The sequence below is a fragment of the Thunnus thynnus genome, chromosome 2 (genome assembly GCF_963924715.1).
Source record: "Thunnus thynnus chromosome 2, fThuThy2.1, whole genome shotgun sequence".
Classification (NCBI taxonomy): Eukaryota; Metazoa; Chordata; class Actinopteri; order Scombriformes; family Scombridae; genus Thunnus; species Thunnus thynnus.
Genome location: NC_089518.1, coordinates 18,636,921 through 18,697,868, shown reverse-complemented (window position 1 = coordinate 18,697,868; position 60,948 = coordinate 18,636,921). Strand labels below are relative to the sequence as shown.

The 60,948-nt window shown below is 41.1% G+C and overlaps 5 protein-coding genes, 1 long non-coding RNA gene and 1 pseudogene across 10 annotated transcripts; 4 read left to right on the top strand and 3 right to left on the bottom strand.

Annotated features, from left to right (window-relative positions):
• Positions 1–359: 359 nt before the first annotated feature.
• On the bottom strand, positions 360–5,450 carry LOC137195448 (WD repeat-containing protein 54-like; annotated as a pseudogene).
• On the top strand, positions 5,018–10,463 carry LOC137195421 (uncharacterized protein C2orf81 homolog). 2 transcript variants are annotated; one of them, XM_067607779.1, is made up of 4 exons: positions 5,018–5,040; positions 7,981–8,233; positions 8,398–8,604; positions 8,699–10,463. In XM_067607779.1, exons 2-4 carry the CDS (start codon positions 7,994–7,996, stop codon positions 9,533–9,535), a joined length of 1,284 nt encoding a protein of 427 aa, XP_067463880.1. In that variant the 5' UTR covers positions 5,018–5,040; positions 7,981–7,993; the 3' UTR covers positions 9,536–10,463. The 2 variants fall into 2 exon arrangements, with proteins under 2 accessions (XP_067463880.1, XP_067463870.1); XM_067607769.1 differs by lacking the exon at positions 5,018–5,040 and adding an exon at positions 5,560–5,641.
• Positions 10,464–10,742: 279 nt separating this feature from the next.
• wdr54 (WD repeat domain 54) lies at positions 10,743–14,768 on the bottom strand. Of its 4 annotated transcripts, none has more exons than XM_067607811.1 (10): positions 14,686–14,768; positions 14,077–14,357; positions 13,396–13,458; positions 13,116–13,182; positions 12,609–12,665; positions 12,380–12,507; positions 12,048–12,148; positions 11,587–11,749; positions 11,349–11,423; positions 10,743–11,209 (listed from the first exon to the last, which is right to left on the bottom strand). In XM_067607811.1, exons 2-10 carry the CDS (start codon positions 14,299–14,301, stop codon positions 11,078–11,080), a joined length of 1,011 nt encoding a protein of 336 aa, XP_067463912.1. In that variant the 5' UTR covers positions 14,302–14,357; positions 14,686–14,768; the 3' UTR covers positions 10,743–11,077. The 4 variants fall into 4 exon arrangements, with proteins under 4 accessions (XP_067463912.1, XP_067463902.1, XP_067463894.1 ...); XM_067607801.1 differs by having other exon boundaries at positions 14,566–14,698; XM_067607793.1 differs by lacking the exon at positions 14,686–14,768 and adding an exon at positions 14,455–14,674.
• On the top strand, positions 14,708–16,565 carry LOC137195455 (uncharacterized). The gene is made up of 4 exons (XR_010931118.1): positions 14,708–14,807; positions 14,902–14,992; positions 15,157–15,360; positions 15,455–16,565. It is a non-coding gene; the product is annotated as an uncharacterized lncRNA (long non-coding RNA).
• Positions 16,566–17,701: 1,136 nt separating this feature from the next.
• Positions 17,702–33,504, top strand: nol6 (nucleolar protein 6 (RNA-associated)). Its single transcript, XM_067607744.1, has 26 exons — positions 17,702–17,833; positions 18,737–18,952; positions 19,053–19,169; positions 19,267–19,446; positions 19,600–19,768; positions 19,878–20,012; positions 20,176–20,339; positions 20,457–20,577; positions 20,709–20,767; positions 20,878–20,979; positions 21,065–21,180; positions 21,485–21,662; positions 22,089–22,211; positions 22,614–22,762; positions 25,916–25,991; positions 27,061–27,201; positions 27,391–27,508; positions 27,865–28,019; positions 28,218–28,381; positions 28,556–28,708; positions 28,836–28,933; positions 29,099–29,223; positions 31,415–31,504; positions 31,630–31,830; positions 32,865–32,966; positions 33,118–33,504. Exons 1-26 carry the CDS (start codon positions 17,807–17,809, stop codon positions 33,265–33,267), a joined length of 3,429 nt encoding a protein of 1,142 aa, XP_067463845.1. The 5' UTR covers positions 17,702–17,806; the 3' UTR covers positions 33,268–33,504.
• On the bottom strand, positions 22,310–25,934 carry LOC137195415 (E3 SUMO-protein ligase ZBED1-like). The gene is made up of 2 exons (XM_067607757.1): positions 24,207–25,934; positions 22,310–24,106 (listed from the first exon to the last, which is right to left on the bottom strand). The coding sequence occupies exons 1-2, from the start codon at positions 25,701–25,703 to the stop codon at positions 23,558–23,560; spliced, it is 2,046 nt and encodes a 681-aa protein (XP_067463858.1). The 5' UTR covers positions 25,704–25,934; the 3' UTR covers positions 22,310–23,557.
• Positions 33,505–49,230: 15,726 nt separating the features above from the next.
• On the top strand, positions 49,231–55,524 carry LOC137195398 (aquaporin-3-like). Its single transcript, XM_067607732.1, has 6 exons — positions 49,231–49,395; positions 52,943–53,069; positions 53,299–53,436; positions 53,616–53,731; positions 53,852–54,069; positions 54,213–55,524. The coding sequence occupies exons 1-6, from the start codon at positions 49,288–49,290 to the stop codon at positions 54,412–54,414; spliced, it is 909 nt and encodes a 302-aa protein (XP_067463833.1). The 5' UTR covers positions 49,231–49,287; the 3' UTR covers positions 54,415–55,524.
• The last annotated feature ends 5,424 nt before the right edge of the window (positions 55,525–60,948 follow it).

Below are 60,948 nucleotides of genomic sequence, written 5' to 3'. Positions count from 1 at the left end.
CAAACATTATTTGACCTACTACTAGTTTTAACCTCTGTGTTTGATTGCCTTATTTGACTATCTCTGCACGTCTGTCAGTCAGCAGTGGCAGTTTTTCAGGTTGTCAGTTTGTAGTCTCCTCCACCCTCCCTTCCCATTTCAGTGTGTTTAAAAGGGAAGATCTATTTATACAACATGTCTGCGGGAGCTGGTTTCCTGGTTGCTTCGTCATAGAACTGGTCTGTCTGTGGCAGCAGGCTGTAGGGGCTTTAGGCTCTTCATCCCCCCTGGTGAGGCTCTTTCCCAGCAGGCTTAGCAACACAGGCCCAGGAAGCTGCCACAAGGCTGGATGGGCCTAGGATAAATTGCTCTTTCTCCACCAGAATAATGAAGAAAAACACACAAACATACAACCTAAAAGATTTTCACTCTTTTATACTCTCACAAACACACATACAGGTACAGACCACACCCGCTAACGCACAAGGTCATACCGTAACTGACATTGATGTTGATCCTGTATTGTGGCATATGTTTGACAAACCGGGCTTAGTCCATACTCATGCATAGTTTGGGTTGTGCACTAGACCAACAAGTCTTGTTAGTTATTTAAACTCTGACAAACGCCTTACTGGTTGAACAGTTGAATGAAATGACAGTGCTGCCATCATCCAATGACGATTTGTCTAACATGAGAGAATTATTCAAATCAGTTTTTTTCTCTTCAGTTTTAGTGACACATCAGAGTGTTGAGGGACTTTGATTCAAGGTCTTGAAGAATCCATTTTTGTTTTGTCACTCTTTCTAATAAAAGATTTGTAAAATACAGTAAGTAGGATACCATTGTTACTTAAGATACATGCACATACACACATAAATACACAGTACAGATAGATTCACATCCATAACTGAGAGCAGTTCATGTTGAGTTCTGATCTCCCCACATTGTGTGCTCAGCTGTATAACACCTAAGAGCCGACTATTGACAAGTACTGCAGCAGTACACAGCATGAGTGGCCCCGGGGCTGTGTACGGGACTGGAGCGTCGCACAACACTATTGACTGAGTTAACAAGGACTAAATGACTGCTGTTGTTTGTCTCCACATGTTTTTCTTAGAAAAGTGATGTCATATTCCCCTTTTCCACTCTCAACCCTGTGTTTAAGGAGCTCTTTTACTCAGCTTCAAACATTCTCTGCTCTTTCAATCCTTTGCTTATTCCATGTATCACCTTTGACCAACCTTTCCCTCCCTCTGTACTGTTCCACTTAGTTATGTAATCTCAGTGTCCGTGTCATTGGGGACCTCATATTGACAGCTTAGTCCTCCACTGTCCCTCTCCAAGCCAGAGTAGTTAGCCACACCACCCCGGGCAGCTGGGAAGCATGACACAACATGACATACTGAAAATGATTGATTCCATAAAGACAGCGTGTGTGTGTGTGTGTTCATGCCAATGTAGTGCATGTTTGTGATTTACATTTGACACAGCCATCCACATTAACATGACTGTCTGTTGGTACCTAGCAAATTTAAGTTACGTAATGCGCTGTGTGTGCATTCAAAACAGTCTTGCCAGTCGATGTTATGTGACCAGTGTTGACTGCAAACGAGAGAAGACTAGAACTCAGGGATTTAATACATGCTTAGCCCACAGACTGACAAACAGCACAGTTCCTCACTGACCTGATTCCTCTTATCTTGTCACGATAAGGTGAGGGGATTACAGTGATACCTGGCTGCCTGATGTAAACTAAGAAAAACTCATGTGACCTGTGATAAACAAGACCACATTTGCTATATATAGTGCTTCATTGGCAAGATTTGTTTTCAATAAATGCATTAACAGCTTGTTTCAACAGATCATAGAAAACAATATCTCAGCTGTACTTTGCAAAGTTTTATCTTGTGCTGGTTTTGTAAAGTAATTCTGAAAAAACTGATTAATGCTAGTCAGTAGGCTCCATTTGTTTTCAATGAAGTTCTTTCTAGTTCATGTTTGCAGGAAACAGAAGGACCTTGTTTTTTCTGTTACTATACTGAAGCACTCTGTTTACCGAGTTGAAATGCCTGTTAACTATAAAAAAAAAAAAAAGTGTAAGCAGAGAGACATACTTGGGACAAAAACACACTTGCCTAAAATGTAGATGTCTTGGACTGTAAAAGTAAATTGTGATTAAAAAAAATGTAATAGTAAATATCTAATTAAAGATTCGAGTCTGTCACATTTTGACAGAACAATAAAGAAGCCATCTTAGAAACTGGCCAATACAAGGAAAAGAAAATGTTTACCTCCCTCTGCAATGTGCTCATGTTACTGGTTGACATGACTGACCTGTGTGCAGTTGCTTGTACACAGTATCTAATCACAATGTTGACTTTCTGGAATAGTTGGTCTGCAGTCCATAACCTTTTAGGCAACTCCACCCTACCCTCTAGTGAACTGTCTTTGTACTACACTGTTATTTTTCCTACTCAAAAATAATAAACCCGTAGCTCCATCTACTGGTGCATCCATGAAGTGCAAAAAGGTTTACTGGTACAGTTGTTTCAAACAATATCCATGCCAGGAAGAATGATAGGATATTTTATTACTTTTTAAAGCTACATTCACATACATATAAACATTTGTACTTAAAATATTTATAGAATCAATTTAACACGTTACTTGCACGTTATTGTGCTATATGCTAACTTGCCTCTAACTCTTGTAGATATACAGACAGAAATGCCATGAAACAATTCATCTCCCAAAAAAGATGACTTGAAATACCTTCCATCCTTGCAGAATCTCAGCCTGAACCTGACCACTTTTGACTAACTGGGTCAAATGATTTTTGTGAAAACACCCCAATATATCAACTTTACATTCATACACTCAGCTTTAATGAAGGCAATGTCCTATGACTGTGTGAAGCGGATAATCTCACTCAGGTCATAGCCTGTCACTGCAAAGGCATAACCATCACCGTCACAGAACTTGGCGCCACAGATTTGTGTGTCTGTCACACACTCATTGTGCAAGTGGGCAAGCTATGTGAAAATAAGAAAAAACCTCAGTCAAAGCCTAATTGAGAGATTGAGAAAAATTATGTGTTATACATTATATTGAACCTGGAGGATACCAACGAAAAACATATCTTGATTCTGGACTTAACTAGGACCAGTTACCTCCACACTGTTGCTCTCTGGGGTTACAGTCAGATGCCACACCCTGACCAGAGAGTCCTCAGCAGCAGACAATAGCTAAAGCACACAAGCAAAGGGTCACAAAAAATGCATACTGTGATATGAGAAATGCCCTAAATACTGACTGATCATTGAGAACTACCTGGACATAATAAAACATTTCTGACAACAGCAACATAATTCCAACAATATAAACTGCTATATGGTTTATGGAACTCACCAGTCCAGAGAAAGGAGCAATGTCCAGTGAGTAGATCCAGCGAGAGTGGGCATTAACCTCAGCGTGCAGAATTCCCGTCACGGCTTCGTAGAGACAGATCTGGCCCGTTCCGTAACCTGCCACCACTGTGCCTTTCCACAGCTTGACAGATGAGCAGCTCATACTGAGAGGAGTAAAGAAGATGGAGGATCATTGCAATGAGGAAATAAAGAAATGGTGAGATAGGAAAATGGACATTAAATTAGAGCGAGGGGCAATGAAGAAGAAACAAAAGACAGTGGAAAGAAACATAAATTAAGAGCAGACAAATACAATGATCAATGGGAGAGAAATATAGAAGAAAATAAGAGTTCAAAGTTGCATTATGAATTCTACATGAAAAAAGAATAAACTATTACAAAATTAATACAGTGTATAAACTTCTTACTCAAAGCCAGGGATCTTGTTGAGCAGCTGAAATTCCTCCCCGGACTTCCACACACACAGGTTGCCACTATCATCTGCACTGGTGTGCATAGCTGACGAGATCAGCTATGCACTCCTGAGGGGAGAGAGACAGCAACACCTTGCAAGACAGCTGGATTCATAAGATCACAACATCACAAAATCATGCGAGAATCCATCTTGTCAAGCTTCAAGTTATGCGCTTGTGACTGAACCACGGTTCGGACCAATCAGCGTTGCAAATCCATCTGCCTCGCAAGGTAAGACGTTGATAGCAGTGATGGACAGATGGTTCATCAATCACCTGACAAGTATTTTTTGAAAGTGTCTAGGCTATCCGGTATCAACAAAGGTTCAGACGGTCAAATTACAGACAATGAACAAATTGCACAAATACACAAACACACACGCCTTACCTGGCTGCCAGAACACTCTGAGGCCATGTCAGTGATGGAGTCCTTGTGTTCTTCCAGGACCTCGGACAGGGTGATATTACTGCCTTTACTGGGAACATCAAATACTAGAATTGCACCAGATGACACGCCTAGAGTGAGAGAAAGAGACAGGTAGATTGTAGAATTTTGCTATCACTTTCTAAATATTCAAACTAGCCAAAAGAAAAATGTATTTCACTCAATACTTACCCACACATATATAATTCTCCCACACTGCTGATATCCCTCAAGCAAACACGGCCTGAGCTGGAACACAAGTAAGTTCTGTGAGTGCACTAGTTTTGATATAAAAATCTGGATAAATACTCACACACAAATAAAAAGCAAGCAGTATCTATGAGTGGACCTGATAAAGTCAGGTCTTCACTGCTCTTTGCTAATGCACAGATGTAACAATGGTGATCATACTGTGAATGAAAAGAGTGGAAAATAATTCATAGACGTGATAAATGCAGATAGGTGTGGACGCACGGAGATGTTTGATTTCAACTATTTTATGGCTGCACTGCACATTTAGAAAGAATATGACATGAATCTGTTTTTGATCTTGATTGAGACCCCTGCTCTTAATAGTAAGAGCTCACTCTGGACGTTAAAAACACACTACAGAACTGTGGCCTGACCTGCATGATGAGCGATGTGCTCGTAGCGACATTTGGCTCTTTGGACTGCAGCTGACGGTGGGGGTAGTTGAGGCCGTCCCAAGAGGCGCTGACCATGTTGACCACATTGGCATGGACCACCGTGAAGTAGGTGAGACGCCGCGGGGCGATGCGCAGCACGCTGAGGTTGTTGTACAGCGCAGACGCGCTGTTTTTGATCTGGATGCTCTTTTCTTTGTGATACATCGAGCAGCTTTCTCTGAACAGCGCAGTTGAATGGCAGTGGGTGATCTGGTGTCAGTCTTAGAGAGTCTGATTAAGTTAAACTGGCAATTTCATTAAAAACACACCGCTCTGTAGTAGGAAATGATAGTACTTAATACTTAGCATAATACTAACCTAGTGGGCAACATTAGCAGCAAGCTAGGTATGTTAGCGAGAAGCCAACTGCGATTACTTAGCCAAATAAAAAGAGGATAACATTACTGTTGTGTGACAAAACGCACATGCATTTGCTTCGGATTACACAGCAATTGGTTCCACCTCCATTAGCACTGTCATGATCGATCATAACAAATACAGTTCACGTAAACAAAGCACTTTTCTAGCTATCGTTAGCAACAGGATTACCTCCGCGTCCTCCGCAGCCATAGAGACAACGCCGCCTTTACGTACTACGTCGTCCTTGCGTGCTTGGTTGCTGAGCAACCGTAGTCTACACCAAGCAGAGGATGCAAAGAAGCGATTGTAAGGTAACGTTAACGCTAAATGTTTTCAACAGACTTGAGTTCATAACGTTAACTAATATCAGTGATTATTCTTAGATTATCACTATCACTACTATTAGAGTTAACTAGTTATGTTCCCTGGTTCTCCAAATGCTATGACTTAATTTCACTAGATTATTTGGCTAGAAAGTTTTGAGTTTGGTCCCAACCGTTGTCCTTCCTTTACACACTACCCGATAACTACATGATGAGATTACTCATTATGTTTACCCTGATTTAATGTCTATTTAGTGTTTAAATACTGTGAATAATTACAGTCAGCCAAATAATTTTGTGTACATAAGCAAACTAAAGTCTTTTTATGGTTAGAGCTAAAAACATTCTCAGATTTGAACACAGCCACCAGAGTGTGCTAATGCTTATGACATAGCTAACCCTAACCCTATATATCAGTGGCGGCTGGTGACTCAAAGAAATGGGGAGAACAGGAGGAAAACCAACATGGAATCTTACAACAAACCGCATCAAACTATATCATTGTCCCACCTGATGAAATCGGAGGGGTGGGGGGCAATTTTATTTGCCAATAAAACAATTTGCTTTCAAAAACAAAAAACCCTGAGTGGTGAAAAGGCTGCTTCTTTAAAGACATTTAGCATATGTCTCTAAACAAAGAAGTGCTCATTTTAGCCATGGAGTGGTTCAAATGTGTCATTTTACCAACAAAGTGAAATTCAAATTTATAGTACTGTTCTACTGTGACAACAAATTTATGTTCTCATAAAAAACAGACAAGCTATCACATGATTTACACGTGTTTCCTGTGTATTTTCTTAGTATACAGAAATATATAAAGTAGCACAAAGCTTATAATGTGATACAGGAACATATCAGTGCTGAATACTAGAAAGATTGAACACTAAAAACATTCACAGATCTAAAAGTGTAGGTTCACATCAGAAAGTATTAATGCATGTATCAAATACATGACTTACACACCCTTATCTGTATGTACGATATACAAAATATAGTCTACAAAGCTGACATGTTAACACTAAGGGTGTTAACATGAACACAAAACTCACAGTTCGGATCGTATCACGGATTTGAGTCACGGATCAGATCATTATTAGGATCAGCGAAAAAAAAGGGGGGAGACAAATAAAACTTTGTTTTCCATTTATTCTATAACACACTGACAGCCAGAAACAGCAAGGAACTTTTGCCCATGACTTGTACTCACAGCAGTTTGTTTACTTTGTCTTAAATGAGACATTAAATTTTGCAATTAATCTGCAGTTCATATGCCTGCCGAACCGTGGGGGGCGATCTGTACGGATCACGGATCAACTACCATCAGTTACACCATTAGTTAACACTTGTTATTCTAGCTACTTTAAGCTTATTACTCAATATACGGCTCAGCTTAAAACGAACTAAAGAAGCTGTCAGAAGCAAGCAGCCAGACCTCCTGCACACTAATCATACAACATCAACAGGTGACTGAACAATCACTCAATTAAAAACGAATGAATGAGTGAGTCCAGACAGCTCACTGTAACTTCAACAAGCAAACTAACGTTACCCACAACACATTATATGATCTCTGCTGCATTCTTGTCAGGGAGATAAAAAACACAAAAAAGCCACACAGAGACATTTAACCATCAGAGATTAAATTAGCAACCAAAGAGACACAGAGAGAGAAGCTGTATCTGACTCATGTTATCTGAAGTCTTCTTCTTTCTTACATGGAGATGAAGTATACATGTCATAATGTCCATTTGTCGCTGTTGGTCATCTTGTTTGTTAGTTTACAGAACTTTGTGACTGCTGGTTAACCAGTCTGATATCATTAACAACAATGACAAACAAGCTAACTCTCCTGGTTGTTTCTCCAGTTGCTTCTCTCTACAGCCTCCACGGCAGCGTCCTGCAGCTGCTGCACTACACAGACCAGATATTTTCTCCCGCTAGCTTAACAACAGTCCTTAACAGTCCTTCCATGGATGTATAAGAGTCCTTCAGGCTGTTACAACAAGCTAACTGTTGCATTGGCTAACGCAAGGAGCTATCTACTGCTGCTACTCTGCTTTACAGTGGAGAGAATTTAAGATTAATTCTGGAAACTATCATTGGACCAACTCAATGTCAATATTGCATTCTGGTTGTTGATTGGTAAGGGAGGACGTCCTCCTTACCAATATATATATATATATACATATATATATATATATATATATATATACACACATATATATGCTTTTTTTCCAAGTAAATATGTGAAATCCTTCATCATCATAAACATCTTTTTATTCTGTCTTTCATTTTTCTTTGGTTTGTGTTTTCATATTTGACCCCAGCCTCTAAGTGAAGATGCCCCGCTCTGCAGCCAAGTCCCGAGCTGACAAAGGCGGACGTAGGTCTTCTGTCAAAGTGACCACACCTCCAGTCCAGGACCTGGAAGTGGAAGACATTATCCCTGGTCGCTTAACTCAGGTCCAATGGACAGACATGTTGATCCAGGAGGATACAGAGGACGTAGTGGGGGAGATCATGGAAGAACTGTTGAGCAAGGTCATGGAAGGCTGTTTCAAGGCGGACATTAAAAGACAGGTAAAACTGGAGGCACATATGATTTTCATTTTCATTTTACTTCAATGTAAATACCATCTTACTGATTTACATTTGTGGTGAGAACAACAAAATAAATATCTTACATACACACATGTACATGTACATAGACAAGTTTTATGATGATGCCCGTCTGTGTCTTGAAGCTAGCACCTTTTTCCACATCCTGGGCCAAAAGTTACCTCATACAGACTCTGGAGCGGCAATTCCTGTGCCAAGATGAAGGAGAAGGACCCGAGGAAGCATCTAAAACAGAAGACTCAGAGCCAATGCCAGCAACTCCAGATGCCTGGGCCCAAGGATGTTTTCCCATTGTATATCCTACCCCTTCATCTAAACCCACCTCACAACAGGTATTTTTGATATGTCTCTTCTGCAAGTCTCTTATTCAAATTTCAACTATTGATATCTACAGTAAATCTTTATCTCTATATCCATTTCTAACAGGAGACTGACATTGGCCAGGCTCCAGGACAAACAGAGCCAAGAACCAACCAGCAATGTAATGTTATGGCCCAAACAAATAGCTCTCCAAAGCAATCTGATAAGGAAATAAGTCCCAGCACACCTGTCAGTGACAGGAGATACAAAGTACTTAGCCCTCACTCCCCACTGCAAATAAATCGAAAGAAAAAACAGCAAGATCATTTACCTCCCAAGCTTGTTGCAAGCAAATTTCTGCCATCACCACCCTGTTCATCAAAAAAAAAGGACAAAGAGGCAGAGGGTGAACATAGATCACAGTCCGTTTATAACCAAATGACTGGATCATTCCATCGGCTTAAGGACTACCAATCCATACCGAAGCTTGATCATTCCTGTCTGCCTCGACACTGCATCGTTCCTCAGTATGAGATCTTAGATAACAGCAACACAAAACCAGACTACAAGAAACCACATAGACTATCCAAACTAGAACCAAGATGTAACAAGCAACAAACTAAGTGGACAGTAAACTCATCAAAGCCATCAACCAGTTATGAGGATCAGCCAGCAAAGAAGAGAAATGAGGCAGATGTCTTGCTGAGGAAGTCATTTCCCTCTACACATAGAAGAGAAGTGATGATGTCGTCTGGGCTTCTGAGGCTGGACACCATGGATTTGGCCAAGGGTGTTTCTCTCCTGGATCCTCAGGCCACAGAAATTAACCCACTCAAATTTAAACCTCAGGCCCAGAATACCAAGCTGAGGCCAATACAAAGTGATGCTGCTTTGCCGCTGTTGTCTGTGGATCAGTTTACCACAGCTCCACCACCTCAGGTCACCCCATTGTCTCAGTCCTAGAACTATTATGATAATACATTTCATAGTATCTGTATCTGGCGCAGAATGAGCAAAATGTTGATGAAAAAAAAAGCTTCTAGTGCACAGTGAGGCCATATCTATATCTATATATATATATATATATATATATAGTGTGTGTGTTCTGTTGTAAAAGATGATTATACATGTGACTTTGATTGTGACAATTTTCACTCCATGCATTTACAAGCTGATAATCTGTGGAACAATACATTGTCAATGTTTTCTATTTTTTTGTGTAATTATATAAAACAAAAGATATTGATGTGTTCTATCAATGCCTCTTACAAAATATGACAAAGGTAAATAAAGAAGTGTTTTACATCCAAACACTGAGAAACAGGGAAATTACATATGCTATATCTTAAGACTGGGGGCTGTTATGGAGGTTTTTGTTTTGCAAGTCTATTTACAGTCCCATGTCCATCCTTTTCATATGCAGAGGTTGACACTTACTGTTAGATTTAAGTATGGTTTCATCACTCTTTAACTGTCAGCAGAAACTGCTCAAATTCATTACTCAACTATCAATTAGTCCTATTAAGTAGTCTTACTGAACTTATCCATGAGTATGTGTATGTGTTTGTATGTAGCCTGTGTTAAACTCATTTTCTGTGCTGTCATATTCTCATATACATGCACACCAACAATATGCAGCTGCTGCAAAGATCTGCTATTTTGACTGAAAAAGTTCACTTAAAAACATAATTCTGATCATATTTAATTTGTTAAAAAAAAAAAAAAAAAACATGTTAACTTGAATGAATTCAATTTATTTACAGCATGGTTGTGTCTGTTGTATTGTTCAACACATCAAAATGTGAACATCCTGACACACCAGCGGCTCTAGGACAATGGTTCCCAACCTTTTTGGCTTGTAACCCCTTAAAATAAAGCAAAGTCACCTTTACCTCCCTCTGCAATATGTCCATGTTCACTGGTTGACATGACTGACCTGTGTGCAGTTGCCTGGACACGGTATCCAATCACAATGTTGACTTCTGGAATAGTTGGTCTGCAGTCCATAACCTTTTAGGTAACTCCACCCTACCCTCTAGTGAACTCTTTGTACTACACTGTTATTTTTTCCTACTCAAAAATAATTAACCCATAGCTCCATCTACTGGTGCATCCATGAAATGCAAAAAGGTTTACTGGTACAGTTGTTTCAAACAATATCCATGCCAGGAAGAATGATAGAATATTTTATTACTTTTTAAAGCTACATTCACATACATATAAACATTTGTACTTAAAATATTTATAGAAACTGTTTAACACGTTACTTTCACATTATTTTGCAATATGCTAACCTGCCTCTAACCCTTGTAGATATACAGACAGAAATGCCATGAAACAATTCATCTCCCAAAATCCATGATGTGTAATACCTACCGTCCTTGCAATATCTCAGCCTTAACCTAACCTGACCACTTCTGACTAACTGGGTCACATGATCTTTGTGGAAACAACCCAATAAATCGATTTTACATTCATACACTCAGCCTTAATGAAGGCAATGTCCTATGACTGTGTGTAGCGGATAATCTCACTCAGGTCATAGCCTGTCACTGCAAAGGCATAACCATCACCGTCACAGAACTTGGCGCCACAGATTTGTGTGTCTGTCACACACTCATTGTGCAAGTGGGCAACCTATGAGAAAATGAGAAAAAAAACTCAGTCAAAGCCTCATTGAGAGATTGAGAAAAATTATGTGTTATACATTATATTGAACCTGGAGGATACCAACGAAAAACATATCTTGATTCTGGAACTAACTAGGACCAGTTACCTCCACACTGTTGCTCTCTGGAGTTACAGTCAGATGCCACACCCTGACCAGAGAGTCCTCAGCAGCAGACAGTAGCTAAAGCACACAAGCAGAGGGTCACAAAAAATGCATACTGTGATATGAGAAATGCCCTAAATACTGACTGATCATTGAGAACTACCTGGACATAATGAAACATTTCTGACAACAGCAACATAATTCCAACAATATAAACTGCTATATGGTTTATGGAACTCACCAGTCCAGAGAAAGGAGCAATGTCCAGTGAGTAGATCCAGCGAGCGTGGGCATTAACCTCAGCGTGCAGAATTCCCGTCACGGCTTCGTAGAGACGGATCTGGCCCGTTCCGTAACCTGCCACCACTGTGCCTTTCCACAGCTTGACAGATGAGCAGCTCATACTGAGAGGAGTAAAGAAGATGGAGGATCATTGCAATGAGGAAATAAAGAAATGGTGAGAGAGGAAAATGGACATTAAATTAGAGTGAGGGGAAATGAAGAAGAAACAAAAGACAGTGGAAAGGAACATAAATTAAGAGCAGACAAATACAATGATCAATGGGAGAGAAATATAGAAGAAAATATGAGTAGAAGAAGAATTTATGTTCATAGTACCACTGTTTCAAAGCTGCATTATGCATTCTAGACTAAAAAAAGACTAAACTATTACAAAATTAATACAATGTATTAACTTCTTACTCAAATCCAGGGATCTTGTTGAGCAGCTGAAATTCCTCCCCAGACTTCCACACACACAGGTTGCCACTATCATCTGCACTGACGAGATCAGCTATGCACTCCTAAGAGGAGGGAGACAGCAACAGAGTGGAGAGAATTATGTCATTCATAGAATGGCTGTAATTCCTTGAAGTGTTTTATAAAGTAGTCATTTATTCATAAATGACTTACTACTCACTTAGTAGTAAGTCATTTTTAGAGAAAGTTAAGGCTATCCGGTATCAACAAAGGTTCAGACAGTCAAAAACAGACAATGAACAAATTGCACAAATACACAAACACACACGCCTTACCTGGCTGCCAGAACACTCTGAGGCCATGTCAGTGATGGAGTCCTTGTGTTCTTCCAGGACCTCGGACAGGGTGATATTACTGCCTTTACTGGGAACATCAAATACTAGAATTGCACCAGATGACACGCCTAGAGTGAGAGGAAAGAGACAGGTAGATTGTAGAATTTTGCTATCACTTTCTAAATACTCAAACTAGCCAAAAGAAAACTGTATTTCACTCAATACTTACCCACACATATATAATTCTCCCACACTGCTGATATCCCTCGAGCAAACACGGCCTGAGCTGGAACACAAGTAAGTTCTGTGAGTGCACTAGTTTTGGTATAAAAATCTGGACAAATACTCACACACAAATAAAAAGCAAGCAGTATCTATGAGTGGACCTGATGAAGTCAGGTCTTCACTGCTTAATGCACAGATATAAAAATGTGATCATACTGTGAATGAAAGGAGTGGAAAATAATTCATAGACGTGATAAATGCAGATAGGTGTGGACGCACGGAGATATTTGATTTAATTTTAATGATCAGGTCCTGCCACTGATGTTTGTAATTATGTTTGTGTTCTAATAATAGATCAACTGCACTGAGACATTATATTGGTATCATATTCTATTCTATTGTATTGTATCACACTGACTAATATCTTGTTGTATTGCATCATATAACAACATATCTAATCATTTAATTTGCTACATATGTAGCAAATCTATTGTTCATATGTTGATTTTACCTGTAGGTGTTTCCGGAGTATCCAGTGCATGCCAGTACACCATGATGGAACCATCAGATTCATACATCTTGAAAAAATGGGTGAAAGTTAGAGGCTGCAAAAACACGTTTTTTTTTTATTTATGTTCACATTTAAAATAAATTAATCATTTTAAATTAATAAATTATTTCTGTCTGGACCTCTGTGCCACCATAATACACAACCACAGCCATGGACACAAGTAGCACAACTAGCAGTATCTTGGAAAGCAGAGGCAGAGCAGACACATACAACAACTCACCTGGATGCCTTTCTGAGAGGTCACCACCAGCAGATCACGGGAGGGCAGAACACAAAACGCGGCCTATTACAAGAAAACACAGGATTTCTTTATTCCTATGATGCAGCCAAATGCATATACAGTATGTCAGAGCACAAAACCAAATGGAAAATGTAGTTTGCAATTTTTCTAATAAACTTTCTAGTCTGTATGTGAGGCAGTTATGAATATTTTATTTTTTATTCCAGAATTTTTAATGAGGGAAAAGAAGATGTTATTTTAAGGGGATTTTAACAAGACAATTGAACTGTTTGGTGGAAAAAACATATCAGACACAAATTATTATTCAAAATAGAGTACTTCATATACAAACATGTCTGGAGGGGACCTTTAAGTTGTTAAATTAGCTTCTCTCCCCTAAAATTGGGAGACTATGTATAAATTGTCACAGTTGCTATCTAATGTGAATACATACACTCTCAAATCACAGGTGAGTTGTTTTACTTCTAATCCATTGTGTTGGAATTCAGAGCCAGCACAACAAAAATGTACTATTAAATTTACATAACTACTTTATGGCTGCACTGCACATTTATAAAGAATATGACATGAATCTGTTTTTTATCTAGATTGAGACCCCTGCTCTTAATAGTAATAGCACACTCTGGACGTTAAAAACACACTACAGAACTGTGGCCTGACCTGCATGATGAGCGATGTGCTCGTAGCGACATTTGGCTCTTTGGACTGCAGCTGACGGTGGGAGTAGTTGAGGCCGTCCCAAGAGGCGCTGACCATGTTGACCACATTGGCATGGACCACCGTGAAGTAGGTGAGACGCCGCGGGGCGATGCGCTGCACGCTGAGGTTGTTGTACAGCGCAGACGCGCTGTTTTTGATCTGGATGCTCTTTTCTTTGTGATACATCGAGCAGCTTTCTCTGAACAGCGCAGTTGAATGGCAGTGGGTGATCTGGTGTCAGTCTAAGAGAGTCTGATTAAGTTAAACTGGCAATTTCATTAAAAACACACCGCTCTGTAGTAGGACATGATAGTACTTAATACTTAGCGTAATACTAACCTAGCGGGTAACATTAGCAGCAAGCTAGGTATGTTAGCGAGAAGCCAACTGCGATTACTTAGCCAAATAAAAAGAGGATAACATTACTGTTGTGTGACAAAACGCACACACATTTGCTTCGGATTACACAGCAATTGGTTCCACCTCCATTAGCGCTGTCATGATTGATCATAACAAATACAGTTCACGTAAACAAAGCACTTTTCTAGCTATCGTTAGCAACAGGATTACCTCCGCGTCCTCCGCAGCCATAGAGACAACGCCGCCTTTACGTATTACGTCGTCCTTGCGTGCTTGGTTGCTGAGCAACCGTAGTCCACACCAAGCAGAGGATGCAAAGAAGCGATTGAAAGGTAACGTTAACGCTAAATGTTTTCAACAGACTTGAGTTAATAACGTAACTAATATCAGTGATTATTCTTAGATTATCTTTTTTTTTTCCCCCAGTAAATATGTGAAATGCTTCATCATCAAAAACATGGAAGAACTGTTGAGCAAGGTCATGGAAGGCTGTTTCAAGGCGGACATTAAAAGACAGGTAAAACTGGAGGCACATATGATTTTGATTTTCATTTTACTTCAATGTAAATACCATCTTACTGATTTACATTTGTGGTGAGAATAGCAAAATAAATATCTTACATACACACATGTACATGTACATAGACAAGATTTATGATGATGCCTGTCTGTGCCTTGAAGCTAGCACCTTTTTCCACATCCTGGGCCAAAAGTTACCTCATACATCTGGAGCAGCAATTCCTGTGCCAAGATGAAGTAGAAGGACCCAAGGAAGCATCTAAAACAGAAGACTCAGACCCAATGCCAGCAACTCCAGATGCCTGGGCCCAAGGATGTTTTCACATTGTATATCCTACCCCTTCATCTAAACCCACCTCACAACAGGTATTTTTGATATGTCTCTTCTACAAGTCTCCTATTCAAATTTCAACTATTGATATCTACAGTAAATCTTTATCTCTATATTCATTTCTAACAGGAGACTGACATTGGCCAGGCTCCAGGACAAACAGAGCCAAGAACCAACCAGCAATGTAATGTTATGGCCCAAACAAATAGCTCTCCAAAGCAATCTGATAAGGAAATAAGTCCCAGCACACCTGTCAGTGACAGGAGATACAAAGTACTTAGCCCTCACTCCCCACTGCAAATAAATCGAAAGAAAAAACAGCAAGATCATTTACCTCCCAAGCTTGTTGCAAGCAAATTTCTGCCATCACCGCCCTGTTCATCAAAAAAAGGACATAGAGGCAGAGGGTGAACGTAGATTACAGTCCATTTATAACCAAATGACTGGATCATTACATCGGCATAAGGACTACCAACCCATACCAAAGCTTGATCATTCCTGTCTGCCTCGACACTGCATTGTTCCTCAGTATGAGATCTTAGATAACAGCAACACAAAACCAGACTACAAGAAACCACATAGACTATCCAAACTAGAACCAAGATGTAACAAGCAACAAACTAAGTGGACAGTAAACTCATCAAAGCCATCAACCAGTTATGAGGATCAGCCAGCAAAGAAGAGAAATGAGGCAGATGTCTTGCTGAGGAAGTCATTTCCCTCTACACATAGAAGAGAAGTGATGATGTCGTCTGGGCTTCTGAGGCTGGACACCATGGATTTGGCCAAGGGTGTTTCTCTCCTGGATCCTCAGGCCACAGAAATTAACCCACTCAAATTTAAACCTCAGGCCCAGAATACCAAGCTGAGGCCAATACAAAGTGATGCTGCTTTGCCACTGTTGTCTGTGGATCAGTTTACCACAGCTCCACCACCTCAGGTCACCCCATTGTCTCAGTCCTAGAACTATTGTGATAATACATTTCATAGTATCTGTATCTGGCGCAGAATGAGCAAAATGTTGATGAAAAAAAAATGCTTCTAGTACACAGTGAGGCCATATCTATATATATATAGTGTGTGTGTGTTATGTTGTAAAAGATGATTATACATGTGACTTTGATTGTGACAATTTTCACTCCATGCATTTACAAGCTGATAAACTGTGGAACAATACATTGTCAATGTTTTCTATCTTTTTGTGTAATTATATAAAAAAAAAAGATATTGATGTGTTCTATCAATGCCTCTTACAAAATATGACAAAGATAAATATAGAAGTGTTTTACATCCAAACACTGAGAAACAGGGAAATTAGATATGCTATATCTTAAGACTGGGGGCTGTTATGGGGGGGTTTGTTTTGCAAGTCTATTTACAGTCCCATATCCATCCTTTTCATGTGCAGAGGTTGACACTTACTGTTAGATTTAAGTATGGTTTCATTACTCTTTAACTGTCAGCAGAAACTGCTCAAATTCATTACTCAACTATCAGTTAGTCATATTAATTAGTCTTACTGAACTTATTCATGAGTATGTGTATGTGTTTGTATGTAGCCTGTGTTAAACTCATTTTCTGTGCTGTCATATTCTCATATACATGCACACCAATAATATGCAGCTGCTGCAAAGATCTGCTATTTTGACTAAAAGTTAACTTAAAAACATAATTCTGATCATATTTAATTTGTTTTAAAAAAAAAAAAAAAAAAAACGTTAACTCGAATGAATTCAATTTATTTACAGCATGGTTGTGTCTGTTGTATGATTCAACACATCAATATGTGAACATCCTGACACACCAGCGGCCCTAGTACCATGGTTCCCAACCCTTTTGGCTTGTAACCCCTTAAAATAAATCACACATCACATTTGGGAAGCTGAAACCAGCTTATTTTTTCATTTTTGCTTATAAAATGACTTTTATAAGCTAAGATTATTTCATTATCAAAATAGTTGCTGATTAATCTTGTGTCAGTTGATTCATCGACTAACCTTGCTGCTCTAGAAACAGGACTTATTTTGTTTTATTTTAATAACTTTTAGAGGCTTGAGGAGGTAAAACACAATAATCCACAAGACATAAAGCAGATATTAAAATAAGCTTGAAAAAATCACAATTTTGTGTCCAAAATATGTTTTTTTTTTCTGTATCCTATCCTGTCCTATCGTCTCACGACCTCTTTGATTAATCCTGCGACCCATTGTAGGGGTCCCGAACCTCAGGTTGGGAACCATTGCTGTACAGCACGCAAGTCTGCTCATGCAACCTATCTTGATGAAACCGACAGGACGCTCGACGAGCAGCGACCCAATCACCGTTCACCACCGACCCTTCTAGACCAATCAGAGAAATATTTTGCTTAGTAGCAAGTTCATCTGACCCCTATGCACATGTGTGAGTGCAATGAAGAGGAAGCAGTGTTGATGAAAACTACCACAATATCAGTTTAAACACCACATTGCGAGCATATCGGACATGAAAAAGAAACAGACAGCTACAGAGGTAAGACTGGCGACATGAAACATGGCTTCACCCGCTCGGTGACTTAACGTTATCTGCCGGTGAACACGCGGAGAAGTTAACGTTACTCTCAGATGTATGGAGGGCTGCTTGCATGCTTAGCCAACAATTTTCATAAAAGGATAGGCTCATAATTCTTCATGTCTGTCTTAAAACAACAGTCGGGTGCCCATATGAAAAGTGAAAGAGGTTTCCCTCGCTGTGATCAGTACTCCCGTCCATACTGGTTATTAAAAGATCATTCAGATGTGTTTTGAATGTAAGTGATGGGAGCTAAAATCTACAGTGTTTCCACACAGTCATGTTGTGCAAAAATGCATTTAAAAATGTATCTTAAGCTTTTATGAGGCTTCAGCAGTCTGAGTTAGTCATATCAAGTAGATATCTGACACATTTACAGTCTTTTTAGCATTAAATTCCCTCTTTGTGTTTCTTCGTACAGTGTTTCCCTGTCGTTGTGGAAGTATAGTAACAAAAAGAGGTACTATGGTACTAAAAAGACTGTAATGTTGAAAGATATCTACTTGATTTGACTCATTTGGACGGCTGAATCTTCATATTAGCTTCAGATAAACTTTGAAATACGTTTTTGCACTGAAGGAGGACTGGTTTTGGACCCCCATCACCTACATTGAAAGTGCATTATGAAGGGATCTTCTAATAGCCAGTATGAACAGGAGGAATGATTATGGCAAGAAAAACATGTTTCAATGTTAATTTGGGCACCCGACTGTCGTTTTAAGACAGACTTGAAAAATGTGAACTTTGCTACAAGCATGAATGCATCAACAAACATCAGAATTGAATATTAAATATCCAATTTAATATCCATTCTAGTTATAAATCTTTAGAGAAGTACTTTAAGACATGTTGTGCTTTGTACAGATGATTCTGCCAGACTCCTCTCATGAGGAAGAGGACGAAAATGAAGCTCCCATTAAAGCCAAAAGGAGCAAACCTGAGGAGGCTGAAGGGGAGGAGGTGGTCTATCACCCGGTGAAGCTGTCCCGAAGTGATCTGTACAGACCTCCTACAGCAGAAGAGCTAAACCAGCTGAAAGAGGCGGAGAGCCTGTTTCATTGCAGCCTCCTCAAAATGCAGGTAAGACCTTCTGACTTACTGACATAAACACGAAAGAGAAGAGCGACTTTGAAATCAGAAGGATTGTGTAAAATTGTTCGTAATCTGTCGCTGATAACAGATGGAAGAGCTGCTGAAAGAGGTCGCCCTGAGTGAACGCAGGAAAGAACAAATCGATTCCTTCGTTCAGACGGTCACCAAGCTGCTCCAGACTGTGCCGCAGTCCTCAGAAGTTGAGGTACTTCGTGGCACTAATCCATCCGTTCTGCTCTGCATGAGTTTTAACACAGGAAACTTTTACCACATGTTTCTGCTCAATCACTCCTTGTGTTCAGGTGAGCGACCTGTCATGGCTGTGTGATGCAGTTAAGGTCCCTTTCCTCCTGGTACCCAAAACACCAAAGGGCAAGTTCCACATGGCACCTCCCGCTTCTGTTGACCTGATCGGCAGCTATCCTCTGGGTACATGCACCAAACCACGCATCATGGTGGACCTCGCTGTCACAATCCCAGCTGTGAGTCATCTGCCCCATTTCTTCATTTTTTATTTTACTAACATCACTTGAAGCCTTGAGAGCAAAGTGTTAAGAGTCATGTACTGAATGCTATATGACAATACAGGAAGTTATTCACAGTAGTTCTGTCTCCTCATTTTTCCTTTTTATTAGGATATCCTCCACCCAAAGGACGTCCTGAACCAGAGGTATCCCAGGAAAAGGGCTCTCTACCTGGCAGGCCTGGCTCAGCATCTCACGTCCTCCTCTGACATCGGAAACTTGCGCTATTCTTGTCTCCATGGGAATCGACTTCGCCCAGTTCTCCTGCTGACCCCTCCAGGTATTTAACATTTAATTTACAGCATGTGTCAAAGAGTATTTTTTTTTGGGTTATGTATGTGACAGCCAGGATGTGTTGTGCTGTAGTGATGTGTGTCCCATCCCTTCAGGTAAAGAGTCCTCCACCTTCACCGTACGCGTTCATGCCTGTCCACCTCCTGGATTCTTCAAACCCAGCCGTTTCCACCCCCAGAGGAATAACATCAGGACAGAGTGGTACACTGGGTTGCAGGCCTCACAGTCTGGTAAGACTGTTAATTTTTTGAGTTTAGCTCCCCAAGTATTATCCATCACCATCATCTGCATTCACGTTTTCGCACACAATGGTCATCTTCATAATCAGGAGCACACTGTTTTCAAATATAACTGTCATCAAGACCCATTTCTTCTCTTGTTTGTCTGTCACAGAGAGCAATGAACCTCCTACTCCGCATTACAACAGCTCTGTTCTGGGGGATCTTCTGCCCAGAGCTCACCTCCAGTTTCTTTCTGCTGTCAGCTCTCAGTGCTCAGCTTTTCCTGATGGGGTGGCTTTACTCAAAGTCTGGCTCCGTCAAAGAGAGCTTGACCAGGTAGGAAGCTTTCAATGGCTGACTATCTCTCTTTTTTTTTAACATTATGATTATTCATTACTCGTCTGACACTGTTATCTCACCTCACCCCTGTATTGCTCTCTCAATTTCTTATAGGGCACAGGTTGTTTTAATGGCTTTCTGGCTTCAATGCTCTTGGCTTATCTGCTGACCACTCACAGAATCAGTAACACCATGACAGCCTATCAGTTGCTTCGAAACAGCTTGAACTTCTTGGGTAAGCAAACAAAATCTACTAGAGCACAGTATTTATTAAAAGTGTTACATTATGAACATGTACTGTATTTGTACTTACAGTCATTTGTTTGTGTATCTTGCAACTTATCCATCTTTCGTTCTAATTCTCAGCATCTACAGACCTGACGGTGAATGGAATTAGCCTAGCCAAAGATCCTGACTCTACAGCTGTGAGTGATCTAGCTTAAACCTAAATCCTGTGAATGTGGTTTATGCATACTTTTGTTTACCTGCTAAATTAATCATTATTGTCCCTTCTTTTTTTTTCTTTTTCCTGCAGCCATCACTTGCAGACTTTCACGATGCCTTCCAGGTCGTGTTCATTGACCCCTCCGGACACCTCAACATGTGTGCTGACATGACAGCTTGTACTTACAAACAGGTATATGCTGTAAAGAAACGTGTTCAAACAAGATCAATGGTGAGATTATGCAACATGTTCTGACAGTTTTGAATTCATTTCTCAGCTGCAGCATGAGGCGTCTGTGTCGATGCAGTTCTGGGACGACCCTACAGTGGACGGGTTCCACAGTCTCCTCATGACCCCCAAACCCATGATAAGGACAAGCGACCACATCTTCCAGTATGGCCCTGTTTATCAGCTAAAACCTGATTGCATCTAGCTTGTGAAACTACCTAGGCAGCTTAATCGTAGATCTCCCACCGCCACCTAAATATAAATCATTTTCCTAACAAGGATTCCTTACAGTCTAGACAGGCCCCTTTGGTGTCAGAGAATAAAAAGGGAACTGCAAATGTGTCTTGCTGCTGCTTGACACCACAGTACTTATTTCTCCATTCAGAGTACAACTGTTTAACATTCGGTTTGACTGTCCTATGTTCATGCTGCTATCTATTCAGTTTTTTGCTCTTCATCTCCTACTCAGGTTGTGTGAGACGGCAAAGCTTCAATACAGCTGTAAGAAACTGAATCTCCTCAGTGAGCTGATGGACCACAGTGGAAACTATGTCCACACCGCTCTCCCTTTTATTCTGTCACTGCTACAGCGAGGACTGGGCCAAAGGATCAGCCTCCTCACCCACTCCCTCTCTCCTGATCCTGAGGTGGGTGTGATTTCTATTCATGGGTTACATTCATCCATGTCTGGCTCAGTCAACTGGCAGAAAGTGGACACTGATATTCCAGTTTCATAAAAGATCCTTTTCATAGCAGACATTGACTTGTCAGGGAAAGAAAAGGACAGGTGGAATTAATGATATTAATGATATATTAATGAAATAATGACTACATTCTATTTCTCACTCACTGAAATTGCCTACCGGGACAGTCCTTGGCATGGAGCCATTGTTAATGTTATTAATTACACCTCTGCTTTTCCTGCTTTGACAAGTCAAAATAGGAAAAGGTGAAAAGGGTGTTATTAGTGTAAGCTGCTATTAACTATGTCCTGATTGAAACAGCACTAATACTGTTACCGAAAATGTTTTTCACTTAACAAAACATTAACTTATTTGTTTGTTTCATCACAGTGGTCCGTAGAGAGCGAAGCCCCGAAGCACAAAGCCCAACCTCCTCTCTCCTTTGGTTTGCTGCTAAGGCCGGAGCTGGCAGCCTCTGTTCTGGAAAGAGGGCCACCTGCAGACAGCCCCAAGGTAACATCCTGTCTCAAACATCAAGGTCATTTCACTTTGCTCTATACAAGTGTGATAAGCAGGAAAACATTTGTACAAGTGTCTACTCAATGCAAGAATACACTTAAACATTATACTTTATTAATATCAATAGAATTGCTCTGTGTACTGTATATAGTATTGTATTTTTGACTACTGTGTGTAAACCTGTTTTTAAGGATGTAAAACTGTTGTAATAATCCAACCAAATCTGGCACTTCTGGACTCAACTCACATTCATTCAAGCTTTTCTTATAGAATGCAAAAGAGACAAACCGTCCACATGACAGTATTGACTTTGTACTCCTTGTTCCTCAATCGGTTATGTGTTAACAATGTTTGTGCAGCGATTCATTATGAACAATGGTGGTGTTCTTCTGTTAGGCAGCTGAGTTTCGTCAGCTGTGGGGCTCTCGCTCTGAGCTGCGTCGTTTCCAGGACGGTTCCATCACTGAGGCCGTGCTGTGGGATGGAGAGAGCATGTGCCAGAAACAGCTGGTCCCCAGACAGATCATCACACACCTGCTACAGCTGTATGTATTTATCTGGGCACACTATACAGAGACAGAACATGCATACAATACTGGTAATTATACAGTGGTTAGTCTGGCAATGTTAACCGTTTGTTCAGACAGAGTTTCTACCTGTATTAATAGTACAAATATTCAATGCTATCATAGTAACAGAGGGAAAATCAGTTATTTTTGTTTTTTCTAAGTTTTTAGACTTTTAAAAGAAATCAATCTTTCTCTCTAAATGTATGCACAAAACCTCCATGTACAACTCATAATTAGTGTGATGATGTAAATAAGGCATATGGGAGACTGCAGCTTAGATACACTGTTGGCAGCCTCCACAAGGATGCTTGTGTATGCCTGGTGTTTGATGTTGAATGCCAAGGATCTGTTATCACATATATCGTTAGCATAATTTTAACATTGACTCACTGCCCACTGCTTCAAGCCAGGAGTGTCAGTCATTGAGTCAGGTGAGGTTATGATACGAAGTTGGGAAAGTTATAGTGTGTGAGTTGTAGTATGTGCAGTTATGGGCATGTTGGTAGCACCTGTTGAGGGGAGACATTTTAAGTTTTTGACATTTTAAGCAACAACAGATACAATATTTCAACAATAGGAGATCACCTGCTGTTTTAATAGCATTGCCATTGTCCCATTATCCCTTCCTTGAGTCTTTAAACATCCAATCTAATGAAGTCATCTACCCAACTTGAACCTGCTGCCTTTTTCCCTCCACTACTCTACAGTAACCTTAGTATATTATTGGTATAGTTAGTAAGCATACAACTCAATCATGTAGAGTTATGCAAGTTAGGGATTTCTGTTTACAAAGATCATCATGTCAACATGCTCTGGGCTCAGTCTTGTACGCATCGTTGCAAATGTTTGTCCAGCCTCTGACAATAAAGACGGCAGCGAGACCCCAGGTACACATAAATAGTGTCTTGCTAAAGTGGCCAGTTTGGGAAACCTTGGTCCATTTACCCTCCACCAGTCAAGAGGGTTAATATCCAACGATGGAGCAATGTCTCTCAAGTAGTAATCTACCTGAGCCTCGGAGTCTGTGGCATAGGAGGAACTGTAATTGTCTCCTAGGAGCAACATCATGGTGTTTTTGGTGTCACTTTTCATTTGTGACGGCATAGCCACCTGACTAATATCAGGTGTGACCAGGGTCTCCTGCTGTTCGTCCTTCGTGCCCACAGTGGTTGTTATCACATCTAATCTTGAAACCAGTTCATGCAGTTTAACCTTTGCAGCCAGTCTCCCCGTTGGTGTCAGGAAGCTGAGATGTTTGTGACGTGGGTCCAGCATCGAGGCGATCAGAGCTGGTTTGGAGGCGAGGTCATTCGAGTCAACCTGCAAACAGTGAAATGATATTACATTAAGAATCATGTTAAGAGGATGCAGATTGTTCATATATTTCTCTCCGAGCACAAACTGGTTAGTTTAAGCCTACCTCCATGTTATTTCTAAGTGACTTCTGAACTTTCAGCTTGAACTCTGAGACTTGTTCCACATCATTCTCTTTTGGCACGAGGTGAGTCTGAATGAGGCTGAATGTGATTGGGTAGATGTTTGAAATGGACACCTCTGTTTCAGCAGATATGACTGTTGTTGCCCATTTCAGAGTTGCCAGCACAGGCGTGAAATTTTCAATTATTTGCCAGCAATCATCTTCAATCTCAAGGGTCTGAGCTTCCTGTCTGTTGGTGATTGTGCGATCAGAGAGCACAGCTTTAATAGCCCACCGTTGCTCAAGGAGCCGTTCAAACATATCACAGATGGTGTCCCATCTGGCTTTGCTCGACTGGACAAGCTTGTGCTGTGGCAGGCACATCTGAACTTGCTTCAGCTCCAAGGCCTCGCTTGCCAGCAAGCTGTGATTGAAATGCTTGACTAGTTTCCCCGCAGCAACGATAATGCGGACTAGATCATCGCTCAGCCCATCATTGACCGCTAGCTGCAATGTCGTGGCGAAGCAAGTGGCATAGTCCCAGTTAACACGGGCACAGGCATGAGCTGATAAGATATCCTGTGTGTTGTTATGAACACACGCTGTCACTCTCCCAGCAACACCCCAGGTTTCCACAGTGTGGAGAAGCCTCTCGGTGATGCTGGCTGCAGTAGTGTGGCTGTCTGATGAGAGCTTGTGAGTCTGCAGGACAGCCGACCTCCCCTGCCAGTCCTCAGTTATGAACGAACAGGAAACTGTAATGTAACGCTGGAATGGCAGAGCTGTCCAGAAGTCAGCAGTGAGAGCCACTTTCTCCACTTTACCCAGCTGTACTACAAGCTCCTCCACCTTCTCGTGAAAATGGCCCTCAATAAGGCGTGTAATATCACCAGCAGAGGGCATCTTGTAATTATGCACGGTGTATGCAAGCAGCTCACGAAAACCCTCCCCATCAACCAGGCTGATGGGAAGCATGTCCTTCTCTATCATTCTTGAGATGAGTTCAGTCACTTCTGCGTGTGTTGCCGGTGATACACCATCATGAGGCATGGTGTCCGGGTGCTTGTTTTTGATGTGGTACATCATGCTGGTGGTGCTGCTCCTGTATTTCAGCTTGGTGTCACACATCGTGCAGTGGACCTCGTCGTCCACTTTGATGAAAATATCCCAAACTGAGCTTCGCTTTAAGCGTTTCCTCTCCCCGTAGTCTCGCTCAGGAGGGTTGGTGTTAATGCTTATATTTGGCATGACAGCAGCCTGCATGGTGTCCGAGCTAACGGCGCTCTCCTCCTCGATGCACTGCACGGTGCAGATCACCGGTTTCTCGTCTTCGTCCAGCGGTGTAGTAGACGGGTGGTACCTGCTCATGTGGTTCATCATGGAGCTGGTGGCTCCGCCGCAGTATTTCAGCGTGGCGTCACATTTCATGCAGCGGACAAAGTTGCCCACTTGTTCGAAACAGTCCCACACAGAGCTCCGTCTCCTCCCCGTACGTTTCATGTTGTCTGCAGCTGGTTAAATGTCTGAGCCGAGTGTTGTTTCTGTTAGCAAGGTAGCTAACGTTAGCGCCGATTGTCATGACAAATAGGGGTCTCTGGGGTCTTAAAAACCAGCATATCCCACATAACATGAAGTGGCGTGCATGTAGGTATGGTTTTATCAAAGCTGCAACCTCTTAAAAAGAAATAATATAATTTATCATTTTCCACCAGGCACGCAGATATCCCCGAGTCTAGTGTGCGGTATGTGGGGGCGAAGATGGATGACGTCATCAAAGTAGGACGTGAGGTAAATGCTAAATCTGTGCTTTTGATTTATTTATTTATTTATTTATTTATTTATTTATTTACTTTTTATTAGGGTTCCCTTTTAAAGAACACATATAAACAAAAGTGATACATATGTGCCAACCATACAGAAACACACACTTTAAAGATGAATAGATAAAGTACAATAAACAACGACAACAAGGGGAGGATCCATCTCTTAAACAAGTAAATATATAATATAATATATATACACACATACACACTTATCCATTTACTTACACATTCATATCAAACCATAAGAATTCTGCACTTGGAGGCAAAGAAGAAAAAAAAGGGAAGATAATTGCGCTAAATTGACAGGTATGCCCTTAAATTAATTAAGTTTATTACTGTTATACAAAATCAAGCCTTCATCAAAGACATCAATTTTAGTTCTTAGTTTAAATGTAATTCTCTCTATATTGCATTGCATGCAATAACGCCCTCAGCAGGTATTTATGTCGCTTTGCTCCGTGAAGCTCCTCTAGATCACCAAGGTACATGATTTTAACATTAAAATAAATTTTCATCTTAAAAACTGCTTCCAGAGCTTAATGGACGCTTTCCCAAAAATGGAGCCGCAGAGGGACAATTCCAGAAAGTGTGGAAGTTGTTTACCACAGCACCTCCACAGGACCTCTGACCACAGACAGTCTGATTTGAGTAGTTAGTCTGTTGAGCTGAAGTACAGAAGAATCAATTTGATTAGTTTTTAATAGATAAAGAATTTAAAATAAAGTTGATGACATCCAGTGAAAACAAAAATAAGTTTTATGTTTAGTATTTTTGTATGTGCATTTCTTTTGTTCAACCTTGTACAATTTTAATATTTTTTTTATTTAATCCATTTATTATGTGGGGTGTCTTATTTCTGTTGTAATAGATATTTAATTCATTTTATTTTATGATCCTGTATTACCTGAATTGTTGTAATATATTATTGCTTGTTGTTCAGTCAAAAAAGGATGTCAACCACCAGAAGGGGGTGTCACTGTTACTGTTTTGCTATTAACAATCAGCATGTATTTGATGTTTCATATGTTCTCCAGGTTCCTAGTACTGGAGAGGAGGAGAGTTTACTGGTGATCCAGTCCTATGATGACCTGAGCAGAAAACTTTGGAGGCTGGAGGGTCTGCCTCTCTCCATCACATCAGTGCAAGGAGCCCATCCTGCACTCAGATACACACAGGTAAACCCCCTAATTAATGTAGTGATAGTAGTTGATGTTGATATGGAGAAGTACATTATCATAATTTTAAACACAACTGCAACAAAACACCAGTTAACATTTGTTCAGTTATTACTTGCTGTGAGTATTGTAGATTGTAGGATGATGATTTCAGCTTTATGACAATTTTGATATTTCTCTGCTTTGCAGGTTTTTCCCCCTCTGCCGCTGAAGCTGGACTATTCCTTCTTTGAAAGAGAAAAGACTTGCCGATCATTGGTGCCAAAGGAAGGCAAACCCTGCCCTGCTTACATCACCCCCATCACAGGTTAGTGCTTCATCCACCTGTGACTGAGAAGTTGTTCACTATTATTTAATCTGGTAAAAACTTCATCTAGCCTGAATAAATTTCTGCACTGTCTGCATTAGAGAGTGTTGTATGTATGGATTTTTACCTCTCACTGATATATAACCTCACTTGATTTCCCTTTCCCTCGTGTGGCTACATGTGGGCTCACTGTTTCCTTGTAATTTTTATTTCCCAATCTGTGATGACTAGCCAAATAACATAACACGAATAACTGAAGTACAACCCATATATTCAAGGCAGGAAAATTACCACAGATATTTAGTTATACAAACCCTCAGATTGTATATAACTGTACTGATAACCCACTCTTGCAGTGATCTGTCACATGGAGGGGAGTGGAAAGTGGCCTCACGACCGCCTCGCCATCCGCCACATCCGAGCTGCCTTCCACATCCGCCTGGGAGAATTACTCAAGAAGCACCATAATTATACATGCAGGCCCAGCCCCACACACCTGGACGTCTGGAAGGTATATTTTTGAGTATGTGTACCTGTCTCCCACGTGTCTGTGAACTTCACTGGGATAAAGGTCATGTAAAATAGGTTTTTGTAATCTAATTATACGTTTATACCATGTCCAGGCAAGTTGTTGGCACAGTTATTTTTTCATTGAAGTTGATAGCGGAAGTGTTGAGCTGTTTTTGTTTCCCTTTGCTTTTGTATCCAGGATGGCTTGGTGTTCCGCATCCAGGTGGCTTACCATCGTGAGCCCCAGGTGCTGAGGGAGAGTGTGAATGCAGAGGGGCTGCTGGTTGTAAGGGACAACGAGGAGGCTCAGACCCTGGAGATGGCCACCATACACAGGCCTCTACTAACCAGCACGTTGCATGGGTAAAATTAAAACCGTGACACAAAGTTGTATTTGTTTGTGTGAGGAAGCAGGGTTTTTGTCCCCCCCCGCCCCCCACTTTCTTCAACTCTTGTCCTTCCTTTCCTTTCATTTTGTTTGCCCCTGCATGCTTCATCTTCTCACTTCTGTGCCATATTTGATCTTATTGTCGGTAGGCTCCAGCAGCAGCACCCGTGTTTTGGGGCGGTGTGTCGCCTGGCCAAACGCTGGCTGGGGGCTCAGCTCTTCAGTGAAGACATCACAGAGGACACAGCAGACCTGCTGGTGGCGTCGCTCTTCCTGCAGCCTGCACCCTTTACTCCTCCTGGGTAACTTCCGCTTCTACTTTTTTAATAATCTGCCCACCACATTAGTCTTATTTTGTGGATATAAAGTCCTTTCCCCTCCTTTTTGTTCCTTCAGTAGGTCATGTGAATGCATTTCTGTCTTCCCCAGTTCTCCTCAGGTGGGCTTCCTTCGTTTCCTTCATCTGCTGTCCTCCTTTGACTGGAGGAACAACCCGCTGGTAGTCAACCTCAACAACCAGTTCACAGGCAAGCACTCTCACACACATTCCTTTTTCCCCCCCTGTGTCGCAGAAAACAAATCCCTCCTGACCTCTTTCTATTTACACCCCTGACATACTTTGACATCCTGCTTGTATGCGTCCCCGTTTCAACGCCAAGTTTGATTGTTATTTACCCCTCTGTCACGTGCAGCTCCAGACTACACAGAGATCAAGAATGACTTCATGGCCTCCAGGGAGTCTCTGCCTGTCATGTTTATCGCTACACCAACAGACAAAAAACTGTCTATGTGGACCAAGCGAGCCCCTAGTGTACAGGTCAGTAGACAAATACACAAGTACACCAACGCACGCAACAAAACATTTAATAGTTTAGTACTTGAATTGTAAAATTATTGAATATTACAGTTTTTCAGGAAGCAGGAAAAAAATACAAAATGGAAAATGTGAGAACTTCAAAAACATCATCATCAAACTAGATTACAGGCTTATAAGTCGTTTTTACTGCGTCATACTTCTTATTTGTTGTTAGACATATAAATAGACAAAGAGAATCATAAACAACGATGTAGAAAAGAGTTGCATGTTCTTGGCAGAGAGCAGTCACACAGTTTCCCGATCCTGGAGCCTTTCCTCAGCGCACACTGATCCCCCGGATCACACTGGAAGAACATTAAACTGTTTTAAAGCATGATATTGATCAATAACTTACTTTTCATATGCGAACGGTAAATGTCCTTGGAAAGATATTAAACGTATCGCTTTAAACACATTGACTAGACTGATTTTATTATATATATATTATGATATTTCCAGATGGACTGACATGTCGTATCACATACCATAGGCAGATAGCCATGCTTTTTTCGGAGAGCTGAGAATTGATTGTTCTGAAGTCTCTCCAAAACCTGGTGTAAATCATTGATCTGGAAATATAGAAATGTTCTTTATTACTTATACAAGCATAAAAATACCAAATAACAAAGAACATTCTGAACATCTCTGATAAGAATGTTTACATGGATACGTATAACAACAAACTTCGAAACTTAACCTAAAAGCGTTACCAATGTTTTTGGGTGATGCTCACCAGCTGCTTTTCATTGCTGTCCTCTGTCGTAGAAAAATAAGTTAAATATTTAGCTTTGTATTCCTCATTTTGGATGAGACCATAGCTGTAAAAACTTCCAGCGGCACACAGCAGTGTACAGAAAAGGTACACACACCAGCTTCCCATGGTGCGTAGCTGACCCAAATAAGCTTCCTATGCTCCACCTCACTTCCCCTAGAAGCCCAACATTAACACTGAGCCTCCCCCAGCATCCTCCTTTATAATGGTGGCAGAGGGCAGGAACTCTGTGCTGTGTGACGTCCTGGTAGAGACGTCACCGTGGGTTTAATTCATAATGCCTAATTACAACATTTAACTACATTTTACTTCATCTCATTACTTGGAGAGCATATATAAGTCTCTCGTTGAATTCATATGTCCACCCTCACAGCCTGCAAAGAATGAAAACACGTTTGAAAACATCATAGGCATAGACAAGGTGGTCCAGTGTGTTGTTTGTAGTTGTGTCAATGCCTCTGAACGACCACTAGGGAGCAGATTATGATGGGGTGAATCCGTTAACAAATTAATATTTGAATGAGTGTCTTTCTGTATACATTAGATGCTCTGTATCAACAAAAATGCCTACATTTCCATGATTTCAGTTGCGTGCACATCATGATAACTGACTGCATTTTCCTGATGTATGATCAAGGGGTATAATCTGGTCCACCTGTCTAGTAGTAGCCAAAAAACAGACAGCTATTGTACTTGAAAGAAAGAGTATCCATCATTAACAGTCATTTTAACCATTTAAAGGATAGGTTCACAGTTTGTTTGTTTTCCAAATCTGTCCTAAAAGAATAGTCAGGTGCCCAAATGAACACTGACACGTGTTCTTATTGCTGTAATCATTCCTCCTGTTCATTAAGAAATCCCTTCATAATGCACTTTCAATGTACAGCCCGTCTTCTGTACAGTTGTAAGTTTATTTGAAGCTAATATGAGGTTTAAGCCTGATGAGTCCAAATGATTAAAACCAAGTCAATCTTTCAAAGTTGGTCTTTTTGGTGCCAAATTCCCTCATTGTGTTATGATCATTCCAGGAAAACACTGTCCATCAAGACACAAAGAGGAAATTTTTTACTAAAAAGACTGTAACTTTGGAAGAAATACACTTTATTTGACTAACTCAGACCACTGAAGCTTCATATTTTCTTCAGATAAATTTTTGCTCAAAACAAGGGCTCTGGATTTTGTTCCCCTTCACTTAAATTGTAAGCACATTTGAAGGAGAACAGGAGGAATGATTACAGCGAGCAAAACTTGTTTCAGTGTTGACAAGCTAAAACAAATACAGTGAGTAGGCGGCTCCTCTATTTTCAGAGCAATTTTAGTAATACCAAAGCTTATGTGTTCTGCTATCAAATGTTATGTATGTTTTGTGTACGTCTTAAGATGCTGCAACGTGTGGTGATGGTGGCGGCAGAGAGTCTAAAGGTGCTGGAACATCAGCTGATGGACGGTGCCCAGATACAAGATGTCAGGGTTGGTAAAAAAGCATTTGAAAGCTCTTGTTTACTCACCACTCCATTGCCTTCATAATCACCCATTAATTGAATAAATCTGTTTGTTGTTTGAAGATTGTGATGGAGTTGTCTGTGTTTGTGCAGGTGGTCATGCGTCCTCCTCTGGATGCCTATGATGTGTTGATCCACCTGAACCCCAAGCAGGTTCCCCTGTTAAGCCAGGCGGTGGACCCGCCCGCCGTCACCTTCAGCAGGGGTGTCATGACTGGCAGTGTGGTGCCGTCTGGAGGGGCCCTGCCTGTCATCGACTACAACCCTGTGTCCCTCTATCTGGCAGAGCTCAGAGTGAGTCCTATATGTCAGGAACAAAGGTCATATTTAAATGGAGGTGTGGCGTTAAGAACGTGCCTTGTGGACACACGATGTCGGCAAAGCAGTGTAGCAGGATTTGCGCATGCAGGTCTCAGGTGGGCTGCTTAGACCAGAAGTATATTCTACATGACGTCCAGCAGCTTCCTGACAATAAAATGAACCACAGAGGAGAGAAAATACTAAGAAAATCTCGGCTGTACTTACATTGTTCTGTGGAAGACAAAGCACCAAAATCCAAGCCAGATTTCTTTTTATGAAGAAAGATCGAAGATCGAAGAAATGTTTTCTTTCTTTGTCCTTTTCTACTTAAGGAGTTAACTTTATACTGTCCGTGTTCTTTTCCCTGTCCATACAACTCTCACTCATCATAACACATTTAAGGATGTCTCTCAATCAGTGTCCTGACTTGTAATCGTGGGACCTCTCTTTGCCTATCTTCTCACTCCCTCTGTCTCTCCTGTTGATACAGTGAGAGGATTAGGGCTACACTATGCTGTTCCTTGCGCTTTATAAACAAAAAACCACACCTTGCCGTTATGGGCTGAAAAGGATGATCAAGAGCTAATTACTGAGCACAATTTTTATTTGTAAGATTTTCAATTCCAATAAGCACGTACAGTGCCATTCTTAAGTATTTGGACATTTTTTGCTTTATTCACCCTGTAATCTATTATCTTTATCTTTTGAAATATCTAAAATCATCAGAAAGGCAAGAAAGGCCCCATACTCTCCAGACCAAACTCAAAACAAACATAACAGCTCATCTTTCCCATTTCCAAATACTTCATTTCACAAGCTGCCAAATGTGACAACTGTCTGAAGAAATGAACTTAACCACCTGATGCAGCTTTCTGAGCCAGTCCTTTTTTAAAATCAGAAAAGTTGCCACTGAAGCCATGCCTAATTTAACGACTTTGACTTTTGGTCTTGTAGACCTAAACATAAATTGATTCTGTTACTTTGTGTTGTGAACTTCTACTCCATCAGCTAACTAAATTTATTTTCAGGATGTATTTGGTGATCTGGCCCTCTTCTTCTGTGACCCCTATGGTGGAACAGTGATCGCAGTTTTATGGAAGCCAAAGGCCTTCACCCCAGCGCCCTTCAAGGTAAGACCAAGTCAATCATGTCCTCTATCTACAAGCCAACAGCTTGTTTTGTTTTAAACCTTTTATCGTGTGTCTACTTCTTTTCCTCTTTGTCATTTCACCCACACACCACCACACTGACATGCTGTGTTATGCTTCCCTCATCATACAGACGTCTCAGGTGTCTGCGCGGAATGTGGAGGTGACTGGGGATGAAGCAAGAACTGTTCCCAACGTTGAAGCAATACTGGAGGACTTCCGGATCATTGGAAAGGGTTTGGTCAAATCTTTGGAGGCCAGGACTGAAAGATGGTTGTTTTAGTCAACACAGATGTGTACACACATACCTCTTTCAAAATACATTATATTTTATCATTTGACATTTCCACTAGAGAAGGTATACTTATACCTTTTGTGTTGTTTGTTTTTGTTTCTGTCTGACTTTTCTTTTTCTGTCAGAACAATGGAAACATGAATTTTGAACATCTTGTTAACAATGTTATGTGTTTGTTTGGTAATGCTGTACCAAGTCTAATAAACACATTACTGTTTTGATTTATATTTGACTCCTGTGCCTTCCTGTTTATCATCAGTTTATCAACCAGTCTATCAGTGGATGAAAATGTGAAAAGGAAACCATTCGTAGATAGGAGTACAGATATGTAATCTGTGTGTTTATCAGTTGCCAAGAATACCAGTCACTGTGAGTGTAGTAGAGCTGAAACTATTGGTCAATTAATCGTCAAGTTGATTGACAGAAAAATAAACCTTTTATTAATAATACATTTTCAAACAAATGACAAATTCACTTGTTCCTACTCCTTTGTTTCTTATCATTATTTTGGGGTTTTCAACTGTTGGGTCACCCAAAACAATTTGAACACACCTCAGCTTGTGACAGTATCATTCTGATATTTTATAGACCAAACAATTAATCAAGAAGATGAGAAGCAGATTAATTCATGCTAAAAAATAAGTTAGTTGCAGTTCTACGTTACCGTTTTGCATAGTTGTTAAACACTGAAAAATCCAACCAGGCTGGACACTGAGGTTGCCATGACTGTTCGTTGATGTTGATGCCCAGATTTAATGCAGCATGACTCAGAACTGTCAGTTATACTGAAAGTACAGGGAGGTGATCATCAATCAGAGATGTCAATTGACTGAATATAGTTGCAACTTGCTGTTGCTTCTAAAAATTTCATGGAAAGGGCTTGTCTCGCATATTCTCATTTCTAGGGAAAACTCTAAATGAAGCTTAGATGAACCACAGCCTTGAGTTGTCAAAGCATGATAATAATCATAAATCACAGCAACATGACCCAACGGATCATAACTTGCTCTTATAGCCCCTTGTGATGACTGCAGAAAGAAAACACTTGACACTTGGTAAAGCACACAATTATGTAAGCATCGCTGTGTAGCACGTCTAGTTCAAACTTGCCAAGTGTAAATCTAATCAAATAGATTTCAGCCAATGAAGAGGGTCAAGACATTAAGCTTTTCTGTCACCTCCATAATTATCACAAAGAAGGGATATACACCAATCAGCCACAACATTAAAACCACCTGCGTATTATTGTGTAAGTCCCCCTCAAGCCGCCAAAACAGCTCTGACCTGTCGAGGCATGGATTCCACAAGACCTCTGAAGGTGTCCTCTGGTGTCTGGCACCAAGACATTAACAGCAGATCCCTTAAGTCTCATTAATTGCGAGGTGGGGCCTCCATAGATAGGACTTGTTTTTCCAGCACATCCCACAGATGCTCAGTCGGATTGACATTTGGGGAATTTGGACGCCAAGGCAACACATTGAACTCTTTGGCAGGGTACATCATCCTGCTGAAAGAGGCCCCTGCCATCAGGGAACGCCGCTGCCATGAAGGGGTGTACTTGGTCCACAAATGTTTAGGTAGGTGGTACGTGTCAAAATAACATCCACATGAATGCCAGGAGCCAAGGTTTACCAGCAGAACATTGCCCGGAGCATCACGCTGCCTCTGCCATTTTGCCTTCTTCCCATAGTGCACCCTGCATCTCTTCCCCAGGTAGACATGCACCTGGCTGTCAACATGATGCAAAAGAAAACGTGATTCATCAGACCAGGCCACCTTCTTCCATTTCTTCATGGTCCAGTTCTGATGCTCACGTGCCCATTGTAGGCACTTTTGGCGGTGGACAGGGATCAGCAAAAGCACTGTGACCAGTCTCTGGCTATGCGGCCCCATACGCAGCAAGCTGTGATGCACTGTGTGTTCTGACACCTGTCTATCATAACCAGCATTAGCGTTTTCAGCAATTTGTGCTACAGTAGCTCTTCTGTGGGATCAGAATAGACGGGCTAACCTTTGTTCCCCATGTGCATCAATGAGCCTTGGGCACCCATGACCCTGTCGCCGGTTCACCTGTTGTCCTTCCTTGTACCACTTTTGGTAGGTATTGACCATCGCATACCAGGAACACCCCACAAGACCTGCCGTTTTGGAGATGCTCAGACCCAGTTGTCTAGCCATCACAATTTGGCCCTTAACAAAGTCGCTCAGTTCCTAATGCTTGCCCATTTTCCTACTTCCGACACATCAACTTCAAGAACTGACTGTTCACTTGCTGCCAAATATAGCCCACCCCTTGACAGGTACCGCTGTAACGAGATAATCACTGTCACTTCACTTGTCAGTCGTTTTAATGTTGTAGCTGATCGGTGTACTACTCCAAACAAACCATTTCAGCACACAGAACCCTGATTCTTAGATAAGAAAGAGAATAAAGTATTATTAGGATATTTAATCTGTGTTAATACCTTCTGTACATTAAGCCTGCAACTTATATTTACAGAACAGAGCTTGCACTTCCCTTGCTTTGCAAAAGTACACTAAATTATTATAGGTAAATATAAGTTTCGTATTATATCACATATCAAACTGAGCATCAAAACATTTCAGTTGCTGCATTTCTGTTTTTATGAGTGGTTAGTTGCACATTCTAGCCTAATAGTTATGATAATTTATAGTCCAAGTTAATTTACCATCACCCCACCAACACTGGAACTTGATATTTAATGTGGGATTGTTGTAAAAAAATATATATATGTAAAGGGTTTCTTCATAAATCACTGACAATATAGGTTTACAGTAGATGCCTCCAGCATCAGTATCTTGTGTTTCCCTGCCTCCTACAAGCAGCTCTGGGAATTACTTCACTCCTCTTACTTATCACAAACTGGAGCACTTTTGAGTTATTTTCATTTGGTTCATTTCTCCAGTCTGTAGGCTACCTGGCTTTTTGAAGTGAACTTTCAAGACCTCTGTAACAATCAACTGGCAGGTGATGTACCAATAAGCTAAATCCAGAGTTGTATGTATATATAAAGTACTGTGCTAATGTTTTAGGCACTAAAAGTAAAGTGAGGATGCTTTCAAAAATAATGCCATGAATAGTTTTTATTCATCAATAAACTTTATACAAAGTTCATTAAACAGAAGAAACCTAAATGAAATCAATGTTTGGTGTGAGTACACTTTTCCTTTAAAACAGCACCAGTTCTCCTCGGTACCCTTGCACACAGTTTTTCAAGATACTTGGCAGGTAGATTGTTTCAAGCATCTTGGTTCATTTTCCATAGTTTTTCTTTGGATTTGGCTGTCTCAGCTACTTCTGTCTGCCATTCCATCTGTTGCAGAACTCCTTGTTCTTCTTGTCACTGACCATAGTTCTTTATAAGTCTGGTTGTATGTTTGGGGTACTTGTCGTGCTGCAGAATAAATTTGGGACTATTCAGGCACCTCCCTGATGGTATTGCATCATGGATAAGAATCTTAACATCTAAGTTCCTAAAACTTTTCCACAGTAGCCTAGTGTATATACACATTCATATACAATAAAACTACCTTTAGTCATTGGTTCTTTGATAGTATGTAATGGAAGTCAAAATACAGATGACCTATTGTGTGCTATTATATGTAACTGGTAGCTGAAGAGAGTGCTTATTGCGTGACAACCTCAGCTCTCTGTAAGGTCCGTCTAAGATTTCAGTTAAATAGCTTCCACAGGTTAATAAGAGGGCAATAAAATCTGAGATGCAGGCTGAGGGTTGTGTTTAGTCATGGTATAAAATGTAGTTGAAGTGTGATAAAATAAAGGTCACTAACATGTTGTGAAGATTGAAGTCCTTGCTGTAATCCATTAGATTAAAAAAAAGGAAGTAGCAAAAAGTTTGGACAATTCAAAAAGCAAGATGGTAAATGTTTCTATTTTATATTTTTGTATACTTTTTCATTCCCTATTTACATTTTAATTGAATAATTGTTCAAAGAAATGTCAGAAATTGTTTTACTGATTAAGATTGCGAATTGTAAATCCTTAAACCCACAATGATAACTTTAAAGTTTTAGGCACCAAATTCATGTTTTGACATGCTTTTTTAAATTTATATATTTATTACATGTCAATTAGATGATGCATTAGATCCGTGGTTCTCAAAGTTTTTCACATCAAGGACCCCTAAACTGACACAAATTAGACCACAGACCCCCATCTGATAAGATATTTGATTTTAGATGTTTTATTACAGAAAGTGTATGAAACCCATGAACAAAGTGAAAATAAATGATTCCCCTTTTTGCTGGGGACCCCCTGGAACCCTGGGTGTTCCTGGACCCCACTTTGAGAACCACTACATTAGATGGTCTTGATTACAACACAGATGTGCAGTATGTTTGTCACATAATCACTGTAAACACATAGTTAGAATAGTTGACTAAGTTGATAATGAATTGCTTCACACAGTGAACAATTCATCATTTAAACATTCTTTAGAGCCAAGCTGACACTGATTGGTGTCATGGGATGTGTTTGTGCATCTGCATCTGGTGACTTTTGATTACAGCCCAGTATAATTATAGAGAAAATGGAAATGTACCAGAGATGCTCTTTATGCTTTGTGCACCACAAACAGGAGTATAACATATAAAAAGTGTTATAAATTATATAATTCAATCTCGACAATCAAGTGGTGATCAATACTTAATGATTAATAATGTTTACGTGATCAAATTACTGTTTCACCACATTAAAAAAAAATCTGCGACATTCACATTAACTACACATTATGTTACGTTTTCGAACATATCAAAACAGAATAAATAAGCAATGAATATCAAAATCACCTTGTTAAAAACAGCAGGTGGTCATCGCTGACATGACAACTCACTGTCACTTTCCAGCTTGGGAGTTTCTGTGTCCCCCATCTTTGCTGCAGCTAGGTACTCTTGGGAGATTGGCAGGAGCTCAGCAGTCAGAAAAAAAGAGCATCAGAGTAACAATGGAAATATTTGAGATGGTAAACAGAGCTCAAAGAAATGCTGAAACGTCTCAGCTCTCAACACAGAGGTGACTGACTCTGAGCAGGTCAACAAAACTACTCTGCTAACAGCTTCACAGACAGGTTTTGGCTGCTTGTGGAAGATGGATATCCAGCATTGTTCATACACATTCAATGCATGTCCCCAAATTCATATTTGTGTTGTATGGTCCCTAACCCTAACCCTAACCATCCTAACCATCCCCCTTTTCATGCCTCATGCCTCCTCATGCCTACTGCTAGTCCAAAGATAGACCTACTTGCTTGAAGCTGGCTCCAAAAACAACTCAATCCCAATAGACCCCCATGTTAAAATTCCAAACTTTACAGCAGAAATAAACATGTTTATAGCCTGGTAGAAAAAACGGCTGTGGTCTCTATAGCTTATTTAATAAGGAGTATTGGGTCCCTTTCCTCAGGTGTTCGGTCTAACTTAAGAAATCTTTGACCAGGCTATGCATTTCAATCAGCACATTAAATCATTGACCCATACATGTTTTTTCCATCTAAGCAATATCTCAAAATTCAAGTCTGTCGTATAACAACCGGAACTCAAAATGATAATTCACACTTTCATATCATCATCAAGGACGACTGTAACTCCATCTTCACTTGTCTCGGCAAGTCATCTCTGAACTGTCTACAAATGGCCCAAAATGCTGCTGCAAGGCTGTTAACTAGGTCCAGCAGGATGACTCACAACACCTATTTTAAGTTCTTTACATTAGCTTCCCATCCATTTTAGGATTCATTTTAAGGTTCTTGTTATCACATATAGAGCCCAGCATGGATGGGCACCTCAGTACATCAGTGATCTTCTCCATCTCTATATCCCCAGTAGGTCACTTAGGTCTTCTGACCAGGACCTACTAGCTATCCCTCACTCTCGGCTGAAAACTAAAGGTGATCGTGCCTTTGCAATTGTGGCTCCAACGCTGTGGAACTCTCTTCCTTTACACATGCAGTCTGCATTCTCCATAGATGCTTTTACAAAACAATTGAAGACCCATCTTTTTAAATCAGCCTTTGTGTCACCTTGAGTTGTGTGTGATGTGAATTTATTGTTCATTTGTTTGTTTCTTCTTGAGGTACCCTGTTGCTTTGTTTTTATGTTAACTTTAACTTGTGGCATATGTTCTTATTGTTTGTATATTTCTAGGGTCTTAATTTTAACTTTTATTCCTGTGAAGCACTTTACTAATTTAATTTCTGTGAAAGGTGCAATGCTAAATAAACTTATCATTATATTATTATAGTTTGGGAACCACCGCTTTAAGTAATGAGAGAGATAATAATCAATATGATCTTACTCAAGACTGTCTCGGGTGACAAAACTCTTACAGGAAGCCTCATGTGTCAAGAACATAACAGAATACCACCAACTGTGTTGCACTACAGTCTTAATGGCAGAAAATTGCGCATTAGTCAGTGATATCATGACCTGACATGAGGGCAGATTTCTTATTCACACATTTTGGACTGATACCACAGGGTTATTAACAGCCAAGATAGGCAGTTATTATATGAGGCTTGTTGTTCTATTGGAAATTAATCACATTGAGCCATTATGCAATCTCTAAAACTGTCTCACAGTGGAATGATGTGTCTTTTAAAAGGTTGGAAGTGGTTGAAAAAACAGCAATACAACTACAACTTAAGATTAGATTTAAAACAGTGAGCTAGAGACTTTGCTACTGTACTTTCCAGACTATTTACCTGCAATGAAAAGTGAATTAGTCCTTTAATATCAGTAGTGCTTGTTGCTGATATTATCTCATCACCTGGCCTGACGCCGTGTGCCAACCTGTACTGTCTGAGAGATATCAATCATTCGTCACATCTTCCAGCACCTGATAGAAAACAACTGCCACATTGGCACTCCTCCTGGAGGCCAACACATCTGGTAGACACATGTTACATATGGCCATCAATCATGAAGATTAAAAACAGTGGTCACTGCCATTTCCTACAGATCTCTGGGTTATGAAAAAAAATGTGAAAAAAACACTATCAAACAGCAATAGTTAGGACATGTTATTGCAGAAAAGTTGACAGAAATTCTTGTTGGTTTTACAGCTTTCCCAAATGTTTGTGGGTATCACCGTTCTTTTTCCTTTCCCATTTACTGACTTGTTTCTGGGCCAAACCATTCCAAGAAAAGTTGTTTAAAACCATGCAGCCCAAAAATGCAGCTCCTCTGGCTCTCAAGATGATATTCCTTCTGGAAGCTTGAGAAGGTAATCTGGAGCAGAAAGACAAAAATGGAGTAAAAATATGTGGGAAAAACACACCAAAATCTGTCTTTGTAGAAGATGACAGCACCAGTCAGGTCAGGTTTAAATGGTTATGAGAAAAATATTAGTGTTGTTATCAACCAAATATTATATTAAACAGGCAGTGAGAAAGCACCAAAGAGCATATTTTCCATACCTGCTCATTAGCCTATCCCAACATGCACAAGGTAGAAAGCAGAGAAGCAATCTGGAAAGGGGGTCAAAGAGGGGCAACACCAATAGACAATGCCTTGCACACCTCACACATAGATCACACCTACGATGTTGAGCTACTATGTGAAAAGTAACTGAGATATAGTCTTACCAAATTCCTCTGTGTGATGTGTCATATTCACCTTACTTGCATCAACATGAATCATATACAAACCTACCCCCAAGGTCCGATTTCCAGTTACACTTTTGTCTGGATTGCTTACACATCATAACTGGGCCTGTTAACTTCCCAGACCATGATGCCATCTACCCATTTTCCAAAACTATAAACACTATTCCCCTGTTTTCACTCACGTGCTCATTTAGAAAGCGCTGGCATCCAGTATCATCCACTCAAGTCATCACAGCTGGAACCCAATTAACACACAATTCTCCAGGTGGAAACACAAAATTGTTCACACACCAATCAGAACATCAGGATAGATAGATAACAGGGCTGTGGGTCAGTTCACTTGTTTTGGAACAATCGATCTACAAAGACCTGAGGCAGAATAAATGTGATTTCTTTCTTTATGTGTTTTTTTCATTGGTTTATATTTGTAAATACATTAAAATTATTTTACTGTATTCTACATTTTTATCAGTTGCATATTTTTACAGTACATTTACTTTTTCACTCAATTTCAGCATTATTACAGTACATTGAGGAATTCAATTTTTTGAAAATGTATACATGTGTTGTGTCTTTATATTGTGTTCATCATGTAAAGAGGTTGTTCTGGGGGAAAACGATAAGCACCATTATTCATTGCAGTAACAGGTTTTTACAGTACTGTTCCGAATTGATCTCACCAGTGTGTAATTGCTATGTTGTAGTGTATGTGTGTGTGTGTGTGTGTGTGTGTGTGTGTGTGTATTTGATGTGTGATGCCCGAAGGCAAAGTTGGGTTTAGATATAAAATTACATGGTTTTGAGTGGAGAGTTTGGTTTTGACGCAGAGGTCTGAAGTTGATTGAAGATGAATGTGCAATTATGCATTTGTGTTTAGAGTATTGGGAAATGGAGTATAATTTCAAGATATGCGTTTAAGTAGCTTATCGAGAAAAGATGTAACATCCTTAGAAGATAGTACTCACATATTTCATGAACTTGTCATCGTCTTGTCTACCTCCCTTCTCTCTGAAGACTACATTGGAACAGTTCAATGTGAACAGTTGCGCAACATTCATGACGCAGATGATTGATGCCAGCGTTGTTATTGATATGACTCAGACTGCCTCAGGGTCCTTAAACAATGAAACATGTCACATAATGTATGTATAATTTGCTGAGCCAGTGTTTTTATTGAGATACATTCTGTATGATACAATTATTCTGACTAAGCATTTATTTTATTGGTAACAGTGAATTTAAATGGAAATGGAAATTGGAAACATTGAAATGGAAATGTTGAAGTATGCAAAGCCAGTCTGAATTCTCCTTCAGATAGAGAAGTACAGATGTGCTCACAGTGTTGTTTTACAGTTTAATATTCAGGTGAGCCAAGGTGATAATGTGCTCTACTGTCACAACAAAATAGGCAGGGTCTAAACAGAACAAAAGAACTCCAAACACAGTAAAGAAATGGTACCCTGATTCCTACTGATAGAGGCATAGCTGTGGGCTTTTAAAAGTAAAAATGTTCTCACACCGCTATTGAAACCAGACAAAGAAGGCATAATATGTGGTGATGAAGTTTCAGATGAGGAACAAAAGAACAGGTCAGAGAAAACAAGGTGAGGGACAGAAAGGGAAAAGAGAAAAATGTGTGTCTACCGGTGGGAATGAACAAGTATGGGCCGCAAACAGGTTTACATTACAGTTATGTGTGTCTTTTACTTGTACACTTATGAGGACCAAAATGTCTTCACAAGAAGGTGGAACGTCCAAGTTAAGGACATTTGGCACCTTAAAGGGGCAACTTCAAGATTTGGACTTTGGTTTAGGGATAGAGTTCAGATTATGTTGATTTTAAAGATTAGTTAGTTTATGGTAAAAACTTAGGTAACACTTTCTATGACGCCCATGTCCACAATGCATTATAAACATACTTACATACATAATGTGTTATAATCTGCTTATAGCACTGTATAATTATCGCTATAAGCACTCATAAATATTCATAATACTTTATAACAATAATTATAACACATTACAAAGCATTTTATAATGACTTATAAGGTCAAGTATCATAACACTTCATAATTGCTGGTCACTCACTGACATTTTTTTTCATTCATAGTGTATTATAATTCTCATAGTTGTGATACATTATAACAATTTTATTATGCATTGTAATCACTGTTATGATGCATTATAATGTGATTATAAGTTACTCTAAGTGGTCATTGGGTGCTTTAAGTTAAGCAATGAAACTCCTGAGGTATAAGCAGATATAATGTCAGAGTCTGCTCTCCCCCTCACCTGTTGCTGTGGGAACAGGTGAGGGGGAGGGCTTGGATACCTGTGGTCCTGAGGCAATCGGAGGTCTGATTGGACTGAAACAGGGCGAGAGAACAGTGGCAGACTACTCCATAGACTTTCGCACCAGAGCCAGCCGAAGCAAGTGGAACAACTCGGCCCTCTGTGACGCATTCCTCCACGGGTTGGCCGACTACATCAAGGATGAACTGGTTTCCCATGACCTGCCCACCACGTTGGATGGGGTGGTTGAGTTGGCCACCCGCATCGACCTCCGCATCCAGGCCCGGCGACGAGAGAAGCGTCAAGGGGGAGGCCATCGCCCTCTGCCGTCCCGCTCCCATGGGGGTGCCGTCGCAGCCAACTCTGCCTCCTCCTCAGCTCTGCAGACAGGGGTTCCTGAGCCTATGCAGCTGGGACGCACCTCCCTCACCCCAGAGGAGAAGGAGCATCGCCGTAAGGCCAACCTCTGCCTTTACTGTGGAGCAGCAGGGCACTTCATCTCGAGATGTCCAGCAAAAGCCAGGGCTCATCAGTAATGGGGGAGATCCTGGTGAGCCCAACTTCCCTAGTGTCTCCCCGTCCCCAAAGAGCTCTGCTCCAGGCCCGGCTCCTCCTTCCGGACGGTCCCCACACCATGGCTACCTTCATTGACTCTGGGGCTGATGCCTGCATCATTGACGAGGAGCTGGCCCTTCAGTTGGGGCTCGGGCGGGTTCCCTTGCCACAACCGGTTCCCGCTAGAGCCCTAGATGGACACATCTTGGGCAGCGTCACACATCAAACCTCCCCTGTCCATCTGCTGCTCTCTGGCAACCACCATGAAACAATCCAGTTTCACATCCTGAGCTCACTCCGTCTGCCTCTCATCCTGGGGTATCCTTGGCTCCGTCTTCACAACCCTCACATCGACTGGGTCACGGGGGCCATTCAAGGGTGGAGCCCCTCCTGTCATCTCAGGTGCCTGCAGCAAGCCTCCTTGCCACTTCACTCCCCCAGCCCCAGCTCCTCGCCCGATCTCTCCAGGGTGCCGCCGGAGTACCATGACTTCCGCCTGGTCTTCAGTAAAGCCAAAGCCACATCTCTGCCTCCGCACCGTCCCTACGACTGCGCTATTGACCTCTTGCCTGGGACTTCACCCCCCAAGGGGCGCCTGTACTCCTTGTCTGAGCCCGAGAGAAAGGCCATGGAGACTTATATCAATGACTCTCTGGCTGCGGGTCTCATCCGTCCTTCTTCCTCTCCTGCCGGGGCGGGTTTTTTCTTCGTGGAGAAGAAGGACAAGACCCTGAGACCCTGCATTGACTACCGAGGGTTAAATGACATCACTATCAAGAACAGGTACCCGCTGCCACTCATCTCCTCCGCCTTCGAGCTGCTCCAGGGGGCCACCATTTTCACCAAGCTTGACCTACGCAACGCCTATCACCTTGTCCGCATCAGAGAGGGAGACGAGTGGAAGACGGCCTTCAACACCCCGACAGGGCACTACGAGTACCTCGTCATGCCATTCGGCCTCACCAATGCCCCCGCCGTCTTCCAGGCCCTGGTAAACGACATTCTTCGAGACATGCTCAACCGGTTTGTCTTTGTCTACCTGGATGACATTCTCATCTTCTCCCAGTCCAGAGATGATCACATTCACCATGTCCAAGCCGTCCTCCAGCGCCTCCTTGAGAACTCCCTGTTTGTTAAAGCTGAGAAGTGTGAGTTCCATGCCTCCTCAGTGTCCTTCCTGGGGTACATAGTCGCAAAAGACAGTGTACAGATGGACCCAGCTAAAGTCTCTGCCGTCACCTCCTGGCCTGTTCCTGAGTCCCGCAAACAGCTTCAGTGCTTCCTGGGTTTTGCCAATTTCTACCGCCGCTTCATCCGCAATTACAGCTCCGTGGCAGCTCCTCTCACCGCCCTGACCTCCTCCAAGGTGCCTTTTCAGTGGTCACCTTCCACTGACAAAGCCTTCCAAACTCTCAAGACACGGTTCACCTCAGCACCCATCCTTCAGATGCCCGACCCTAATCGCCAGTTCATTGTGGAGGTGGATGCCTCTGATGTGGGGATAGGGGCTGTCCTGTCCCAGCGCTCTGCCACTGACCAGAAGCTCCACCCATGTGCCTTCTTCTCTCGGCGTTTGTCGCCTGCCGAGAGGAATTATGATATTGGCAACAGAGAGCTGCTGGCGGTGAAGATGGCTCTTGAAGAGTGGCGGCATTGGTTGGAGGGTACCAAAGAGCCTTTTCTGGTCTGGACTGACCACAAGAACTTGGAGTACATCCGATCGGCTAAGAGACTGAATTCCCGCCAAGCCCGTTGGTGCCTGTTCTTTGCCCGGTTCAACTTCACCCTCTCCTACCGCCCTGGGTCTCGTAATGCCAAGCCCGATGCCCTGTCCCGGCAATTCCAGAGAGCGGAGGAATCTGGAAAGGGGCCAGAGCCCATCCTCCCTGGGTCCTGTCTTATCGCCGCGGTGACCTGGGACATCGAGGAGAGGGTGAAAGCAGCGGCTGAGGGACGAACAAGCAGTTTGGCGGGCAGGAGCCTGGTCCCAGCTCCTGCCCGCCAAACTGCTTGTTCGTCCCTCCAGCCTTGAGGTCAGAGGTGCTGCAGTGGGCCCACTCCTCCAAGCTCTCCTGCCACCCTGGTGCTCGACGGACACAGCACGCCCTCCTCCAGCGCTTCTGGTGGCCCAGCTTGAAAGAGGACACCCAGGACTTCGTCAAAGCCTGCCCGGTCTGTAATCAACACAAGACCTCCCGCCGAGCCCCAGCAGGACTTCTGCAGCCTCTTCCTGTTCCCCACCGCCCGTGGTCCCACATCTCCATGGACTTTGTGACAGGCCTTCCCTCTTCTGAAGGCCATACTGTCATCCTGACCATTGTGGACCGCTTCAGTAAAATGGCCCACTTTGTGCCTCTGCCCAAGCTCCCTTCAGCCAAGAGAACTGCTCAGTTGGTCCTGCTCCACATATTCCGTCTTCATGGCCTCCCTGTCGATGTGGTGTCAGACCGTGGGCCTCAATTTGCCTCTGTTTTTTGGAGAGAGTTCTGCAGTCTCCTGGGTGCCACCGCCAGTCTGTCCTCCGGCTTCCACCCTCAGACCAATGGGCAAACGGAGCGCATGAACCAGGAGTTGGAAACGGCCCTGCGGTGCATGGCCTCCCAGAACCCCTCCTCCTGGTCCTCACAGCTGTTGTGGGTAGAATATGCCCACAACTCCCTCATCTGCTCTGCCACCGGCCTCTCTCCTTTCCAATGTGCATACGGCTATCAACCACCGTTGTTCCCCACCCAGGAGAAGGAGGTTTCCTGCCCGTCTGTCCAAGCCTTCATCCGCCGCTGCCGCAGAACCTGGCTCCGGGCCCGTTCCATCCTCCTTCGGTCTGTGGACCGCTACACTGCCGCCGCCAACCGCCGCCGCACCCCTGCACCTACTTACCAAGCGGGTCAGCGAGTGTGGCTCTCCACCCGAGACCTGCCCCTCCATGTGGAATCCAGGAAGATGGCACCTAAACACATTGGACCCTTCACTATACAGAAAGTCATCAACCCCGTTGCAGTACGGTTGAAGCTCCCGCGCTCTATGCGCGTCCATCCAACCTTCCATGTTTCCAAGGTGAAGCCGGTCCATGACAGTCCCTTGGTCCCTGCAGCACCGCCACCACCTCCTCCACGCATTGTTGACGGGGGTCCAGTCTACACGGTGCATCGCCTGATGCGCTCCCGCCGGCGGGGGAGAGGCCTTCAGTACTTGGTGGACTGGGAGGGGTATGGCCCAGAAGAGAGATCCTGGGTTCCTGCTCGTTTCATCGTCGACTCCAACCTCATTGCTGATTTTCATCGGTGTCATCCTGACCAGCCAGCTAAAATGCCTGCCCGTCGGGGAGCCCGCACTTTGCCTCCACCAGACCGGCCTCTGGGGGACCGTTCCTTGGGGGAAGCTACAGATGATGGAGAATCCCTCCACCAGACCCCCTCCACCCACCCGGCTGAGGAAATGGACTGGTCCGACTCCCAGGAGTTGTAGTCCCATCTCCTGCCCTGTTTATAGTTCCTTTTTTGGGATGTCGGGAGCCATCCCTTGAGGGGAGGGTTCTGTCAGAGTCTGCTCTCCCCCTCACCTGTTGCTGTGGGAATCATCCAATCATCCAATCATTCAGTCTCACTCTCTGCTCTGCCACACCCCTCATTAGTTCAACCACCTTCACCTGGCGCTCCCACCTGCTCATCATCTGCAATCAGCCAGTATATAAGCTGCCTCGGCCCACTCCCTCCTTGTCAGATTGTCTACGCTACTATGCTCAGTCATCTTGCTATCTTCACTGGACTGCCTTCCCGGTTTCTGATCAGCTTGTCTTCGACCATCGCCCCTCGTCTCTGCCCCGGTAAACCCACCAGCCTTCTGTCCCTGACTCTGAGTTCTGCCTGCCTGTTCCCTGGTCTTTGTCTGCTGTGGGAGTGGAAGATCGGGGTTCAACAACTGTGTTTCTCTGACCGTGCTAATATTGCCCTGACTTCGTGTGAAATAAAGACTGCAAAGTTTAGACCCGTGTCATTTGTGCTGCTATTGGGTCCAACCTATACCCGTTACATATAATACATTACAAGCTGGTACAAGTGATCATTATTTGCTTTAAGTAAGTGAAAAAAATATCATTAAATCTATCTAAGAACAACACAGAACATTGTAAAATTAGTTTATTTGTTTAATGGGTCATAACAGACAAGGAGTTGAGTACCCCAATTTGACACAACTTTCTGATGATGAACAACTGAATGATGGACATTTACATTTCACTAATGTGATGTTTCCCAAAAGCTAACTCTAAAGACACATTTCACTGAGAATTACAATACACTGTGATCCTTGCATAAAAAAATTGACAGTGAGCAATTTTGAAGTATTATGACCTTGACCTTATAAGTCATCTTAAAATTCTTTATAATGTGTTATGATTATTGTTATAAAGCATTATGAAATTTATGAGTGCTTATAACTATAATTGTACAGTACTATAAGAAGATTATAACGCATTGTTAGTATGTTTATAATGCATTATAGACATGGGTGTCATAGGAAGTGTTACCCAAACTTGAGTTAAGAGATACATTTAAACAGGATGTTGCAGTGCAGATGCTTCTCCTTTCTGCCTGTATGCTTTTCTATACGAGATTTATTTGCATAATTTAGAAGTGGAACTGACTCAAAACTCAAATGACAAATGTATAAAATTAAGGGGAAAGGTAGGATTCAGTTGATTTTAGTTGGCATACTGTAAGTATAAATTGATTTTAAATTAAAGGTGTATGGTTTTATTTTTGTAGGTTAATCTCTCTACACTATAATAAAACAGGTACATTGACGTAAATTAAATATACTGTATATACAACGTCAATTTTAAATCAAACAGGATAAGATACATGCATGTCACCAAATACAGAGAAGGCCATGAAGTGGTTATGAAACCTGTTATAAAACTGCCTTTTCTAAATCTATTGCCGAGGGAGAGAGCGGAAGCATCATCCGCTGGCTCTTTACTGTTTTTCTGTTCCTGTAGCTTCCTGATCTCAAGGTCTGTTCCCAACTCTTACAAGTTAGGAGGTGCTGTAAGCCTGTTTAAGTCAAACTTATTTATAAATCTAACTTCTAGATGAATAATCGCCAGAACTTTATATAAGCGAATGTGAGAATAGGATTATATTCAGGTAAACTTTAGTTATGGATAGGCATGTGTCAGGGAGGCTGAGGGTTCGGGTTACAGAATGAATGAGGTCAATGAAGGTGCACACAGGTATAGCAGTGTAAAAGCGTGTGTGTGTGTGTGTGTGTGTGTGTTTGTGTGAAAGAGAGAGTGAGAGAGAGAGAAGCCTGTTGAGAAAACCAAACGGTGTGTGAATCACACCATGACAAGAGGGGAGGCGTGGTGCAGAGGGTTGGGCTGAGCTCAGGCATGGTACCAGCCCAGTCCATCTTTCTATAAGAGGGGCCCGGTCCTCCCAGCTTCACAGCCACTCAGCAAAAACCTGTCTACCCACGCTGCCTGTCTCTTCATAGTCCACTCAGCTACTATCAAGAAAACATGAGCAGACAGAAGGTGTATTTGGAAAAACTGGCCCGGTTCTTCCAGATCCGTAACCTCCTGCTTCGTCAGGCCCTGGCAGAGTGTCTTGGCACCCTCATCCTTGTGGTAAGTGTGTGTTTGTTCAAGTGTGTGTATGCATGGAACTTACATTGTATCACCGCATGCTGAAATAGACAGAAACAGAAAAAGAAGAAAAAGCTGCTGAAAAAGTTTTGAGTGAAAAGTTTACCAAGTTCATATATTGTAATATACTCTATGTTATTTGTTATATTCAATTTTTCTATTTATTGATGTTGCAATATGATCATCAGTTACTTTCTATATGACAGCTATTTTTCTACGAGTTTGCCATGTTCAAAGAGTTGAGGAATGATTGCAAAAGAAACTGCATGTAATTAATCAGCCACACAAAGACTTCAAAGGGAGTAAAGTGACACTCTTTGTATTAAAGAGAGCCAGTGATTACTCTCTAAATTGCTAAGCTAACTTGCGCTGGCAAACTGAGTGCATTGCAAACAGGTAAGTAACAGGTTGTTCAGGACTGCATGCACTGTGGACAGTAACATATTTGCGATATACACAACAATATTTGCTCCGGGCTGGGATCCGGGATCCAAATCCTCATAACATCCTTTTACGATGTTACAGGGAGCTCAGTCTGTGTATGTGTGTCCATGTGTGAGAGCGTTCACGTGCATCACCAGTGTTTAGCTACGAATTCCCCATTTAAACATCAGTAACTATTCATTTTTTGCCGTATTTACCACATACCAACAGACATAATTGAATAGTAGCTCTTCACCCAGAATCAGTCATAAAAGGTGCTTCAGATTAAAAGCAGCATCAGAACATTGCTCAGTAGGAGAAATAGAAACTGTCTTTTGTTGACTGAGTGAAATGAATCCAGACTCTGTGCTATCTGCCCTGATTAAAAAACCAAACAAACAGCCTTACAGCTGTTATAAGTTGATACCGTACTTTAAATACAACCAGTTTAGTAAGTAAGCTAAAGGTAACATTCATTGGGTGGCTCAAAGTTGGATGACTCACTCTTTTATCTACAGTGATTGACACAACAGCATATGAAGGCGTAGCATTATGTCATTAATTTAAGAGAGCATTTTATTTTAATACATAATTGAAGTCCATGTAAAAAAAAAAAAACATTCATATGAAGCAACTTGCATGACGTAGTCATAATTTCAAGTAGCTTGGTTTTAATATGTTAACAAGTAAATACATTGGTTTGTGGTGTGAAACAATTTTTTAGTTTGTGTGACGTTTTAGCATGTGTCGTGACTACTGATGCGACAGAAAGGTGTGGTGCAGTTGTTTAATAGGTGACACATGTCAGTGGCAGCTCTGGGAGGGTCAGAGGCAGAACAATAGGTAACATGCCAGACATAATTTTACTTCCTCTCATCAGCAATTACAGAAGTCTCTCTCTCTTGCTCTGTCGTTATCTTTGCTTACCATCTTCTCTCCAGGTATAAAATCCTGTCAATACATTTTTCTGCTTGTGACAAAGAAAATGAAGCAAGCAGTTTATGATTAATCAGCAATTAGTAAAGGATTACTTGGAAAGATGGGTAACATGCAAGGTTGTGTGTGTGTGTGTGAGTGCGTCTCTTAGAATCAATACATTTTGGCTTTCTTGGCACACAGTCAATAGCTCCTAGCAACTTTTTGCAATCATTTAATCAGATGTTTCACAATCCAGTGCTGAAAAAAAGCTTTTGATGGGGTAATTGACTTTTTGGCCACTGGCTGATGTTGTCAAAGTGAGTTTGGATGTTTTCAGCAAATAGTTCAGACTCAAGCAGTAGAATGTGTAGTATCAGGTCAGTCACGTAATCTAAAATGACTTTGAAAAGATGTCCTCAAAGGTCACCTATAGACAGATACTGGGCTGTAACTGTTTTTTCATAAAGTAAGGACTGAGCTGAAAAACAAAAAGTGTCAGGATACTCTTTCATGTACAGTTAACCTCTCACTGCACTCACAAAATGAAATGTCTCTCCCACTTCAAACTACTGTTCCCCTGCTTTAGCTTGGATCATAGCTGTAGGGGGGCTTCTGAGGCTCTTCATCCTAAATTTGAAAAGATCACAAAGCTAGTGATTTAGAGACAGGTTCCAGCCCAGCAATTTCTTTTTTGCCTTCAGCTCTTAAACAAATGCCAAATGTGTGTTTCAGTAGGCTGTGGGATTTTTATAAGCTTCCCAGCTGTGCTAAAAGCTGGGAGTAGCTCCACAGATGCATGACCAGCTGAATCAGCCGGTTCAATGTTGTTTGGGGAAGTGGTGGGGTGCAGTTAAGTAACTACAACATTATAACAGCAACGTAGTAAGTGGCTGAAATTCTTGAACAGAGTGAACACACACTCAGGAATAATACTAATTTGTCCTGAATTCAGTGTTGGATTTAAATGAGACTTTTCTGGAGGAATTTGATCTACGTAAGTAAGTTGGCACTTGCAAGTGAACGGCCCATCATTTGCAATCTGATGCGTCTGACGTTTGGAAAAACACTGTGAACTGAAAAATCCAGAGTTTTTGCATTTCTATTTCCACATCCCACAAGCCCATCATGGCATAACATCAGGGAGACATTCACTCACACTCCACAAACAAAACAGCTAAGCACAATTCTACCATGGGGCATGATTTATATAGCATTTTTCCAGTAATGGTTGGTCTCATCGGGGTGGAAAAGAGTTTAGACTGGGCCCAGTGATGATGATAGCCCCTCAGGTGCCAGTCCCTCTGAGTGTGGTTCCCTCAAGCTAACCTCAACATCTGAGTCCTGTGGTCTGACTGAAAAGCCTCTTCATCAGCGGGCTCAGCAGAGCAAGCATGGACCACACACTTCTGCCAACATAACAAAGAGAACACAGGGATACACAAACATAAACACATAATCACAGAGTATGCAGAATGTACAGTATGGTATATGCTTGGCAATACTGTTGCTGCATTTACTGCATTCTGTAAAACCTTCTTCTTTTGACAGAGTTATGTACATTTCCCTTCTTTTTCACTCATTCAAAATGGGAATGAACCATATTTTTTCCTCCTTCCTAGATAAATCCGCTTGGGAGTAACAGTCTCCCCCAATCAAGGTCACTACAGTGACCTTTCTGCACATACAGCATACTGTACTCCTGTGTCCCATTATGAACACCATAGAGCTCCTTTAATTCTGAATAGAGCTTGTTTAATGGGTCTTTGTTTCACTGGACTCACTGATAATGATCACATTCACCCCTTGGCTTGACCTTGACTGGCTGACAAAGTACTAAATTATTTTTTTTTGTTTTGTTTTGGGGGGGTTTGTACAACACTGAGATACTGAATAAAGTGTGTGGTGTGCAAAACCTTTTAGTGGAACTTGCTGAAACCCTAATGTGCCTCCTCATGTTAAAAGGATATCATTTTCTAAGAATACATAGAACAGGCACCTTGACAGAACATAAAGTTAAATTTAATTTTACTTAATACCAGACCATATTTAAAAAGATTTAATTTTAAAATCACACATATCACATTAACAATCATTAGATTACTTGCTGTCTCTGCCTCAGGAACAAAAGTTATTTTTACAGTAAGTTATTGGGACTTAGCATTAACTTGTTTTTCTACTCTCTCTCCAGATGTTTGGCTGTGGTGCTGTGGCGCAGCTGGTGTTGAGCGGTGGTTCCCATGGTATGTTTCTTACTGTCAACTTCGCCTTCGGCTTCGCTGCCACCTTGGGCATCCTGGTCTGTGGCCAGGTATCAGGTAAACAAATATTTCATTGTAGATTCCATTATCTAAATCAGATGTTTCAATGATTCATTTGGTTTTATTGTGGGTGGATGGGCCAATTTGCGTGGCCACATTTTACCCAGCTTTGCATTTTATATTTATAAATCTGGAGTCTGTATTTAAAGCATTTTTGTCTATATCAGGTAATGCTGTTGTACTATATGTTCATGATCTATAATACTGTCACCATGTACATTTGCAGGTGGCCATCTGAACCCTGCAGTGACCTTTGCCCTGTGCCTGCTTGGAAGAGAGCGCTGGAGAAAGTTCCCCATGTACTTTCTATTTCAGACAATTGGTGCTTTCTTTGGGGCTGCCATCATTTTTGGCATGTATTACGGTAAGGGATGAGTCCAGATGTGGAGCCAAATTTAAAGAAATGTTTTCTTCATCTTGTTACAGCTATATATGAATAGATTTATGTTTTAGGTTTCACATAATCATGTAGTGCTTTGTTTAAACAGCAAGTCTAAACAAAAATTTTATATGCCATATTTTTCCTTACTTGTATCCCTTTAGATGCCCTGTGGGACCATCCTGGGAGTTTCAATGTGACTGGGCCACATGCCACAGCTGGCATCTTTGCTACCTACCCTGGAAAACATCTCACCCTTGTCAATGCCTTCTTTGATCAGGTACTCTTATGAAATGTGGAATCAGCTGTCATACACTAAATTGTAATTTTCAGAATATACATGATGTAATTCAGGTATTCAACTCTCATTTTCCTCTACATCTACCCCTTTTCACCATAGATTATTGGCACATCAGCGCTGATCGTTTGTATCCTGGCTATTGTCGATCCATACAACAACCCCATCCCCCCAGGGCTGGAAGCCTTCACTGTGGGATTTGTGGTTCTGGTCATTGGATTGTCTATGGGTTTTAACTCTGGCTATGCTGTCAATCCTGCCAGAGACCTCGGACCACGTCTTTTCACCGCTATAGCTGGATGGGGCAGCGGGGTTTTCACGTACGTGCCCAGATTTTATTCATTTTTTCCGCTAATGGTTTATGTCTATGGAACACTTCTTCAAAACACTCTCATAGTGCTCATTCACTGTCTACAAAGTAAAAACAAACATAGTATAATTAACTCTTTTTCTCACTCCTCAGTGTCAGAAACGGCTGGTTCTTGGTGCCCATTTTTGCCCCATTCCTTGGCACCATCATTGGTGTGATGATCTACCAGGTGATGGTTGGCTTCCACGTAGAGGGAGAAGTACGTGACCGGAACAGCAAGGAGCAGGAGAATGTCCGGCTCACCAATGTCACTGCCAATGACAACTCTAAAGAGGCTACCAAAGAAATGTACTAAGTGTGTTGGAGATACACTCTAAAACATGTACATTTTGTAAATACCAACCCACAGCAGCATTTCTCCTTCCAGCCACAACTGTTTTTCTCAAACCATCTTCACAGCTGTTGGGATATTTCCCAAGATAGTGTGTTTGTGAAACAAACCAGGCCACTTTCTTTATCTCATCATGTGATTGTATTATATTGTAGAGGAACGATTGTGTATGAGTGTAGAGGGGAGAAACACAACTTCAGAAACACAGAATTACATTAATTCTTTTAAGAGATGAAAATTAATTTGGATCTAAGTGTCTATAGCACTCCAGTTTGAACCGTTAATTGTTGAATGTTGTTTTATATAGCTCTTTTATATAGTTCTACATACTTACATACAGTAGATGTATTTAGACAGATCTTTTCCAACCAATTCCTATGCATTTTGTCAGTCCAGAACCTTTCAATGTTAACATGTGAATTCAGGGATATTGTCAGGAAATTTGGAAAAATTACAATTTCAAGCTTTTAACTTATGATCAAATATCTGTCGGTGAATATCTGTTTGAGAAGAATGTTGTACATTGCAAGCACAGTAAGTGAAATAATGCTATCTATGAAGACAACGTCAACATAAACTCTGCTGTTTAGAGCTGACAGATGGTGGTGAAGCTATTCTTTCCACAGCATTCTTCACTTTACCACTGCTAGGGCAGCTATATTAAAGCTGCTGTCTTTTCATATACACTCTCTTTGCCCTTTAAAGAGCCAACCAGTAATTCCTAAACGAGATGACAATTATTGTAATGAGTCATCAGCTACCACCGTTTACCCTTTGTATGAATTAAGTGTTATTAGCAGCTACTGTATTTTAGTTTCCCCCTTTCACACTTAATAATATCAGAAAAGTGTTAACAAATGACAATTATCTTGCTTAAATAATCTACATAGGACTGTACAGTATCATTTATCTGTCTTAAAAGTGTTATTTTCATTTATGCCTCTTGTCGTTTGTATCTCGTGTATGTCTCAGTGGTTGGGTGCTAATCCAGACTGTGGGCCTCTTTGTGTTTTGTATGTAGGTTGAGGGGAAAGGCTTTTGTACTAACACAATAAAGTTTTGTTTCTATCGTTGCATGATTGTGGATCATGTTACTCTCTGGTTGCGGATCTTTCTGGTCTGTCCCAAATGCTTCTCATTTCTGGGGTTGACTGAAATCAAATTACATCAGAGCACAACTCAACTGAACATACCAGTGAGTTGCACCTCGCTTTGCTCTGTTTGTAGTGGTTCAACGTTGGGTGAGGTGCGGTGGGGTTGTCGGCATTTCTGTTAATTCTCTACTCACCAAATTTAAATTATTATTTTGATTCCATTTATTCTTCAAACTCATAACTTTCATTTAAAAATAAGAAACACGAATTAAAGGTGCAGTGTGTAGAATTTTGTGGCATCTGGCCGAAACGACTTGGCAGAAATAGAATATAATATTCAAAAGTATGTTTTAATTAGTGTATAATCACCTGAAAATAGGAATCGTTGTTTTTGTTACCTTAGAATGAATCCTTTATATCTACATAGCGAGCGGATCCATGGAGCCCACCATGTTGCACTGCCAAGTTTCTACAGTAGCCCAGAATGGACAAACCAAACACTGGCTCTAGAGAGGGCCTTTTGTGTTTTTGCGGTTTTCGTGGTCACCATAGGTTCTCCTACACACTTGTAAGGGGAAGTGGAGGGGGAGGAGCATTCACTTTGTTGCAACCTCACCGCTAGATGCCACTAAATCCTACACATTGGTCCTTTAAATTTCTGTTATCCAAAATTGAGAATTAATGGAAATAAATTAATAAAACATACTTAATAAGTTGCATCTAAGACAGAACATTAAGTCGGGGAGAAAAATAGTGAGAAATACACCATATAACAAAACATACAAATGAGTAGGTCCCAGATCGAGGTCAGGAAAGAGCTGAAGTTTTTGAGAGTAGCTTTAGAGAAAAATCTCAAGAATCTGTTGCATATGTGTTGCATCTTGACAGTCAAGAGTGTAAGAGCAGGGTCCAAAGTCCAAAGAAACAACATTACACACAAAAATCCCTCCATTCACTCAGCTGTGCTCTTTAATAATGATTTCGCATTCCCAAAAGGAGACCTTCTCCATCATTATGCAGTGCACAGCAGTATTTTACATTTCTATTTCAAGGCTACACTTTCTTTCCAAGCATACCTCAGTATCCACAGACCAGAAGGACTGGGCCACCATCCTTCAGTGCATAAATCAAATCAAATCAGCCTTGGTCCTCCATGCCAAGGCTTTGTTTTGATAGAAACTCTTGCCTACTTGCCGTTGACTAACAAAATATGGACTAAAAAAATGTTAACATGCTTGCTTTATACCCATGTTAACATGCTTATTCAATGTGTATTTTTTTACAGATTTTCTGGAGAATCAAACAAAGGGCAAATCTGTTCTTGCAGAGTTGGTATTTTGGCAGACCAATATGAGTAAGCTATTTTGTACAATTGCTTCCAACAGGTCTTAGCAGGTCACCTGTGTGTGCATGTGTGGAAAAGATTACTGGGCTTGAGCTCCCACAAAACACTCACACGGCATTGTTGTCAAAACAGACAGGTTAAGATGATCAATTTTTCATCTTCTTAACAAAAGAAGACTTCTGAGTGAATTGTATTGAATCTAAATGCTGTCAAGAGCAAAAAAAAGCATTTGTAAATGTACAATGTGCAGATACTGTATAAAGGATTCATATAAATTATTAGAGCAAATGATCCAGGGCACGTTACAGTTCATAACCAGGCATTAAAAAGAGGCAAAACATGCTTTATTGTTATTATTACAAGCAAAATACTGATATAAAAATATAACAGGTTTTTATCATGCTGTTTATGTCTACTTTTCAAGGGTTTCCTGTCATGCTCATTGATATTCAAAATTCAATAAACTGAGGACAAAGACAGGTTTAAACACAACACAACACTTAAAAGCAGCATGGATGACTACTTGTATGTGAAAGGCGTTGCTCATAGTGATTAATCCATAGAGAATTATCACCCAACTCTGCAGTCCCACAGCTCAACAGAGCATTTTGGTGTCTTTTACCTCATTGGTTCATTTTTCAGCCCTTAACTTCATTATTTTGATTCACTCTCATCAGTTGTTTTCAGCCATTGACAGCAGGCAGCTGTTTTCTGTGAAAAAGCCCTAAAATCCCACTGTATGCTACCTCTACACCAAATGACTGAAAATATATATAATAGCAACTAGATGCTGAACATAATGGAGCATTTTGCAAAAAAGAGCAGAATATTTCCCCCACAAGTGAACACACTAGACCAAAAACAGCACTAAAGAGAGGATGAATACTGGGCCTACATTCACCAAGTGGCTAGAAACACGACTTCAAATGAATGCTAATGATTCCCCAAATCTGCTGGACGTAAACAGGCAACTGGTTGTTTACAAGTTTACTTTATCAACAGAGGTTTTCTATATTTTTCTTATTGTTAACACATCTCATGTGCAGTGTCAAAAAAATAACAATTGATTGATCCTACTTAGAAGTATTGTGTGTGACTACATATCACAACCTGACTTTGTACTACATTGTAAATTTCTCAAATAACTTCAGTACAGAGTGGTATCAGTCTTCTCATGTAACTCTCAGCAGTGAAGGAACTGCTCCTTTAACATTTGAGAGCCAGCAGAAGAAAAGCATGATATTCATGAGGGAAGGGTGAGGTTTCATAGAATCAAACTCAGATTTTTATCTAACTGGAGCATGTTAGAGGATGCTTAAACACATCAACAGAAAGAGTATTTAAAACAATTCCTCACAACAGGTAATTAAATATGAAGGAAATTCTTCTAAAACAATCTCTATATATGCTATAGAAAACTTGTCAACAGTAGGCCAATACACAAACTGCAGCAAATGGACTAAAACATGCAAAACCACCAGTATGTTCCTTTGAAGAGCTAATTCAAGCAGCACTCACCAACCTTATGGTTGCAGACATATGTTTTCTATCATAGACAGAACTGCTTGGTACAGTATGCTGCCCGAGGCTCCAATGGAATTCTACCATTAGATCACGTTTGATGTATGTCTCTATTGTTTCAGCAAATATTTGCCCTTTATATTCTTGAATCATTATCTTGGAGTTTGTAGTAGTATTCATTTGGCTGTAAATCTAGCAGCGAGTCTTAAGCACATTTATGCAACCTTATTTAACTACATAAATTGGAATTTTGGAAGGTATTGATCACTGGCAGGTACACATGCACATTATTTCTACAGTATAATCTTTACTGGTGGTTAAATACCTATAATCGTGTCCTATGTGGGCGAAAACCCCACAAAAAAAACTGCTTGTTTCAGCATGTCTTCAGCTTTACAAGACAAGCTGAAAAGATGTGAAAGTTTATATTAATCACAAAGGCAAAGCACATGAGCTTCTAACATTACATCTTGTAGAAAGGAGAATACCTAGATCCCACGAAGGCTTGTTGCAAAAAAAAAAAAGAGGCCTTCTTCCCTACACAGAATGCTTTCATGTTAAAACGATGTAATACCCTCAATATAGCATCTCACATACCAAGTATATTCCTTTTCACAGGACCTGGTACTGACTATACCTGTAAAATCTCCATCATATCCCCTAGGCCAGGTGGCTCATGCCAGAGTCTTATCAAAGTATTTTGCATCTGGCTAGATTTCAGCCTTGTATAACACACTTTCACAGGAAAAACAAGCTGACGGATGTGCGGGTAAAACAAACATTCTTCAACCTTATAATGCCTGTTCTGACTGAGACATGCAAATTAATAAATAAGAAAGAAAGAAAGAAAGAAAGGAAGAAAGAAAGAAAGAAAGAAAGAAAGAAAGAAAGAAAAGGAAAGAAAGAAGAAAGAAAGAAAATATATTGTATAAGAGGTGAATTGCCTGGTAAGTTCAAACAACTTTCATCCTGTTTTACAACACAATAAAATGTATCTCACATACTTATATGGAGTGTCTGGTCAGACTGCGACACTAATGGCCTGTTTTGTTACACATACTGTATGAGAAACACCTGAGGGAAGAGTTGGTACCATGTGCATGCCATGTGTGTAACAGCAGCACAAGGTTCTGAAGCCACGGTGAATCCAAATAGGAGACAGCTATATCAATAAGTTCAGTGCACCATTGTTGAGGAACTTGATGACTCCTGTGATAATTCTTGGAAAATTCAACAGAGCAGCACTAACAGCCAAATTTACAAGAATTCATCAGCCCTGCAACCTCTGGGGCTGATGAACCCTCCACACCATCACCAACAATAACACTATAGATATACACAAGACACTTTGATGTTAAATGTTCTCTTGCCATGTGAAACATGTGAAAGGATAGGTTCACAATTTTTCAAGCCTGTCTTAAAACAATAGTCATGTGAACATTGAAACAGGTTTTTCTTGCAGTAATTATTTCTCCTGTTCAGACTGGCCCTTTGAAGATCCCTTCCATAATGTGTTTTCAATGTATATGACGAGGGTTTTAATTGTTTTTTGTGAATTACTTTTTCACTTATTTGTTTCCACGACAACAAATTTCATCATATTTACCAAATTTGGTAACCAGTTGCCAATTTGGTCTATTTAACATAAACTGCCATTAACTATTTATCATCATTATTTAATGCATTGTGCAATTGCAGCCAATGTTAGATTGTACAGTACAGGCATATACATTATCAACTCCAAGCAATCCTGTAAAATTGCGTATGTCAAGGAGGTATGCATTCTCCTACTGCTTTAAACTGCATTTGGGTCTCTAATAAATATTTCATTCACTGGATTCCAAACTTAAAAAAAAAAATCACAGTTACATCCACTTCTCAGCAAGGAAAAGAAGTGCGACAACCATGGCTACTGTGTTAAGTATGCTGTGTCAGCGTATTGGATAATTTTCCCAATGTGCAAATGTTCATTATTGTTGTGTCTGCCTTACCGACCACACACAAAATATTGCCATAGTTTCCAACAGATATAATCACTTGAAAATAAGAATCATTGTGTTTTTGTTACCTTACAATGAGCCCTTTATATCTACAGAGGGAGCAGGTCCTCTTCCACGGAGCCACTATGTTGCACCACCATGTTTCTACAGTAGCCCAGAATGGACAAACCAAACACTGGCTCCAGAGAGGGCCTTTTGTGTTTCTCACAGCCACCATAGGTTCTCCTACATGCTTGGAAGGGGAGGGGAGGAGGGGTATTCAGTATGTTGCAACCTCACCGCTAGATGCCACCAAATCCTGCACACTGCACCTTTAACAAAAACATCTAAGACATGACCATAAGATTTTAGCATGTGTCTTTCTTGAATTTGGACTTAAACTGAAGAGTGGCCACTGTGTATTGCTGAGAAGGAAATAGAGGATGCTCATAAATCTGCAGTCCTAAGAACACATCTGTTTATTGTTGCTTCTGTTCCTCCCTCTTGTCTTCTTTTCCCTTTCATCCTATACTGGAAGGCTGTCCGCACAACTTCACAA

What these genes read in the sequence shown, in the direction of transcription:
- LOC137195421 (XM_067607779.1), top strand. Translation starts at nt 7,994, where the DNA reads ATGCCCCGCTCTGCAGCCAAGTCCCGAGCTGACAAAGGCGGACGTAGG. An exon ending in AGGCGGACATTAAAAGACAG is followed by an intron (nt 8,234 to 8,397) that starts GTAAAACTGGAG and finishes TGTGTCTTGAAG; the next exon opens with CTAGCACCTTTTTCCACATC. An exon ending in CTAAACCCACCTCACAACAG is followed by an intron (nt 8,605 to 8,698) that starts GTATTTTTGATA and finishes CATTTCTAACAG; the next exon opens with GAGACTGACATTGGCCAGGC.
- wdr54 (XM_067607811.1), bottom strand. Translation starts at nt 14,301, where the DNA reads ATGTATCACAAAGAAAAGAGCATCCAGATCAAAAACAGCGCGTCTGCG. An exon ending in TACTCCGGAAACACCTACAG is followed by an intron (nt 12,666 to 13,115) that starts GTAAAATCAACA and finishes CTTGTGTTCCAG; the next exon opens with CTCAGGCCGTGTTTGCTCGA. An exon ending in AACAAGATCCCTGGATTTGA is followed by an intron (nt 11,750 to 12,047) that starts GTAAGAAGTTAA and finishes TACTCCTCTCAG; the next exon opens with TATGAGCTGCTCATCTGTCA.
- nol6 (XM_067607744.1), top strand. Translation starts at nt 17,807, where the DNA reads ATGAAAAAGAAACAGACAGCTACAGAG. An exon ending in AGAAACAGACAGCTACAGAG is followed by an intron (nt 17,834 to 18,736) that starts GTAAGACTGGCG and finishes TGCTTTGTACAG; the next exon opens with ATGATTCTGCCAGACTCCTC. An exon ending in CACACCTGGACGTCTGGAAG is followed by an intron (nt 28,020 to 28,217) that starts GTATATTTTTGA and finishes TTTTGTATCCAG; the next exon opens with GATGGCTTGGTGTTCCGCAT.
- LOC137195415 (XM_067607757.1), bottom strand. Translation starts at nt 25,703, where the DNA reads ATGAAACGTACGGGGAGGAGACGGAGCTCTGTGTGGGACTGTTTCGAA. An exon ending in CACTTAGAAATAACATGGAG is followed by an intron (nt 24,107 to 24,206) that starts GTAGGCTTAAAC and finishes CACTGTTTGCAG; the next exon opens with GTTGACTCGAATGACCTCGC.
- LOC137195398 (XM_067607732.1), top strand. Translation starts at nt 49,288, where the DNA reads ATGAGCAGACAGAAGGTGTATTTGGAAAAACTGGCCCGGTTCTTCCAG. An exon ending in TTGGCACCCTCATCCTTGTG is followed by an intron (nt 49,396 to 52,942) that starts GTAAGTGTGTGT and finishes CTCTCTCTCCAG; the next exon opens with ATGTTTGGCTGTGGTGCTGT. An exon ending in CATTTTTGGCATGTATTACG is followed by an intron (nt 53,437 to 53,615) that starts GTAAGGGATGAG and finishes GTATCCCTTTAG; the next exon opens with ATGCCCTGTGGGACCATCCT.